This window comes from Rhinichthys klamathensis, unplaced genomic scaffold (genome assembly GCF_029890125.1).
Source record: "Rhinichthys klamathensis goyatoka isolate OS25496 unplaced genomic scaffold, OSU_Roscu_1.1 h1tg000021l_1, whole genome shotgun sequence".
NCBI classification, from domain to species: Eukaryota; Metazoa; Chordata; class Actinopteri; order Cypriniformes; family Leuciscidae; genus Rhinichthys; species Rhinichthys klamathensis.
Window position 1 is genome coordinate 1,748,502 of NW_026606572.1, and position 72,089 is coordinate 1,820,590.

The following is a 72,089-nucleotide window of genomic DNA, read 5'->3' on the forward strand; positions in this document are numbered from 1 at the left end:
CCACCTCGTTTCAATGAGCCTGTGAAGGTTGCGTGATCATCTGAAGAATAAAATCTGTACTAAATAATAGCCTAAATCGATTTCTTGTGAGTTTTCTGTTTAACTCATTCACACTCACCATGATTTGCATCCGAAGCAAGGCCTGAAATATCTCTACTTTTACGTTTGTCTTTAATCTTAATTAATCATCCCTATCGTAGGCTAACGTGCGCACACGTTTGGTAATTTAAAAGGTTTTTTTTAAGTGCATGCTTTTTGTTGTGGTAGGCTAGTTCTAATATAAACAATTTCGTTTTAAACCGCTTTAAATGCTTAAGTCAGACTACAAATAGCTAATTTAGATCCTGCGCAACAGCAAAGAAAAAGGGCATACATTTCTTGCGATCAAAAAACGCAACGATATAACTTTTATTTTCATAAGTCTAATTTTTAACCAACAATCTTCTATTCGTTCTGTGATTATTATAATTACAATAGGCCTAGTTTTGTCGTTGGAAAAAATAATTAGTCTGTTGCTACATCATCATGCGATTCATTTTCAGAAAACAAAAATAAATATTCGGCTGCCAATGTGCTGAATCAGAGTTTCCACATTATTTTTTTTTTTTTCATTTAACATTCAAAGGCCCTTGATTGTCTGAGTGAATCCAAGACGTTATCCTTTACGGCTGCAGGTGATCTGAATCTGATCATGTGGTTCTGCCGCTCAATATTGTCAACGGGCCTCCCGAGGGCTCCTTCCTGCTGCTGGCGTTTATAATGATTTGATTTGCCCGGTGTAGATTCGGAGGCCAGCCCGGGCTCTGACGGAGAGGGTCTGGCGGAGAGGACGTCCTGCTCGTTCGGCTCCCCGGCGGACCTGACCCCTGCCGCCTGCGACCCTTCACCCTCAGCCTCTATGGAGGAGATCCAGGTGGAGCTGCAGTGCGCTGACTTGTGGAAACGCTTCCACGACATTGGTACAGAAATGATCATCACAAAGGCAGGAAGGTAAACCTTTTATGATAAAGTCAGACAGTAGCAGCATTTATTTTATTCATATGTAACCAAATTTAAACAAAGATAACCCCTTTTTTTACACCTTGGCATAATTGTTGGCAAAAATAGTTTTGCATAATAATTTATTAGTATTTCTTTTATAAACAAGCAGTTAAATCACTTAAAAAAATAGACCTAATGAATAAATCAGTGTTGTGTAACCAACACGCAGCAAGCCATTTTTTTTTTGCCACGAGCCAAAAGAAAACCATTAAACAAAAAGGTCATTATTATTGTTATTATTATTAGTTATATTTAATTAGTCTATGTTTTTACGAGTTAGAGATTTCATTGTGTTTTTCAAAATTAATTATATTTTTGGCTAATTCCTCATTTTACACTTCAAAAGCAAAGGTTTTTATAGGTTGAAGACTTTTTTGAAAATACACACTGAAGTTGTGTACTAGCGTCGTTTCAACGTGCAAGGAACGTATTTAAATATTTGTACTTGATGGTTAGGCCTACACAACTTGACATTTTAATATATATATATATATATATATATATATACACACATACATACATACATACATACATACATACATACATATATATATTCAGTTAAACAGAAAAATCAACTTGACATTTTTAATTAAAAATGTATTAAAACAGCTATTACATTTCAATTCTAGTCATTTTATTTACCAGTATTAAAATTCGAACTTTTGTCATTGACCCATAGGCCTACAAGCACTATACTCCCCCCCCCCCCCCCCAAATAAACTCAAGGTAACATAGCATTGTTTGGCAAAAGGATGTGACTGCGCGCGGGGACTGAAAACACACTGTTTTGAGGCGCTAATGTGTTACACATGGGGGCAGCGGTCACAAATCACAAACCACAACCTATAGCAACCTATTCCACTACATTACTCAACCCTATAACGGTGGGCGAAACGACACAACAACAACAACTGTTTCTAATTAATACATTTGAAATATGCTTTTCGTTTTCTTGCTCTTTTAACCGAGCATATAACTTAACCTGCACAGTTCACAGTAAGACCTTTCGCCCCCTTTTTTTTCTTCTCAGGGGGATTGCCAGGTATTTCCGTGCCATTTTTACACTTTACGATCAAACCAACATGATAATATGTCTCCATTTATTGGCGTAATTCCTTGTTTTAAAACACAGGGTAAACGTGTACTTACTTCCTGACTGCACTGGGAGGCTGTAAAGTAGCTTAGTAATAGAACTCTGTTTTGGCTTATAGCTAAAAAAAGAAAAAGAAAAAATGGACCTCGTTAAACGAGCCCATGATGCCAATTATTATACATCTTATTTAAATAGATTTTTTTTTAAAACATTATTGTGCAAACATTTCGTTAATTATTTACCCAATTTACGGATAATTTAAAATGTGCTTTGGTAGACGTAAAAAAGATATTTCTAGGAAAAAATGTGGATCTAAATTCCAAAACTAGCATTAGCCTATAGATATTTCTCACTCAATAACATTTGATATATTGCTTGGGCCTGTTTTCATCATCAATAGAACCTTTCTTCTGATTTTTCGCACTGCTGTAAGTATAGCAATATTTCTTTGGAACAGTAAACATTTTTTTTTTTTTTTGCACCAGAGCCCTTTATCAAACAAAGTTACTTGTGTCCAAACTATTTAACATTTTATAGCCTACTATAGGCTCCTCGTTTGTATATGTTTAGTCAAAAATGGAGCCTGAAATAATAATTCCTCTGATTTGAACACATGTAACACAACTTCATGAATAGCCCCGTGTATTTTATGCCCTGCTAATAATAACCCTATAAATTTAGAGGTGTATGGGGGTGGAAGTGAGCGACCAGACACTTTTCTCTCATTATGAACAAAGAGATTTATGACCTTAAAATGAAAAGACAAAGAAGTTGCTTTTGAAGTGTAAAATGAGAAATTAGCCCAAAATGTCTTTTTAGACATGGCCCCTTTGTTCAGTTTAGCTTGTTTGAACTTTTTATGGACATTTCTGAGTTCTTTGATTTGTCTGCTATTCTTTCTTTTATACATCCTTTTAATTTACCAAAATGTATCTGAATCCTGCTATTACCTGCTAATGGTCAGCAAGTCGTGATACTTTCAAAAATAATAATTGCAATAATTATTTTATTCCATGTTTTTTCATCTGTTTTATGCTTTTGTTGGTGTCAGACTGGTATATTTCAATATATTAGACATCACTGTAACACATGCTATTTTTTTCACACATCTTATTTACATTAACTTTGCTTTTTGTATCAATATTTGTATTCTCTTAAAACTAATAATTGTCAATGGCATCACTGTTTATGCAATTGGACTTGTTCAATGAACACATGCAATAATTTAAATTATTTTCTGTTTCAGGAGAATGTTCCCTGCTATGAGAGTTAAAATCGTCGGACTGGATCCACATCAGCAGTATTACATTGCCATGGACATTGTACCAGTGGACAACAAGAGATACAGGTAAGCACAGAGAGTGTAGCTCTGTTAGCATGCAGTGAGTAAAGAGGAAAATAACTAATTTGACTGGACATTTGTCTATAAACTGGAAACCTGAACCCTCTTGAAATGGGGTGGGAGATTTACATGAATATGCAACACTGACGGCAATCCTGACAGAGTTGCCGTATCAGCCTTGAAGGTGGTGTAATGTATCCCTGTGATTTTGCTCTCACCATGACAACTTTCCATCACACATGCTTACAGAAAAGCTTTACTTGAATACAACTAAAGCCTGCATGCATGTACGGCTTGCTGTCCTTTCCATAATTACATGTGCCATGTTTCATTACAAGTTTTTTTAAGTCTTCCCAAATTAAGTTGATTTTTATTTAAATGAGGCATAATGAATAGCTTAGCTCTCCTTGTTTCTTCCTACAATTAATCAATAAACGCATCTGATTTCTGTTTATATTCAGTGAAACTATTTGAGTTGTGTTTATGCTTTAGTCCCATGTTTGAAAACGGATCTGGAAATGACTGAAATCAGAATGTAGATTAGAGGCAAAAGAGGATAGATAAGTTAGATAAAATGTGTTTCTGTTTTTCAATAATTTTCTGCTACAATACAGCAAAACCCAATATTTTCTCATATTTCTATATTTTATACTTTTGAAAGGCAATGATAAAAACAACAACAATACAAAACACTGTGGATGTTACTATGTTAATTACTGTACATTGTGACACTTAAGTGGACAACACGATAATCTTCCAGTTCATTTTAACTTAGATTAATGTAATCATTTACTGAAAATAAAACCACAGCCATTCGAGGACTGGCCCTGAAGACAGCCATTTAGAGCCCCCAAATATCATGGAGGATTTTAGAAGCCAAAAGATCTTGTAAAATTAAATAGGATTTTCTTCCTGGCTGGGGAATTTACCACAAGGCTTTGCTAGCGGAGCAAAGAGCTGTCACTGGAATGCCTCATGTGTCTCGAGGGCTCGGGTCTGGAAACGCAGGCTTTATTGGAATTTACTCACTTTACTTAGGCGCACTGCCCTTTTTAAGGGACATAGAGTTTGTACTAGACTTGTTAAATCTTTCTTTACGTGTTACTTGAATTACTGTACTCTTTAATGTGGGCATTCGGTATGGCTTATATTTGAGAGAAGAAGTAGGAAAATGCGGAGCGGCCCAGATCTTTGGATCCTTGTTGGAGGCTCTCTCTATAGCTAAATTCACAAATATCAGGCATGCCTGTTATCTTATTTCATATTTGCATATAATACACACAATAAACGCACATGGTGCAGACTCAACTTGAGCACATGCTCTGGTCCACACTTCAGGGTATCTTACTCTGTCAGTAAAGTAACCCGATAAATGACTTGGTCTATTTGCTGCTGTGTTGTGTGTATGAGAAAGCACAAGCATATCTGTAATGAACTACTAGAAAAATTGGCATGTGCAGATTAGTTTTTAACCTGGTTATTTTGCTTCTATACTTGACTGATGGGGCCTTACATTAATAATAACGCCATTTTTGCCCCCCCCCCCCCCCCCATCATCTAAATGTATGTAAATACTTTTGCATGTGTACAGTGTACTGCATGTGTTAAATATTGCTGGACTCTAATGGGCAGTCGCTCCACCATCTGTCCAAAAAGGTGTCACATAAAGTTGGATCTTTATTGATTGTGCTAGTGCCAGATGGCAGATTTATGAAAGATGAAAGAGCGCTAATCAAATTTCCAGTCCTTTTTGGTCTTAGGTTTCCCTTTTCTTTAACACTTTCCCTGCTACATAGAGCATAACCCTAAACAGCACTCCAAACAGGAAATTACAAAAACGCCTGGCACTATATGCGTATGTGTGCAAGGGACAGCCGACGTGTGAGTGTTTGTGTTAAAGCACACATGTTTTTGTACAGATATATATGCCCTTGACTTTATCAATAAAACTTTAGATCCAACAGATTAATACCTGTGAATGTGCGTGGGGTGCACGTGTGTTCATGTCCGCAGTAGTGGGGTGCTCTGGGAGAGAATAAGACAGACACAGAGGATGTTTAATGCTGCCAAGCAATAACAAAAAGGGGCCAAATGAGAGTTTTGTCCATATTTGAGAGATGGGTGATGAATCTGGCAGAGGCGACGCAGTTAAGCACTTTCAACTGTGTGCATGGCCTGAACTAAAGGCATCCAGCTGTGTCTCAGCCAGCTGAGGGAATGCCCTGCAAATAACACTTTAGGAATGCCTAAAAACACATGTATCAGAATGTTCTTAATGCTTAACATTAATTATGTTAATGTACTTTTACATACCATTTATTATTATTTGCAGTCCAAAACAGGTTCAATAGGATATTATGCTTATCTTGAATTTGTAATAGTCTGTTTGACAGACATCCAAAATTTGGATGTGAGAGCACATGAGTAATTTTACGGAAATAATAACACTCATGGGCTGCTGCAACAGAGTATCATGAAAGTCATGTGCATTTTTTTTTTTGCAGGTATGTGTATCACAGCTCAAAGTGGATGGTGGCGGGAAACGCAGATTCCCCAGTGCCGCCCAGGGTCTATATCCACCCGGATTCACTGGCTTCAGGAGACACCTGGATGAGACAAGTGGTCAGCTTTGACAAACTCAAACTCACCAACAATGAGCTGGATGATCAAGGCCATGTGAGTGCACATTTGATTACAATGGATGATGTCAGTATTTATATATATTACATACATGCTACCGTTTAAAAGTTTGGGGTCAGTCAGATCTTTTTTTTTTTTTTTAAGAAATTAATTCTTCCCGTCAACAAGGGGACATTAAATGTATCAAATGTGACAGTAAAGACATTTATGTAGACATCTATTCAAAAACAAATGCTGTTCTTTTGAACTTTCTTTTTATCAAAGAATCTTGAAAAAAATGGGTTCCACAAAAATATTATATATATATAATATATAATTATATATATTAATATTAGCAGTTCTTAACATTGATAATAACAAGAAATATCTTTTGAGCAGCAAATCAGCATATTAGGATCATGTGACACTAAAGACTGGAGGTAATGATGCCTCCAGGAATAAATTATATTTTAAAATACATTCAAAAAGAAAACTGTAATTCACAACATTTGATCAAATTTATGTAGCCTTGATGTGCATAATATACTTAAATCTTACTGACCCATGCATATGATTACTAATAAAAAAGATAAAGCCACCAAATGCAATATCTGCACTTTAAATGTCAGCGTTTGAGTTAGAAGACTTTGCATACACCTGCTTATCCACATTTCTGTATTCATAACATGCACTAGTTGATAAATATAACAACCCCCATTTCCCCCAAAGACATCTGTATATTCTCTCAAGCAAGAAAACCATTATTCAGTGTATTCTCTGAAGCACTGGCAAAACTGGAAAAAGAATGATTTGAATGTACTTGACTGATATTCCCCATGCGTCAGTGCTGAACAACAGCTGAATACAGCGCAATTTAAGTGCATGTTATTGTTTGGAAATGTATTTATCCCCCCCCCCCAACATATATGAATTGTTTTCAAGTATGTCCTCCAGATCTTTGGTTTTTGTGTCCAGTGCATCTTTCCTCACTGTTCGAGTGTGCCTGTGTTGTGCCTGGCTCTGGTTTGCAGCATTGTGCTGAGGGAGTGAGTGCACAGGGATGGTTTTATTATCAGACCATCAGATGACACTCTCATCCCCAGCACGTTTTGTTGGGTTGTCTTGGTTATGTATCATCGTAGTGATAGTGACTTTGAGAAATGAGGTGATACGTCCAACTCTATCCAGAATAATGAGACCCACAAGATAAATGTGCTTAATTTGCTCAGGATGGTTTTAAAGGCTTAGCCCTCATGTTTTGTGTTAATGTTTCCTCATGTTTTGGGATTGACTGTGTTTGGGGTCCCAGAGAACCCTGTGTATAAATATAAAAACAATATTAGGAATTTTGAAAAGAGCTATTATTGTCCAGTTGGATTATTTTAACTCTCTTATTCAAAACGCAGCTGGCAGATATTATTCAAACCGAATCCCTGCTTTACCATAAGGTTGACATTCACTCAAATGTGATTGTTATGCAGTTTAGTATAACATGTTTTTGCTTGGGGTCTGTAAGCTTATGATTTTTAATTAATTAAACTTAATTTCATAGCATGCAAACAATTAAAATGTGAATGTCATCCTGATAGCTTTCTATATAATCAATAGCAAATTTTTTCAACATAAAGCAATGATTTTGTCAATATTTTATCTATTTATATCTATTATTAATTTCCTTGAAGCAGATCAATAATGTTGTTTTGATTAATGTGATCATCCACTTTTAATGCATCTGCCCATGACCAGTGGAATGGTGCTGTAAAGTCAGCAGAGAGAGGAAGTATAGAATAATTGCACGTGACATGCTGCGTATTCCTTACCAAAAGATACAGTGTATCTGTATTTTAGATGCAGGGTTGGTGTGGGTAAAATAGTTGCCTTAGGCCACGTCTGCAAAGTTCGCTGCTCTACTGGCATCTCCTCTGCATATGGGGCTGTTTTGACTCGAGTCACTGATGCTATCACTCGAGGATTCTGACAAATGTAATAACATATGGGTGTTATAACTGCAGCAGGCTGGTGTTTTTTCAGGAAGAGGAGAGGGGACTTTTCTTATACCACAACCTCGTAAAGAGAGACTTTATTTTTTGTTCGCCTGGAGGGCGAGCGAGGGCCGGAACTGAAGTTAACCCTGGAACGTCCTGTGTGGGACCTCGCCGCCGTGGAATATATGAACCCCACGTTCCTCCTCCTGACCAAAAATAATTTTGATTGCAGTTTCATCGCAAAGAGGATTTAAATATTATTGGTGTAGAATAAGGGCCTGCTTCTACTTCAATATTAGAATAAATGTGTATATACACTACCGTTCAAAAGTTTGGGGTCGGTACGATTTTAAATACTTTTAAAAGAATTCTCTTCTGCTAACCATGGCTGCGCTTATTTGATTAAAAATACAACAAAAATCAGTTATAGTATTAAATATTATTCCAGTGTAAATCAGCTGTTTTCTGTGTGAATATATAGTAAAGTGTAATTTATTCCTGTGATCAAAGCTGAATTTTCAGCATCACCAGTGTCAGTGTCTTCAGTGTCAAAATGATCCTTCACAAATCAGTATAATATGAGGATTTGATGCTCAAGAAACATTTATTATTATTATCAATGTTGAAACAGTTGTTGGTCTGTCAGTTGTACAGTTTTTTTTGTTTTTTTTTTGGATTCTTTGATGAATAGGGTTAGGGTTAGAATCTTTTGTAACATTATAAATGTCTTTACTGTCACTTTCGATCAAATTAATTATTCCTTGATAAATAAAAGTATTGATTTCTTTCCTCCAAAAAATAAAAATAAAATTCTCACTGACCCCAAACCTTTGAACGGTAGTGTATATATAAACTAAAATTGTATATATATATATACATACACATACACAAAAAAATTATATGATCAATAAGTTATGACAACATGTTTTTACATTGCTTTAACTCGTCAAAATAAGTTAAGCAATTTTCAACTTTTTTTTATAAATTACGCAAGATTAAATTAATTTTTTAATTAGTCAGTTTAATGTAATTTTAGTTTAAATGACTTAAACATCAAAGTTGATTGTACTTAAATTTAAGGCCGGAACCTTTTTTTACAATATATATATATAATATATATGTGTGTGTGTGTATGTATGTGTTAATAAATAAATAAATATATATATATATATATATATATGTATGTGTGTGTGTGTGTGTGTGTGTGGATGTATGTGTATGTATATATATACACACACACACACACACGTATACACACTTATTTTATACAATGTAATTCTAAAATTCTAATAGTGTGTGTGTGTGTGTGTGTTTGCGTTTGTATGTGTATATATGTATTGTACATACACAACTTTTGAAACTTTAGTTGTCATTTGTTGTTTGATCAGCAAACTGTAACTTTGTCAACTCCTAATGTTTCATTTTTGTGCTACGATATCACCTTGAAAAATTCCTTTTTGGCCCCAGACAATGTTCTCAATCCTGAATATCTCTGATCTGTGGAATTACAGCAGTGTGGCTTTGAACACTTCCTCTCTATGTAGTCGGTCTTCATTGAGCTGGTGTTGTCTGGCCTTGGGCAGCATTGGGCTCTCCTGGGCTGTGCAATGTGCATTTAGATTGGATAGAAGGGGGAGCTGGAATATTAAATTTACTGTCATCAAGCTGTTTTGCAAAGGCCTCTCTTCTCTTGCCTGACCTCCTCGGTTGCGGTGGACCCAGGAGACGCACACTGACACTGGGAGTAATTAGAAACAGACTAAGGGCCTGAGGGAAGGCTACAGCCTCCATGCTCTGACGCCAACACATCGGTGTGAGATACTCACCCTCGAGCTGGCCTGATTCATATCTCATCAACATGTGTACACACTGTGATACAGCATGTTCTCATATTGGTCCAAGCAGCTTTGATATTCACAGCCTCATTATGCCACTGACATTTAATCCATACAGCTGTGTAAATGCACTCTTGTGGTTGTGGCAGAGTAGTTGATGATATAACTCTCTTTTTATTTCTAGATCATCCTGCACTCGATGCACAAGTATCAGCCCCGTGTCCACGTGATCCGAAAAGACTTCAGCAGCGAGCTTTCTCCAACCAAACCTGTTCCTACAGGGGAAGGAGTAAAGACGTTCAGCTTCCCAGAGACCGTCTTCACTACGGTCACAGCCTACCAGAACCAACAGGTCCATTACTGACTGTCAGTGTACAGCACCACTGAGACTATGAAATGCATAGTTCAGGTCTTAATTGGCATAATACAACTTAACAACTAAAGATGTGTTAAATTATAGCCAATAATTAATTTCACGTTATGTTCAATATAAAAATTATAATATCACTAAAACAAACACTAAAATCAATTGTTTTATATTATACAAGTGAATTTAGGCATCACAACATTATAATTTTCTGTGTGATAAATGGAAATACATTTTTAGATTTGCTAAAGATTACATTAAATTATTAGTTTGTTAAAAAAGATTAACCTTAAGTGAGTGTTAATATATATAAAATATTCCAATAAATAAATAAAAATCTCTATTTTGACCACTAAATAATATAGTGCTACTATTTTGTGCATCCCAAAATAAAACCACGTGTTGCATCAGTTTTAGAAGGAAAACGTTAAAAAAAGACTTTTTGTTATATGTTTATTATTAAATTGATATGATGAATATGTGTTTGCATTGTCTGGATGTCAAAATAATATTAAATGAGTCTGTTTTGGACTTCTTCTCTTATAACAGATTACCCGTCTAAAGATTGACCGCAACCCCTTTGCCAAAGGATTCCGGGACTCGGGGAGAAACAGGTAGATTTTCAGGAAATCTTACCCTTGCTCTGTATTGTCCATGCTGTGTGTGCAAATACACACATATCTCGGCAGTGTCCTTTCATATGGTTATGAACCCCAGGAGATCCCTCCTAATTCCACGTCCTGCTACATTAAAATCACTCCCTCATTCAGCTGCCAAGAAAACCTGGTCGATCTGTGATAAAGCGTTCTGATTGAGGGCAACGGAAAGAAAAATGCCTCTTTCCTTTTCTCGCTTTTTCAACTCCCTTCCCTCAATCTCGCCAACCCTTTCACTCGCCTTTCTTTCCCTCTCGCTGTATTTCCATGCACTTCCCTGCTCCGTCTATATAAGATGCGAGTCAGAATACTGCGAGAAAGTCTGAGACAGACCCTCAGCACATGAAAGCACACTTCCATCTGGAGAGTATTATCGCCACAGATATTTGAGACATCTTTTTTCATTTTTCAAACAATAGACTGCCTGATTTATGAACTAGCGTTAGATTTTCATTGCAGAAAAATAGAGATGAAAAGATTATTCAGGAGTAAGAAAATCTATATAGAAACTGATCTTGCCCTCTCAATAAAAATGGTAAAAATTTGGTATACAACAAAACAGTTGATCTGTCACAAAGTAATCACAGTTTCATTTATGCACTGAATCCTTCTCATCCTGGTTTCCAAACCGCAGATTAAGTTGTAATGCCAGCTTTTGATGATCGGTGGAATCAGTTATGCTCAACCAAGATATAAATCAATATTTTAGTTGTGATATTAATGGGAAAAATCTGTCATTTGGTGAGCAGTATTTGGATTCAGTCTCAGCCAGTGCTCGAGTCATTAGAGCGTCTCACTAACAAGCAGAAAGGAGTAGAGAATTACTGCCTGTTAAGCCGCACGGCGAGGGCTGATGCAGGGAGCGCTGCAAAGAGGAGTAAATCACACAGGAAGGGGACCCATGTACAGAGATGAAACATCACCAAGATTTATGTGCACAGTAAAAACCTGCTCTTTTTATGGGCTCCAGTTTCCTCAAACTCCCCTTCTCTTTTTCTCCCTTTTTTCTCATGTGCATAATCTGACCGTCTCACCTGTTTTCTCTGCCATTTCACGTCTCTTCTTCCGGCTTTCTCTGTCACTATCTCTTGTGCAGGACTGGGTTGGAGGCAATAATGGAGACATATGCTTTCTGGAGACCTCCAGTGAGGACGCTGACGTTTGAGGACTTCACGAACATGCAGAAACAGCAAGGTATGTGCATGGTCCCTGTGACTGGAGATGTTTATAACATGCCTACTTGAATAACAGAGGCTTTGCATTTCAAAATATTGCTTCATAAATCATCTTTAAAGTTACTGTGTGGCCACAATAATCACATACCACAGAGGATTTATGAATGACTCTAAGCTTGTATAGGGAGCTCTGCACTGGGTGGGACGAGTTGGACAAAAATGTACTTGTACATCTGTTTGACAGATCAAATGTTATTTCACTTCCTCAGTCCCTTAAAAGAACAGTTCAACCTAAAACCATATTATAGCTTTATATGAAAAAGAGGCCAAAATGCATTCATTATATAAAAAAACATATATATTTAAATATTCAAAATGTAACATTAATTACTAAAAGTCAGTAGTAGTGATTTAAAAATAAAATAATTCAGTCGGATCTTTTTCAATCTGCTCACTAATCGAAATGATCCAGTTCTCCAGTTCAACTCAAGAAACTGGCTAAGCGCACTATTTGAGCGGCGTAAACACAAATTAATAATAAAATTAAAAGAAATATCTGATCGTCCTCCATAACGCAGTCACTATTTACATCTAATATCGTCTGTAAACTGTTGCGTTACCAATGTAATGACTGACGCATTTATATTACATTCCAAAGAGGTTTATTATCAGCCTCAGTGATCCAGTAAAGTAGTATCCAGGACCATTTATAAATTATCAGTAAATAACATCATAAATTTCAGCCTGTTTCTCACACAGAGCTATTGTATGACTTCAGAAGACTTGACATATAGCACACAAGGTGTTTCGACCACTTTTAAAATACTTTTAAGTTATTTTTGTGTCTATCTTTTTATTAATGATGACGGATTGAATTATTCAAAAGTAAAAGTCCTCCTGTGAATTTTGCTGTGACGGATGTCTGATTGCTAAAATCATCTCTTTAGCTCAGTCTCTTACTCATAGCTAGTTATTGCCCAGATGATCAAATGCTGATGTAACTATTTTTTTCTCTCGTCATAAGGTCAGAGTAATGTGAGCATGGTATTTTGTCTGAGTAGACATCTGTTTGTCATCACAAACTTCTCGAAACTGATTAAATGTTAATTAAAGTTCTCGCACGGTTCGTCGTGTACTCTCCCTCCCCCTCCACCTCCACCCCCACCCCCGCAGCCCAAACCGATTGCCCTCAAGAAGTACATGCAGATCTATTGGAGTAATTAGTTGTTCTTGAAGCACTGCTGAAGCCTCTCTCACCCAGCCTGACAACAGGGGGAAAACATGACATCACCACGAGGTCGTCTTTCCCTTAGCCAACAGAACAGAACCACGTTGAGTGAACCAGAAATCGACTCGGCTGTATTATCGAACGCATATGGAGCTGGCCCAAGCCTCAGCCAAGAGAGTTCTGAATTATTTAGTTTCTTACCCGTTCCGAGCCATAGACCAGACTACATTTTCAAAACAACAAACTGAGTGCTGGCCAATTTCTCATTAATAAAGAAATATGTGGTAGATATCCCACCGGTATCATTCAGTTCCATGTGTTTAACTTATTCACTGTTAATATGTGCCAGTGATTTGTTTCCCCTCTATGAACATATGCCCAAATGCTGCATGTCATACTGAGAGAAAAAGGCCAGTGTTCTGTTGACCAGACATGCATATTTTCAAACTCAAGCCAAATTTGAATTCAACATTTGTCACAGTATCCCTGAGATGGTTTTAGCTGACAAGACATGTAATGGGATTTTCATACTGTGCTTAACCTCTGGTTATCGCCTCTTTAAACCCTGCTTTTAACCCCAACTTCTCACAAAGTGTGTGAATTTCGGTGCCAGATGCATACAGTGTGAAACAATGCTGTACAATGCAGCATTTGCCTCATTAAATATTGTATCATATTGTATAGTCAGATATACTTTTACACACTGTATTTTGTTTTCGATGTTTAAGGGAAAATCAAAATGTAAATGACAGAAAATGTGTTTGTTGGAGTGAAGAAGAGTGTTTTATTGTTATACTCATGGTCTGAAGTTTATTGAGGTCAAACTGAATGGCACAATCAGGCATATATGAGCCCAACTGAAGTGCAAGAGTGAGGCAAGCCATTATTTAAACAGGCTGCATACTGTGTTCGTCCAATCAATCATACTGACAACGTAAGTCTGCAAAGAAGAAAGTCAGTTCGGGTTCTGTTAGTTCAGTTTTTAGAATGATCTGGGGATTACAGTTTTAACTATAAGAAATACCTTAAAGAGATTGTTCACCTAAAAATGAAAATTCTTCATTTTGTTCTCATTTACTCACCCTCATGTTGTTCCAAACCTGTATGACTTTCTTTACTCTGTGGAACACAAAAGAAGATATTTTAAAGAACTATTTCTGTCCATACAATGAATGTGTCCAAAACACCCCACTGGCTTTCATTGTATGGACAAAAAACACTGACATTTCACAATATCTTCTTTTGTGTTCCACAGAATAAAGTCATACAGGTTTGGAACAACATGAGGGTGAGTAAATTATCCCTTTAAAAAAAACTCAGGCAATTTTAAAGTTTGAAGATTTTTGTTATGTAGAATAGCACCGTGGAGATGCGCTCCATTATGGGTTAATTTGTGGCACTTGTTGCCAGGTTTGAACAGGCCTCTCTTGTAACCAGATGAAATGCTCTCCCTAAGGAGCCACAGCGACTGCTTGTGATCCATGGGATGAAATAAGAGATACGCTCTGTGTGATTGTTGGACAGTGCGTGTGTTTTCAGAGCTGGCTCTGTCTCACCGTTCTCCTCTTGAGTGTGCACTTATTCTTCATGCATAGGAACGTGTATCCACAGTGTGTCTTTGGGGTTTGGATGTTTCTGAATGTTTGCTGACTGTGTTTTTCAGGAGGGAGCACTGGCACCTCTCCCACTACCTCCAGCACTGGCACTCCATCTCCCTCCGGTGCGACACACCTTCTCTCCCCGTCCTGTTCCCCTCCTACTTTCCATCTGGCACCCAACACCTTCAATGTGGGCTGCAGGGAGAGCCAGCTGTGTAACCTGGGCTTGTCCGAGTACCCCGCATGTGCCAGAAGCAACATGGCCGCCCTGCAGGGCTACGGAGGACTAGCCGACGGCTCCTACGGCCGCCTCCAGACCACAGGAGGCACTGTAACCTCCGCCCAGGCTTCTGATTCCTTCTTGCCTCAGAGGACTTCCTCTCTCATCGCTGCAGGAATGCAGGGAGGGGCTCACGCCTCATTGGCTGCTGGTAACAGCAGCGGTTGCAGCGGCGGGGGTAAAATGGATGCGTATGGAAGTCAGCTGGCCTCTTTTCCCGCATCCCAGCTACAGTACGTCATGCAGGCAGGGGCGAGCTCCGCCTCTGGGTCATCAGCTTCATCCAGCTCATCCCCGTCCTCCGCGCATATGTTCTCTGGGAGCCATCATCACGTGCAGCAGAGCACATACAACGCTTTTTCCCTTCACAATCCCTACAACCTGTACGGATACAACTTCCCAGCATCACCGCGCCTGGCTGCCAGCCCAGAGAAGCCTCAGGGTGGCTTACTGTGCTCTTCCTCCTCTGCCGGAGCATTTGCTGAACGTCAATACCTGTCCAACAGCGGCATGGACAGTATGCACATGATCAGCAACCCCGCGGGCAGCCAACAGGGGGCCGGCAGCTGTGACGGCCGCCAGTATGGCTCCTCTTCACAGATGTCCATGCACATGGTTTGAAGTGCTTGGAAAATGTTAAATAAACCAAAAACAGATAAAAACACTAACAGCTGCTGCAATTTTTTGCTCAGCGTTACAGGGTTTTCAGAGTTTTATTATTCAAAATGTCTGATATTTTGGCATGAGCATTTCACCATCATGATATTGGAGACAACAGCCGTTCAATGTGCACTTATTGTCATCTCATTGCCATATAACTCATCAGACTATAATGGAGTTAAAGTGTTACCTGTGTTCATCTCTTACATAATATGCCGTCAAAAGCAAATGGATATACAAGCTAAAAATGACTCTTCAAACTCGACTGTTGTTGTTGCTGACCCGCCGACCTCAACGATGTGCAAAACTGAACTAAGTCAAATGAGGTCCGATTTTTAGAAGATGGATTCTGGTGAGGATTCATATTTGGTGCAATAATAACAGCAATAATGGACCCATAACTGTCCAACATTAACAGAGACATCAGCCAGAACTAAACATATCCTCAAAACTGTGACGAATAAATGTTGTCAGTATGACGTTTTTGTTGTTGATAATAATATACAATGCTTGTCATAGAGGTTGCGATACGATGTTGGAAACCGACGGACTCTCTCAGGATGGCAAAGTTAAATCCTCCTGTAATAACAGGGTCTCTGTGTGTTTCTGACAATTTGTTACTGAAATGCTGAACCTTTGCCTATTGGTTTGGAAATGGCTTAACCATATCCTGAGTGGAACATAAACATATAAACAATAGTGAATGCACGTAAAGCACATAGGTTTTAAATTGTTGTGTGGATAAAAACCATAGGAAGACAAGGTAATTAAGGTATATGCTTTGGAGTGTTTGTAAATGAATATATTTAAATGCTAAGCAATTCTATGGCCAGTGTATGTTGAATTAAAACCAGTGTGGGAGGAATGAACAAATGTTGTTTTAGGCTTTTGAGGCTGTAAATACAAGTGCCAAGCACATAAAGCTCATTAAATAAACATTATAAGTTCTCTTTATGTTTCCTGAAAAAAAAACAAGCATGTTTTGTGGCTTTTGGTTGTGGTTTTGAAATATCATGCAGTATATATGATGGATCAGAAATCGGAAATCATCACAGATCAAAATATGGACCTACAAAAGTGAATATTTATGTAGCCTATATATTTGAATAGTTTAATAAATTAAAAATGTGTTAATCCATACATGTATTTTCATACAGAAAGCAAGAGGATCTAAATGAAGTTCTAATCCTCACAATCTGAAAACCATTACTAGTCCTACAAAAAAAGCTTTTACTAATCAAATGCAAATCTATCTCATGCCCTCTTATTTTCCCCTTTATTATAATCATGGGCTTGAGATAAAGAGAAACTGAAAATAATTATTTGAAAGTCAATATGTGTAAAAACAAAAGGATTGATCCTGCTGTTCTCTTTGATATAAAGAAGAAAGAGAAGACCATGTGGCTCAAATTCATCCTTTTCACTGTGGTGATGCATATAAATATGGCACCTGTTTAAAGAGATCGAATGGGGGCAAGAGGGAGTGGGAAGAGAGGAATATGTTAGACGCTGGATGTGGGTAATTTTTACATATCTGGTTTTAATATGTCTGATCTTAATACGTTTACAGTATTTATGATCACTTCTCTCATGTCTGGGCTTTGGTCCTCATTATCCCGGCACAGGCTTCACTGATTTAAAAGCCCAATCAGCATCCATTACATGGATGTCTTCAGAAGTGAGTAAATTTTTTTCTCTTTCTCTCTGTTCCTCTTTATTTTTCTTCTTTCTCCGATCATATCCCATCATGTGCTCAGTTCCAGCCATGAAATATCATATCTGAATCATCATCAGAAATGGGGTAGAAGACCGTGGAGACATCTCTCTGTATTAGAAACACCTGTTTTCCAAGTGGAACTCTAGTAATGACTGGATATGCAACTGAAGAGTGCATGATTTCATAATTTGGCACATCTCCATCTGTCTGGACATTTTTTCCAATAATTATGCGCATTTATTTGTCTAGTACTTAAAAATAAAAGCTCTGCCAAAATTTCAACTCTGCCTGTCCTCTGTAAAAATGAACCATGGCCTATCACACCCAGAATGGACAGGTAGGGCCTACATTTAGGAAATCTGAATATAGATAGAGATTTCATTCATATTTACATTGCTATGTTAGCCTACATCAAAGATCTAGGATATCTGTGTTGTTTTAAGAAAATAAACCTGAATTGCTTGTATTCTCTTTCGTTTAACACATTTTTACTATTAGTATTTAATCATTCATTTTGGCAAGATATTGACCTTTAACAAATGTTATGCCATTCCATCAGCCTGATAGAAATCAGAACGAGTGCAGACAATTCAGTCTGAAAGAATTAAAAAGGGTGATGAAAAGATGTTTAATTGGGAAAATGGAAGTGTCCGCACAGGCAGCTGGTTTGAAGTATGGCCATGTAAGATACGATTTCTGGTAAACTATTGCCCTCTTGTGTTTCTCTTCCACATGATTCAACCAGCACTAAAGTTGTTATTTCTGTAAATAACTGATGTAATACCTTTATGTCGGAGTTACAGCACTCTTATAGGCTACAAACATGTGAATTTTTGTTTACTCATTGCAGAGTAATGCATTTCACTCACACACATGTAGTATCTAACACTCAGTAACCTATCTGTTATCTGTCTCTTTGACAGTGCTGTAAATAAATAGATGCTTTTTTCAATTTCTTGCTCGCTCTGCTTTGCTTAGATTAGCTTTTATTTTCCGATCATTTTCTACTCATGTCTTCCGCCTCACCGCCTGCAGACTTTGTAGATACTCAAACAAATGTTGGAGACCTTTATCCAATCAGATTTTATTGCGTGACTTTTACAAGTAAAATGTGTCGATAAGCTTCACCCCTTCAGGATCTCCAGCGAATCCCTCTACTACAGTACAAATACTAGAATCTAATTTCAGATTGTCAGATTTATTAACCAATCAAATTGTTTTATTTTGCACCTGGTGGGTGTCTTTCCAGGGCCTCTAGCGGGCCTTGGCTTATGCAATCACGCATTAGGTGAGGTACGTAATTGAGTCAACAGGGGAGATTCCTTGATTGTGCAAATTTTCACTTCATTTTGATCGGTAGGCTAAGTGTTTCTCTAGTTGTCTTATAAATTTACTTGAGGGGAAACAAGGCTGGCTTAAGCATTCAGACGCAGAGTCCAGTCATGTTTTTGTTTGTGGCTTTTTGACATCTTTAAAATGTCAAAGTTGACTGTGACTTAAGTTCACACTGTCAATTTTTGGGATTTGCAACTGCATTTACTTACAGGTGTCTCGAATTATCCCGTTCACACAACAACTTACAGCAGAGTCTCGAATAGGCCTACTGTCTGTAGGCCTATACTGTATTGAACATAGGCTACAACTCAAGCCCGTATTCTCTTTCCAGTAACCATAGCGACAGTGACTGAAGTAATATCAAAGATGGCGACGTGCCGACGTCCGTAAAATTGAAAAGTCATCACTTTTGACATGACAAGAGTCCAATAGAGAGCCTAAGTCCCTCCCCTCCGCTTCCGGCTCATGGCACCTTATATCGGAAAAAATATTGTAACGTCGTGCACTTTCCCAGAGAAACAGACAGGAGACGAAGATCCGGTTTACAAACACCAAACGGCTTGGAAGGTTTATTTCCTGAACGTGTACAGCCTAACACGGGAATCAGGAGGTGTCCTAGCTGTCCCCAAAAACGACATGAACGCCCAAAAAGAGATGTAACGTCAGACTGACTTTCCTCTGTCCCGCTCACAGTCTTTCTCTCTCTCTCCGTCTTTAAGCCCCTCCCTCTTAACTATATCCCTCCCGGACACCTCCCCCCAACAGCAGGTGAATCAACAGAGAATAAACAGTGTCAGCGCCACATTGCCCCCTCCTCAGGTTTCCTCGTCCCCGAGGAAGGTGAAATCCATGAAATGCCGGGGCATCCGAAGTGCCTCTCGGGGCCGAAGCCGTGATCCAGTCCTTGCTCTTGGGGTCTGCTGCGGCCCACTGGCAGGTAGCCCTTGCCTCGAGGGAGTAGTTGGCCGATACCCCACCTCCGGGGTGATACGACGGCCTCCACTGCGATGTCTGCCACTTGAACGATGATCAGGGCTCACAGTGCGATCTTCAGGCGCCCCCAACCCAGACCGACCCAGAAGAACTCCAGACCCTCCCGGCGCTGCGTCTCCAGCTCCTCCGAGAGTATCCAGAGTGCCCCCAGGAGCCTGGGTCAAAGGGTCACCCTCTTCACAGCCCGCTGAGGTTTCCCACCCCTTGTCCGACGCTGCGTCTCCAGCTCCTCCGTCCGCAGGGTGGGTCGCCCCAGTGGTCTGCCATTGTCCTCTGTTCTTGAAGGGTTGCCGTTCTCCCCCATATGGTGCCATCCTGTCCCGGTGTAACACCACAGCCTGTCCCCCAGGCCTCTTCCGAACACGATAAACAGACTCTCCAAGCCTCTTCACAACGTAACAGGGTCCTACCCAGGCACAATCCAGCTTAGGTGAACGTCCCTTTTTCCTCTTCGGACTATAGATCCACACCAGCTCTCCATCATTAAAATCACGTCCCGTACAATGATGGTCATATGCCCGTTTTTGCCGTATACCCGCCTGTAAAGCCTGACGACGAGCAAACTCATGGGCTGACTGCAGCCGGTCCTGTAGCTGATGGGCATACTCCAATCCGGGCGGAGCCTTTGGTGCATCTGGCGGTTGACCCATCAACAGGGAGGACGGGGTTCGCAATTCCCTGCCCAGCATGAGGAGAGCTGGCGTACATCCAGTGGTCTCCTGCACCGCACTCCGACTTGCAAGCAGGACCATCGGCAACTGAAGATCCCAGTCCTTTTGATCCTGGCTCACACACTGGGCTAGCTGGGTGGCCAGTGTTCGATTGTACCTCTCTACTAACCCTTCACTCTGGGGGTGTAGGGGAGTTGTCCTTGTCTTCCGGATGCCCAACTGCCGGCAAAACTCAGAGAACACATGGGACTCAAAGTTCCTTCCCTGATCAGTATGCATCTCAGAGGGAACCCCAAAGCGAGCAAACAGACCTTCCAACAGGACATCCACCACTGTCCTCGCCTCCTGGTTGGGAACAGCATAGGCCTCTGGCCATTTTGTAAAGTAGTCCATCGCGACTACCACAAACCGATTACCTCGAGGGGTCTGTGGAAAAGGTCCTAGTACATCTACGGCCACACGATCCATTGGACAGCCAACCAGCCGTTGTTGTAGCGGAGCATGAGATCGGCCCGCTGGGCCTTTTTTAGCAGTGCAGGCATCACACCGACGACAGAATGACTCCACATCCCTACGGCAGGTGTGCCAATAGAACTCTTGCCGAACTCGTTTTAATGTTTTGTTTACTCCAAAATGTCCTACCCCCGGTTGTCCATGCATTGCTTCCAGAACCAAGCGGTGAAAAGACTTAGGCACTACTGTCTGCCACCTGGTTACACCTGTCACAGGTTCCACGAATCCTCTCTGCAACAATCCCAAATTCAATGCCAGGCCATTCCGCATGGACCACAGCCCCCTCACCACTGGTCCAAAAGCCATGACCTCTTCCCACGTAGGCCTCTTCCCGGCTTCCACCCAGTCGATGATTACCTGGAGCTCGGGGTCCTTGTGCTGCTCAGCGGCCCATGCTACATTTGAATCAGGCAGCACTGCACACCAAGACGCCTGCATCCCCATCTCCGGGGTCATGTCAGCCGGTTCCTGCATCACATATCCAGCCAGTCGCTCACATTGTGGGCAGGATGCCATACAGGTACGCCTTGACAACCCGTCCGCATTCTGGTGACTTTCCCCCTTGCGATGCTGAATGGTGAATTGAAACTCCTGCAGGCGTTCTATCCACCGTGCCACCTGTCCCTCTGGCTCCCGGAAAGACAACAACCAATGTAGGGAAGCATGATCTGTTCGGATCACAAAATGAAGACCGTAGAGGTGATGCCTGAAATGGCTGACTGCCTCCACCACGGCTAAGAGTTCTCGTCGGGTCACACAGTAATTACGCTCTGCCCTGTTGAAGGCCCGACTGTAGTAGGCAATCACCCTTTCTCCCTTTTCCCCCTCCTGGGAGAGAACCGCACCCAGACCTACATTGCTGGCATCTGTGTCCAGGATGAATGGCAATCTAGGGTCTGGAGCGGCCAAGACCGGCGTATGACACAAAGCCTCCTTCAGGCTTTCAAAAGCCTGCTGCTGTTCTTGCCCCCACTGGAACCGCTGTGATTTCTTTGTCAACTCATGGAGGGGAGCAGCAACAGTGGCGAACCCAGGGACGAATTTCCGATAATACGACGCTAATCCTAGGAAAGCCCGTAATTGCCTAAGGCTGCACGGAACCGGCCAATCGCGAACAGCTACCGTCTTCTGCTCATCAGTGGCCACCCCTGCCTCGCTCACATAGTGGCCCAAGAAGGTCACGGCTCTCTGCATCAGCTGGCACTTTTCTGGGTGCAATTTCAGACCAGCCTGGGCTATTCTGGTCATGACAAGGTCGAGAGCACTCAGGGCTGATTCAAAGTCTTTTCCATGGACTAAAATGTCATCCAAATAGACCAGGCACACTTCTCTCGGAATACCCTGGAGCACCCGCTCCATCAGCCGCTCAAAGGTTGCCGGAGCGTTGCAAAGACCAAAGGGCATGGTCTTGAATTGCCAGAGGCCTGTCCCTGTTGTGAAGGCAGTCTTCGGTCTCGCGTTAGCACTGAGAGGGACCTGCCAATACCCGCTACGCAGATCTAGCGAAGAGAACCACCTGGACCCAGCGATCCGATCCAAAGACTCATCAACCCGCGGAAGTGGGTAGGAGTCCTTGACAGTCACCTCATTCAGGCGTCTGAAGTCAACACAGAAACGCCAGCCACCGTCCTTCTTAGGGACCAATACCACTGGCGAGGCCCACGGGCTTTCTGATGGCTCTATAATTCCCGAAGCTTTCATCTCTTCTAGGCAGTGATCTGCGGCTGACTGCCTTGTGGGGGGTAACCGTCGCGCACGTTGCCGGATGGGGGGTGCATTTCCTGTGTTTATACAATGCTGTACCAACTTTGTCTGCCCGACATCACTGGCTGAGGCGGCAAAGAGGTTATCATGGCGTTCCATCACCCGCCATAATTTCTGCTTCTGGAGTTCCACCAAACCCTCACTACTTCTCTCCCAAACAGCTCTTGCCGCTTGCATCAAAACTGGGCTCCTCCCAACTTGACTGCAGTTCCCACTATCAGAGACGACTGGTGGTGGAACGGTGGAAAGCCCAACCGCAGAGCCAGACAATGGTGTCTCCACAGACTGTAACGTAGGTGCCAAAATGGAAGAGTTTGGACCTGGGACCCCCTGGGCTTGTGAGCTAGGATTCAGACGTCCCACATAGCGCGACTGAGGACCCGGCCAAATAGAATTAAAGTGAATTGGAGCCGAACATTTTCCAGCTAGCGTTAGGGTCGCTGACTTCAAGTCCAAAACCGCAGCTGCCTGGTGTAGGAAATCGATACCCAGGAGACAATATTCCGGAATCTCAGCGGCCCAAACCCACATAACTGTACTGTGTCCCTCCACACAGATTTCTGCCTCACAACGGCCCATCAAAGTTGCTTTCTCACCCATGACAGTGACTAGGGGAAAACGAGCGGTCTGAAGGACCCTCCTTGTCAAGAATTTAGGATGAATAATGGTGACTGTAGAGCTAGTATCCAACAAGGCACGCACCAGATGTCCATCCACTTTGGCCTCTATTCGGCAGCACTCTACTGGACTAACCAAAGCTACAGACGATCCACAGGGAGGTTCTGAAATGGTTGATGGGCCAAGAGCACCTCCCTCTACTCCAGCCCCTGTCCATTTCCCGACGACGGATTGGACACAGCCACATCCAGGGGCGCACATTCCCGGCGCAAATGAGCTGTTTTTCCACAGCGCCAACAAACCACAAGCTCCCTCTGGGACGTATTCGCCTTAACAGTTTGTAACTGAGTCTGCTCCCCGGAGCATGCAGCAAAAACCCTGGGGCGGCCAACATTATTGTTGCTTAACTTTCCGCTTAGCCGTTCATCCAATATCCCCTCTATAACCTGCGCTTGATCAAGGGCTTCGTCGAAGTTAGATGGCTGAGCTATTCGTACTTGCTGCCGTAACCGATCTGGGGTCAATCCCCGTACAAACGCGTCCAGAACCAATGCATCCCTCACGCTTTCGCTGAATGTTGGGTAGCTGCGATGGGCTAAGTGTCGCAGGTCAGCCATAAACACACCCAAGGGCTCTTTTGGTTGACGGATACGCTCCTGAAACTGCTGCCGTAAGGCCATCGGGGGTGTAGTGTCCCCAAAGCGGCGAGACAAAGCCTGATGCAACGCGTGAACACTATACACCTGACTTCCCTGGACATCCAGCAGTACCTGTTGTGCATCGCCATCTAAAGCCGCTGCGAGTTGGCCCACTCTCTCAGCTTCATCCCAGCCATTAGCCCCGGCCACCAGCTCAAACTTCTTCCGGAACGCCTCATAAGAAGAATGACCATCATAGCGCCCCAATTTCAGACAGCTACGGGTTTTACTAGACCCCCGGTCAGACATGAGTGTGACGGACTGCATTGGCCAGTTAGAAAAGGAGCAGCCGGTGGGTATGGGTTCTCTGGCTGGAGACTCTAAGGGCCAGCGGGGAGAGGTAGCCGATAAGGTCGGACACATGCCCCACGCTGGATGTGTTTCCATTGTTTGTCTCATATTACTCATCATTGGTAATTCAGAGTGCTTGTGGACACAGCTCATTTGGTTGGGGGAGTTATATGGCAGTGCAGTTGGCCACTGAACGTTGTAAGAGGGGGCGATTGAATAAGGTGTATTAATCTGTTCTGGTAAAACAAACGGATTAGCTCGGCTGCCAACGGAGCTGTACATCTCGCCAAAAAGCCCCTCTTTGACATGCATATGGCTCGTTTGGGGATGATTATAACTTTAGCTTGAATCTCCAGGACAGAAAGAAAAGGTTTCATCCGCTTTGCCCCATGTACAGCGTCTCTGTTTACCAGCGTTTCTCTCCGCGATCCGCGTTCCATACCGGATGTTATGATCCTCGCTGATTTCCGGGTCCGGGTCAGCCGACCGGCAGCGCCCGCGACCTCCCGCGATCGGAGTGCTCGCGATGCAGTCATGTTCACCAAAAGCACGAGACATGCTAAAACAGGACGCATGGGGCTGTGGTCTAGCTTTAAGGGAATATTCTTGATCACATTCGTTCAGCAAAAGCGGCAGAAAAGGATTATTGGGCGATAGCGCGGCAATCAGCACATTTGTTCCCTCTCGTGCTTGATCTCCCTCGGGATTGCGCTCATCCCGCCCATGCCGGGGCTCTCCCTTGCTTTGCTCTAACTTCCCAAAAAGAGATGTAACGTCAGACTGACTTTCCTCTGTCCCGCTCACAGTCTTTCTCTCTCTCTCCGTCCTTAAGCCCCTCCCTCTTAACTATATCCCTCCCGGACACCTCCCCCCAACAGCAGGTGAATCAACAGAGAATAAACAGTGTCAGCGCCACAATATCTATGGTAGTCAATGCCGAGAGACAACTTATCTTTTTATTCCGTCTGAACTGTGCCGTGAATTACACATATGATGTTTGTCAATTTAAAAGATAATTATGAAAGTCAAGAAAGTCGAGGTTTGTCATAAAAGAGAAGAGTAACATTTAGTCTTATGTGAAAATCGCTCAATGAACTACATCTCCCGGGAAGCGAAACAACGAGCAAGATCCGTTGTTTGTATGTGTGCAGTCTGGTACAAAACACTCAGGTATGACGGCGTAACGTTATATACGATTATAACGTAAGACTATAGAAAACATGACAGACGTTAGCTTCAGTAAAGTTAGCTTCATTCATTGAGAGAAAATGTGCGCCTTTTGGGTTTGTAGTCTTTGTAATTACGTATTTACACAGTCTTATACCTCAACAGTTTTACATCAAACTGCGACTTTCTTGACTTTAAAATGTATCTTTTAAATTGACAAACATCATATGTGTAATTCAGGGCACAATTCAAAGGAGATCAAAATATTTGGTGTCTCTCACCATTGACTACCATACAATTTTTTCCGAAATAAGGTCCCATGGTGGTCGACCGGAAGGGGAGGGACTTAGTCTCGATCGCCCCCCCGGTGGCCGGCCCTAGTATAGGTCATAAACCCCGCCTCCCCATGTTATTCAACGGCACGTGAAACCAACTAAACAATTAAATTACACTTCAAATATCGTATTTCCAAATATGGTTTCTGTCATTTACTGTAGTTTCTATCACGCTGATGTAATTTCAAGTGTTTGTTTTTAAAATAAGTTTGTTTTTAGTTAGTTATTTGATGCGGTGGTGTGACGTCATGATTGACAGCTGTGATTGACAGGTTCTCTGAGCGAAGTAGTCACTGAAGCACCAACAGACTTTTTTTCGGGATCTTCGGAGGACTGAGGAGATTGGAGCTTTAAATTTAATATCTAAATTTCTATAATTAATTTTAAAAAAGTGCAGGAGTGTGTTCTTGCGATTTGATTCTGCGAGAGTGAGGGCGGGGCCTTGATTTCGCGGCTTTACTTCCGGCTCACTACTGCGCAGGTCTGGTCCCGAGATCGCTACTGCGCAGACTCAAGTTCCAAGATGTCAGCGCCATATCGGGATACTGGCCGCTTCACTTCTGACCAATGGAAGAGAGCTAAGGGGCGTCGTCCATCTTTTTATACAGTCTATGCTATTGACCCTTCGCATGGAGTTTGATTGACAGGCGATCTGACCAATCATAATCCGCCATCCGCCTTTTTTGTCCGACAAAGCAGTCAGGAGAGTTAGTAGATTAACGTTGGAGGATTTGAATTTGAAAAACGGCGTGTAACCTACTTTCTGCGGTTAAAACAACATTCCTTCTTATATCCATTCATGTTTATTTGATGCTAGCCTGGGTTTCCCCATGCTGCCTTGCCGTAGCGCGATTTTATTCACGCTACTAGGCAGTCTGGATTCCATGGTCCAGATTTTCGCCTCATCTAGTATAGGGAACCAATCACAGAACGGGGAGGAAGCAGCAAGACGATGACGACGTCTATGCGACACACCGAAGCAGTTTGTTTATGGATCCAACATGGCAGCAGACGCAAAGTTACCTTTCGATGCAGCCTTAGATACATACGCCATCGTGTACACATAAATCTCTGACCCATCGTCTTCTTGCTTGTCTAATTACGCTACATACGTTTCACACCGCAAGCGTGAGCGGCACTTGAGCAGCGCGTCAGCGTAACTACATCGTCACTGCAGTTGCAGACGCGCGAGAGTATTCACACTGAAAGCGTTTGTACAGTGTCACAGCAGCGGCTCCAAAGCTACATATATAAGCTAGCAATTCTTTACAAAGACAACTATACATTTGTTTTTAGAACAATGGTCATTTATAACATTGATAGTCTTGAAAGTTTGTTATGGAGATACAACATTCGCATATAAATGTTAAACAACAAAACAACCCACAAAATGGCTCCAATCTAGTTTCAGTCATACTTTCGATATGTTTACAAGACTGCAAACTCCGCGGATAAAAAACAAAACACACAAAAAAAAAACACACACTCGGGTTTGATTTGGGTTGTGCTAGCCTATGTAGCTGTCTGTGTGTTACACTAAAAGAACGTATATATATTATATTTGTTTTATATAATACACAACTTTCACCCAAACTGAATAATTAAAAACAAGTTTTTACCGGGTAGCCTAAATCTTCCATAAGTATTTTTGAATCTTGATTTTCTTTTATTTGCCTACTCAAGTTCTTGTTAAAACTCACTAACTTTTTGTGTGAAATCATATTTATTTTTGTCCATCAAAAGTGTGCTTTCACTTTAATTTAGCATGAGCAGTGCAGCAAAAACAGACTCAACGCTGCTCGACGCTCACGCGCTGCTCCTGCTCCCAGTGTGAATGCACTCATTGATTAAAGGGTTAGTTCACCCAAAAATGAAAATTCTGTCAGTATTTACTCACCCTCATGTTGTTCCAACCCCGTAAGACCTTCGTTCATCTTCGGAACACGAATTAAGATATTTTTGATGAAATCTGAGAGCTGGATCACTCCTCCATAGGCTTCTTCAGGGATTGAACTTGCTGGCCTCGAAAAGTTATTAAAGACATCGTTAAAATAGTCCAAGTGACTACAGTGGCTCAATCTTAAGTTTATCAAGCGACGAGAATACTTTTTGTGCACAAAAACAAACAAAAATAACAACTTTATTTCAACTATTCATTTCCTTCTCTTTGGGCCTCTACTCAGTTAACGTAGTGTGATTCCGTAGAGCTACGTCACACGTAGGCTCACTATTGGCCGACGCTGGTCATGTGCGTGATGCGTGTGACGTACAACAACAGAAGCTTACGCTATTACACTAGTGAACTGACTCGAGGCCCACAGAGAAGGAAATGAATAGTTGAAATAAAGTCGTTATTTTTGTTATTTTTTGGGCACAAAAAGTATTCTCGTCGCTTGATAAACTTAAGATTGAGCCACTGTAGTCACTTGGACTATTTTAACGATGTCTTTAATAACTTTTCGAGGCCGGCAAGTTCAATCCCTGAAGAAGCCTATGGACTAGTATGGAGGAGTGATCCAGCTCTCAGATTTCATAAAAAATATCTTAATTCGTGTTCCGAAGATGAACGAAGGTCTTACGGGGTTGGAACAACATGAGGGTGAGTAATTACTGACAGAATTTTCATTTTTGGGTGAACTAACCCTTTAACATGCACGCCAAAAAAATACGCGCCGCTCACGCATGCGGTGTGAACATAGACAGTAAAAGAAATGGACACAGCGACCCCATAGACTTCAACGGAGAAAAGGGAAGTCAATTAGAAGCACTCACTTCCTGATTGCCAAGCGCACAGCGCAGGCTCAAACTGAGCTTGATGACGTAGATGTGACGTGAGCAACCTGTCTCGCAGTTGTACGTCTTCTAGTAGCGGTGCCAAGAGGAATCTGAATTATTCCCTTCCGAATCTTGCAGAGCCGGAGATCGTTAGCTGTCCATTAGCTAGCAGCAGGATCAACTTTACAACTCTCTATTGGCTTCTCCCTTGACTTTATGTCTCCACGTCCTCCCGATTGCGCGCGAGCGTCTACTTCTGTCTATACGGTAATTTCTCTACTGTGCGACAGAGTCGCGTGTTATGACGCAATCGTTAGCCTATAGGCTTGTTTGAGATGCGCCCAAGGGGGTAATCCATCAGCCGGAAACTGAAGTCTACCCGGGAGCCGCCATTGGCTAACAAGCCTTCACCTGCTGTTAGCATTGACTCCCATTCATTTTGGCGTCACTTTGACAGCGAATAACTTTACATCTGAGGCGTTTAAAGACTCAATTTGTCCATTATTTATTTCTAAAGAAACACGACAATGTATAAAAGGCTCCATTACCTTGTATCTTACGTTATGGCCCCGTAGAAGCAGTTTTTGTAAAAATAGGCTAACGATTGCGTCATAACACGCGACTCTCTGTCGCACAGTACAGAAATTACCATATAGACAGAAGTAGAAGCTCGCGCACAATCGGGGAGACGTGGAGGCATAAAGTCAAGGGAGAAGCCCATAGAGAGTTGTAAAGTTGATCCTGCTACGAGCTCATGGACAGCTAATACTCACGATCTCCGGCTCTGCAAGATTCGGAAGGGAATAATTCAGATTCCTCTTGGCACCGCTACTAGAAGACGTACAACTGCGAGACAGGTTGCTCACGTCACATCTACGTCGTCCAGCTCAGTTTGAGCCTGCGCAGTTCGCTTGGCAATCAGGAAGTGAGTGCTTCTAATTGACTTCACTTTTCTCCGTTGAAGTCTATGGGGTCGCTGTGTCCATTTCTTTTACTGTCTATGGATGCGCCTTGCCTCGCCTGAAATGTAGTCGAGAGTAGGCGGCTGCAGGAGGAGTGAAAAAAGCGCAGGCAAGCCGGACAGATCGCTCTTCTCGCAGTGGATCTGACACCTGTGAGATCAAAGGCGGATATCGCGGGATTCACACTCGTGCACGGTGTTGCTAATAAACTGGATGTAATTTAAGTTTTGTTGCTTGAATATGAAAATAAATATAATGAACAAGACACCCAAAGTACTTATTAAATTCCATTTTAAATAGGCCTACATGTTTATGAATCATTTTTTCTTTAATACAGATGTGTTTTTATTTTTAATTTAAAAAAAAAAATTACATCACATAGATCGCACTGTCAGAGAGTTTGGGGATATCCACACATAATTTATACACATAAAACATGATATCAGAGTTTTAAAATCAAACATTTTAAAAGAGAAAAATACATCACGGTTGTTTAAACCAATGAGCATTAAGCTGTGCCGTCAGCAAGTCGTTTCCCATCATGCTTTTGATCAGCGCAGTCGGTGGAGCAACTGCGTGCGACTGCAGAATCCGACACGTGCGCCTTGCGATCGCGAGAGTTTTTTGACACACGTCAGCATAACATCAGAGCAAGGCGGACCGCACTCGGACACATTTCTAACCGGCATGCATCTCGCGCTGATCACCGGTGATCGGTTCTGCGCAGATTTTGCTAATCTCAAACAAGCCTAATTTTTACAAAAACTGCTTCTACGGGGCCACAACGTAAGATACAAGGTAATGGAGCCTTTTATACATTGTCGTGTTTCTTTAGAAATAAACAATGGACAAATGGAGTATTTAAACGCCTCAGATGTAACGTCTCAGATGTTCGCTGTCAAAGTGACGCCAAAATGAATGGGAGTTAATGGAATGCTAACAGCAGGTGAAGGCTTGGGGGAGACTTCAGTTTCCGGCTGGTGGATTACCCCCTTGGGTGTGAACGGCCGTTAGATACACGCCATCGTGTACACATCTTCTTCCTCGTCTAATTTCTGTCACTCTACATACGTCATCTGGTATAATTGAAACGATTGGCTATGAGCTACGCTACAGGCACATTTGATAGACAGGCTTGTTTGAGATGAGCAAAATCTGCGCAGAACCGATCACCGGTGATCAGCGCGAGATGCATGCCGGTTAGAAATGTGTCCGAGTGCGGTCCGCCTTGCTCTGATGTCATGCTGACGTGTGTCAAAAAACTCTCGCGACCGCAAGGCGCACGTGTCGGATTCTGCAGTCGCACGCAGTTGCTCTCCACCGACTGCGCTGATCAAAAGCATGATGGGAAATGACTTGCTGACGGCACAGCCTAATGCTCATTGGTTTAAACAACCGTGATGTATTGTTCTCTTTTAAAATGTTTGTGTTGTAGAGTGAGCTTTTGTAGATTAACCTGTAGGGGGCAATCTAATGTTTTTTGGCTTTGGGCTTAAGAGTAGCAAAGAAGAAACTGTCAGTAGACATGTGTTCCACCTGGACTGTTCTCAAGTGTACTGCTGGCTTGATGTTCCTTGAGTAAATGAACTGCCTTTAACGGATTTGTCTCCAGCAAGTTATTACATTTTGGCGACGAGGATGAAAGCAAGGGAAGAAATGCCTTGAAGAGGAAAAAGTGTTGGAAGGTGAATAAGTTTAATCCATACAAGTTGGAGCTTGGGAAAAGAAGATGGCCAACATGGTAGGAACAGTCACACCTTTTGATAGTCAATCTCAGTCTTGGGAAGAATATTGTGAGATCTTGCAGCATTTCTTCGAGGCAAATGAAATTACAGAAGCAGTCAAGCAAAAAGCTATATTGTTGAGCACTGTAGGAAGTCAAACATACAGTCTACTGAGGAATTTACTGAGCCCAGTTAAACCAGGAACAAAGACATTTGGGGAATTAGTAGAATTGCTTAAAGAGCATTTCAACCCAAAACCTAGTGAAATTGTACAACGGTTTAAATTCAATTCAAGATCAAGAGAAGAGGGGGAAACTGTACTTGAGTATGTGGCAGTATTAAGGAAATTGGCTCATGATTGTAACTATGGAGAAAAATTGACAGAAATGCTTCGGGATAGACTGGTATGTGGCATAAATGATGACCGTATTCAACGTAGACTAACTTTTGAAAAGGCTTTGAAAGTAGCTCAAGCAATGGAAACGGCCAATAAGGATGTAAGGGATTTGCAAGCTAAACGCTCAGAAACATCCATGTCAATGAGAGTGCATAAAACATCAGTAAAAGCAGAGCATGTTACAGATGTGGAAGTTTGCAACATTTGGCCAATGAGTGCAGATTTGTTTCTGAGAAATGTCACCAATGTGGGAAACAAGGGCACATAATGAAAGTATGCAAATCAAAAAGTTCCAGCAGAGACACAAACTTTCAAGGGGGAGAAAGACGTAAGAGAGTTGTGACCAGAGGAGGACAGAGATCGTATTATGTGGGCAGAGATGAAAAAAGTGCATCTGATGAAGAGGGTATTTTTACAGTTCACAGTTTGAAAGAAACCGAGATTCCAAAGGTTGCTCCACTGACTATCACATTGGCGGTTAATGAGTCAATCATACCTTTTGAAGTGGATACCGGTTGTGGTGTGACTGTGATGAATGGGTCAAATTTTTCCAAATTATGGACAAAGCATAAAATTCCAGAATTAAAGACCTGTTCTTTGAAGTTAAAAACCTATACTGGCCAAACCTTAACAGTGTTAGGTTCTGCGCAAGTGGAAGTTAGACACAAAGGAGCCATGAAGGAGTTACCGGTAGTGGTAGTACCTGGAACAGGACCCAATCTCTTGGGTAGAGGATGGATTAAGGAATTGGGCATGGAATGGGAGGCCATACATAAGATTCAAGGGGTGGAAAATGTAACCTTGACGGAAGTACTTAGCCAACATTCAGAGTTGTTTAAAGAGGAATTGGGCGAATTGAGAGGTCCACCGGCAAAGATTTATGTGGACAAGGAAGCGGTCCCCAGATTTTTCAAAGCCAGACCAGTTCCTTATGCAATGAAGACAAAGGTAGAAGCTGAAATAGAACGCCTGTTAAAAGAAAAAAATCATAGAACCTGTTAAACACTCTGAATGGGCTGCCCCTGTAGTGCCGGTTTTAAAATCGGATAATACTGTACGACTATGTGGTGACTACAAGCTAACGGTGAATAGAGTTTCAAAGTTGGAACAATATCCCATTCCTCGAATAGACGATTTGTTTGCAACATTGTCAGGTGGACAAAAGTTTACCAACCTGGATATGAGCCATGCTTACCACCAGATTGCATTAGATGCGGAGTCCAGGAAATATGTCACAGTGAATACCCACAAGGGCCTGTTTACTTACCGTGTTTTACCCTTTGGAGTGTCTTCTAGTCCTGCTATCTTCCAGAGGACCATTGAGGGAGTACTGCAAGGTCTTCCGTATGTGGCGGTTTTTTCTGGATGACATCCTGGTGACTGGTCGTAATGATGAGGAGCATCTCCAAACGCTCGCCAGGGTATTGGAAAGATTGCAGGAAGCGGGACTGCGGTTGAAACGGAGTAAATGTTCCTTTATGGAAAAAGAGGTAACTTTCTTGGGCCATAAAGTAGATGAGACTGGCCTCTACCCAGTACCAGAAAAGGTGACTGCTATTCAAAACGCTCCCTCACCGACGAATGTGACAGAGTTGAAGGCCTATTTGGGACTGTTAAACTACTATAATAAGTTCTTACCCAACTTGTCTACCATTTTAGCCCCTGTGCACAAATTGCTGCGAAAAGATGAAAAATGGAATTGGGAGGAGGAACAAGAGGCTGCTTTTGCTCAGTCCAAGGAAATGATCAACTCAGTACAAGTTCTGGTCCACTATGACCCCCAGAAGGAAGGATTTTATCATGTGATGCTTCTCCTTATGGCCTAGGTGCAGTTCTTTCGCATAAGATGCCGGATGGTAGTGAGAGACCCATTGGATTTATGTCAAGGACTTTGAATCAAGCGGAGCGGAATTATTCGCAGTTGGTCAAGGAAGGGTTGGCCATCATGTTCGGCTTACAACGCTTCCATAAGTATTTGTATGGTCGGAAGTTTACTATAGTTACGGACCATAAACCCTTGTTGTCCTTATTTAATGAATTAAAAGCTGTTCCCCAAATGTCATCTCCTAGGATCCAGCGATGGGCTGTGACACTAAGAGCCTATGAATACAACATCATCTACAAGCCGGGGAAAGATCATGGAAATGCAGATGCTCTAAGTCGGTTACCAGTGTCAACGGAATCAGGCATTGAACAGGAGGAAAGAGTCCTGATGCTGGAGAATGTAGACATAACCTTGATAACTGCAGAACAAGTGAGAGGGTGGACGCAAAAAGATCCGGTATTATCCAGGGTGAGAGAAATGGTGCAACGTGGTGGGCATGAGTTAATTGGAGCAGAGTTTGACCCTTTTACATCAAGAAAATATGAATTAAGTGTACAGGATGGTTGTGTGCTCTGGGGGGCCAGGGTCATCATTCCCAGTTTGGGTAGATCAGAAGTCCTGAAACAATTGCATCAGTGTCACCCAGGAGTGTCCAGGATGAAAGCTATGGCCCGAAGTTACGTATGGTGGCCCAAGTTAGATCAAGATGTTGAAAGGTTGGATAAAACATGTCATCTGTGCCAAGAGCATAGGAACGTTCCGGCTGTAGCCCCACTGCATCCTTGGAATTGGCCAGAAAAACCATGGCAAAGATTGCATGTGGATTATGCTGGACCATTTATGGGAAAAATGTTCTTGGTCTTGATTGATGCACATTCAAAATGGATGGACGTGTATCCTGTGAACTCAGCCACATCGGCTGCCACCATTGAATGTTTGCGTAAAAGTTTCAGTAACCAGGGACTACCGGAACTTATTGTATCAGATAATGCTACTTGTTTTGTTAGTGCTGAAGTTAAAGAGTTCCTGAACAAAAATGGAGTTCAGCATGTTACTTCTGCACCTTATCATGCTTCGAGTAATGGGTTAGTGGAACGGGCCGTACAAATTATTAAAGGCATGCTAAAAAAATGTGTTGAAGGGACGATTGCAACTAAATTGGCCCGAGTGTTATTCAGCTATAGGATTACTCCTCAGACCACCACCGGTCTCTCTCCAGCTGAAATGTTACAAGGACGGAAATTGCGGTGTTCTCTGGACTTTATGCATCCTGACTTGACTAGGAAGATTAAGAAACAACAACAGAAGCAAAAAGCACATCATGACAAGAAGGCCCACGAACGTAGTTTTGGTATGGGAGATCCAGTTCTGGTTCGCAACTTTAGCTATGGACCGAAATGGATTCCGGGGAACATAGAGACTGTGACTGGACCACTTTCCTATAAAGTGATGCTGGGCGATGGGAGAGTGGTCCGAAGACATGTGGATCAAATTCATGGCCGACAGGAATTGCGGGTGAACCGTCCAGGGGAGGAAATGGACGGTAAATCTCCTGATTATGACTTTTTTGACAACTCTGCTTCTGTGGGTTCTAAAGAGACGGAGACAACAGGGGCTGAGGACATTCCGGAGGAAGTCGATCCCTTTGAAGCAGCTGGGGATTCTTCTCAAGCTGCTGAGATAATAACTGAAATGGACAAATCTGTTAGTCCTGTTGTGATTATGAGAAGGTCACAAAGAACCAGGAAATTGCCTGGTCATTTGAAAAGCCGCGTTTCCACCGCAGGAACTTTACCCAGGAACTAGGAACTTTGGGCTGGTACTCGGTGTGTTTACACCGCAGGAACCAGGGTCTAAATGAAGTTCCGGGTAGATATTTCCCCCTCCGAAAGTCCCTGCTCGCGAGGTAGTACTTTTTCAAAGTTCAGGAACTTTCGCGGGTGGGGCTTGTGCGCTAAACATGCTGATTGGTTGTGTTCACGCCGCATAATGATTGAATAACTCCGCGTAGCATTTTATTTTAACCGGGATTTTTAGAATCTATTGGAGTTCGTGGCTTCATGCAGTAATGAAGTTCCATGCAGTAAGAGTTGTCTGTCTGCAAATATGGAATTTGATAAAAATAAAAAAAGGCAGCTGGACCGACGACGAGATTCAGGCTTTATTAAGCGTATTTGCGGAAGAGAAATTTTCTGCGCGTTCGTCCCAGCCTTCTCACGGTCAATGTCCGCAATAGCTGATAACATACGCTGTCTAATTTTAGATCTAACGTTAGCATTACGAGCTTTCTGAACACGCTTTAGTATCAGTGCTCGTCTCTTTTCTGACGTTTTTTTTATTTACCTGGTTAGTAAACCAATACATCTCAAACAACTGCAGCACAGTGTGAATCTCTTCCATATTTATTATAAATGTGGCGCTCAAAACTGATTACTGTCTTTTACAGTCTAACGTACTGTCCGTCACAAGCAAGCAATGAGCAGTCGCGCGCAGTTTACCCAGTACTTTAGACCGCGATGTAAACGCAGAAAGCTACCGGTATGGGGCAAAAAAAGTTCCTGGGAAAAAAGTTCCTGGGACAAATTGTTCCGGGCAATTGCGGTGGAAACGCGGCTAAAGATTATGAAATTAGGTAAAAAAAATAATAAAAAAAAATAAATGTAACTGTATTGTGGTCACATGAGGTTCATATATGGTAATTATATTGTAAACTTAGGGGGAAGGGGATGTTGTAGAGTGAGCTTTTGTAGATTAACCTGTAGGGGGCAATCTAATGTTTTTTTGGCTTTGGGCTTAAGAGTAGCAAAGAAGAAACTGTCAGTAGACATGTGTTCCACGGTGGGTGCTTCTCATTTCTTATTTGTGCATCCTCGTTTCCTTTCCTCGTTTCCTTTCCTCGCGTCTCAGCTCCACCCCCTGTAGGACGCGAGGGATTAAGGCTGCAAGGAAAAAAAATGAGGACGGAGGAGTCGAATGAAAGCTTTTTTATACATTGGAATACTTGATCACTCCAGCGTCACTCCACTGCGTCATCAGCAGTGCTCAAAGGATCTGCCCTTATGTTGTTAAAGTTTGTTTATTTAAGAAATTCATTAGAAATAATAATAAAGCAAGATACCTTGTTGAAATATGTGAGTTGTGTGGTTTATGTAAACTACAAAAGTAAAGTATAAATTCAAATGATTGTGACAGATGTGAAGGGGGAGGAGAATTGATACGTGCGTCATGTTTAGTCGATAAAACTCTTCCGCAAAGGGTACACCTGTGTATCCTCGCTCATAGCTCCTCTGGAAGCCTCCTCACTCCTCGATCCTCGACTCCTCGCGGTGCAATCAGAGAATTGAGATGTCCTTCAAGATGGCTGAGCTCGATTGGTTTCCGGGTCATAGGATGGAGGACGGAGGAGCGAGGAGACGAGGAGGGATATTGAGAAGCACCCCTGGGCTGTTCTCAAGTGTACTGCTGGCTTGATGTTCCTTGAGTAAATGAACTGCCTTTAACGGATTTGTCTCCTGCAAGTTATTACAGTTTGATTTTAAAACTCTGATATCATGTTTTATGTGTATAAATTATATGTGGATATCCCTAAACTCTCTGACAGTGCGATGATGTAAATTTAAATAAAATAAAAACACATATCTGTATTAAAGAAAAAATTATTCATAAACATAGGCCTATTTAAAATGGAATTAAATAAGTACTTTGGGAGTCTTGTTCATTATATTTATTTTCATATTCAAGCAACAAAACTATCCAGTTTATTAGCAACACCGTGCACGAGTGTGAATCCCGTCAATCCCGCGATATCCGCCTTTGATCTCACAGGTGTCAGATCCACTGCGAGAAGAGCGATCTGTCCGGCTTGCCTGCGCTTTTTTCACTCCTCCTCTCACTGCAGCCGCCTACTCTCGACTACATTTCAGGCGAGGCAAGGCGCATCTCAAACAAGCCTATTCTTAGCACCCAATAAACGGCTCTGGCTCTCATATTTGAGGCGTGGTTTACGAATGCCCAAATATGAGAAAATGAACATGTGGTTCCCAGACCGTTAGCCAGGCTAATTTGATGCTATAAATTAACAAGAACGAAGAGATGATCGGTTCATAAGCAGCTTTAACCCAGGCTCTACAGCGATATGTCAGACACATAGAGCCACAAAACGGTATGTATTGTTTAAATTTCGTTAAAAAAATGACCAAATTTGAAAGTTGAGACTTTTCATAAACGTTACCTGGGGCACGTTCAAGTTCAAAACGGTGCGCAACGTTTTGCTACGGTTTCCGGGTTGAACGTCATGTTTCCTGGAAACGGCGTGCACCGGTGTGCAACGGGGTTTGAGATGCGTTTTCTCTTGTTTGGTGGGTGTGTCAGAACTGCAGTCTGCAGTCCAATCAGCAGCAACATGTATATAAAGCACGCGGTATTAAAGTGAAAGTAATGGGTTTCCCTGCACAATGGGTTCAAGGAAAGTAATTTACAAATGTGTTCGATGCAGCTCGGTATACGCAACAACTGAGGATATTAGAAGACATGTTTGTCGTAAGTTTTATTGTAAAAATATAGGATATCAACATAATGATGTAGTTGTTTATATTTTTAGCTTCATTGCAAGTGTATGACATTTGGTATAGAAATAAACAATGGCAATTAAGTGCTTTTCCTAAAAATGAGAAAGAACATACAGGGTATTAAAACAGTATGAACTACAAATAAAGTCAGTATGTGAGGCTAAATAGATGTGTTTTAGTCTGAATTAGGTAAGATGTGTGATTCCATTTCAGTTTCAGCAAATCTCTTCACTCGATTGGGATGTTATCTTGTGTTCTGGGCGGCAAGTGCAGTAACTGTAACATCGGGCATATTTTGTAGTATTAAACACATATTTATACCGACTTCATGCAGGCTCCGAAAATTCTTCACAAAGAACACAAAGAATGGTCTTTCTCAGCTGCCATAGTTGCAACTCTTGCGTCATCAGAACAGTGTGTTCAACCAAGCGTGCCGCACAAGCCCTCAAAAGTGAAGCCAAAACGTCTCGATCGCCCCCCAGTGACCGGTCCTAGTATAGGTCATAAACCCCGCCTCCCCATGTTATTCAACGGGACGTGAGACCAACTAAATAATTAAATTACACTTCACATATCTTTTTTCTAAAGATAGTTTCTGTCATTTACTGTAGTTTCTATCACGTTGATGTAATTTCAAGTGTTTGTTTTTAAAATAAGTTAGTTTTTAGTTAGTTATTTGATGCTATAAAAACGGTGCTGTGACATCATGATTGACAGCTGTGATTGACAGGTTCTCTGTGCGAAGTAGTCACTGAAGTACTAACGGACTTTTTTTCATAATGTTGACTATGTGGTTAGTAGTTGTATTTACCTTATTTTAACGAGGTACTGCAATCAGCAGACATCATTGGAGAGGAACGGAGCACGGCCACTTAAGAAAAGTGCAGGGGCGTGTGCTTGCGATTGATTCAGCGAGAGTGGGGGCGGGGCCTTGATTTCGCGGCTTTTCTTCCTGCTGTTGTCAGTGCAGTGTCCTCTTTGCTCCGCGATGTGTGTCGTGCGTGAGAACATGGTGGGTGGGGCATGAGAGTGGCGTGCCTTGTCGGACATAGCAACAGTAACCAAAGGGGGCGGGTCTTTGCGAAAGGTCAATTGACCCGCAAGTTTTTCCGTCAAATCTTTATTAACCGACAGAAGCTTCAATGTAAACATGCTAGTCGGACCCTATCGTTGCACTCACGTCTTACGTCCTTCTCGCGCATAGAACACAAAAACTGAAGGGAGCGGTAAAGTTACCGGTGGAGAAAAGTGACATGATCTAAAACTTTCAGATGACACACAGCTCATATTTCAGTCGCTGTAAGTTACCGAAAGAGAAACCAAACCACACTCAATCCCCTTAGCAGAGCGACTCTCTCGCACTGTATATGACGTGGCAGACAACTAGCCTACTAGTTGTCCACTGTGGTTCCATTCACACAGCGTGGGGTTTTTCGTTTTGTGAGTCCAGAAACAGATGTGTTTCCTGTTTACGGGTGTGGGTTTGGTTCTAGAATGCGGTTGTCACTCATGTAGCTAAATAACCGTACTGTGTGTGAACATAGGCTAACATTCAAATACAGGACTGACAACCATATTCTGCAACTGTGTGAAGTGGCCATTATGTCATGTAGCCTACTGCATGCTATTTTAATGAAACAGAGTTTTTCAAAGACAATTCTTGTTTTTATGGAATATTGCATTGTTTATTATAAATGATTTATCTGTGCACATAATTATTTTTTTTAATTCATGTGCCCTCATAATATTTAATCAAAATAACTTCCTCTCCCACTTGCAACTACATCTATTCTGTTCGTGTTTACATGTTTACTGTAGTCAGGGTGAAACCAGTCACTCGCGTGAGATCACAGCAATAGCAAACTACAAATCCAGACAAAATAAAGTCACTCCCTACATTTTTTCTTGTTTGAGAAACTGTTTCACCCGGATATATGTCACAATAGAGAAGAAAACACTATGCAACTTCTTTTTCCTGCCTACTTTAAATACATAGGCTAAAACACATTGAAGGCCCAGACTTCAAATGCACAGGAATTTGATACATTTTATTAGAAGCTAACAAGTAAAACAATTTTAAACTGATTTAAACCATTAATAGTTTCTTCTATTTAAATAAAATGTAGACATTCAGGTCAAAAGGAAGTGTTTGAACCTTTTTTTCTTGAGGGAAGAGAAGAGATGTTTGAGATAGCAACACCCTCTCAAAGCAAGTGTTTCTGATGAAACGATAAGTCCAGATGGAAACAGCTGAGTCCAGGGCTAGACCCCTTTTTCCTGTGGTTCATACCTGCCGAGTACAGAAACACCCCACTGAGGCACTTCCTCCTCTAATGAGAGAAGTCCGGCCTGGCCTAGTCCCATGGATCCTGCTAGTGACCCTGCTGAAGCAGATGCTGAATTAAGCATCCCTAAAACCATATGTCAAGTACGAAGACTGTGGCTGAAATTTCTGGGGTGTATTTCCCAAAAGCATATAGTTAGTCAACTATGATTGCATGTTCTCTTGCTACCAACAAGCGATTCTACTGGTTACCCGATACCATAGTTCTAACGAACATTCATAACCAGCATCCCAAAGTTGTGTTGTTGTAACTACAGCTCTCAGCCTGTGGTAACTTAGAAGCATAGTTTCTTGTTAGTTTGACATGTGGATTTTAAAGTGATCATGCTCTTGAGCAAAGCAAGCTAACATGCTGATGCAGTACATGATATATCCAACCCCTGTGTATCTACTATATACACACACAGACACAGACACACACACACACACACACACACACACATATATATATATATATATAATTATATATATATATATATATATATATATATATATATATATATATACTATATATATATATATATATATATATATATATATATATATATATATACTATATATATATATATATATATATATATATATATACATATATACACAGTACTGTGCAAAAGTCTTAGGCACGCTAGTATTTTCGCCAGTTATTTATATCTTTTGCTGTAGTGTTTCAGTAGGATATATCAGTTTACATTTCCAAATTTTAATTTGGCCTTTAATTTGCAACAATCCAGTGAAATTTTTGTATGCACAAGGAGTCTGACAACAGCCATGATTCACACAGAAATCTGATCTCACCATCATCAAGTCCATCTGATTAAATGAAGAAACAGAAAAAACTGAGACGGACTAAATCCAGAAGAACTGCAGCAACATTTCCAAGACGCTTGATGAAACCTTCCTGCAAAGCTACCTGAAAAACTATGTTCAAGTGTACCTGGACAAAAGCTGTTTTAAACGCAAAGGGTGGTCACACCATATATTGATTTGATTTAGTTAAAAGAAGTTATGACATTATGAAATTATTTTTGAAAGCGTCCTCACTTTACAGCATTTTAACACAAGTGCCTCAAACTTTACACATTACTGTAGCTTTGCAGTTTTCTTCAAGCGTCTTGGAGATGTTGCCACAGTTCTTCTGGATTAAGTCTCAGTTTTTTCTGTTTCTTCACGTAATCCCAGATGGACTTGATGATGGTCAGATCAGATCTCTGTGTGGAGCATATCGGCTGTTGTCAGACTCCTTGTCCATACAAATATCTCACTTGATTATTACAATTAATGGCAAAGTTAATGTTTGGAAATGTAAACTGATTTTTCCTACTGACACACTACAGCAAAATATACAAATAATTGGCTTAAAAACATTTTTTTGGGGTGAAAATACAAATGTGCCAAAGGCTTTTGCACAGTACTGTATATATATATATATATATATATATATATATATATATATATATATATATATATATATACACTCACCTAAAGGATTTTTAGGAACACCTCTTCAATTTCTCATTAATGCAATTATCTAATCAGCCAATCACATGGCAGTTGCTTCAATACATTTAGGGGTGTGGTCCTGAATCTCCTGAACTCTTCACACACAACCATTTCTAGGGTTTACAAAGAATGGTGTGAAAAGGGAAAAACATCCAGTATGCGGCAGTCCTGTGGGCGAAAATGCCTTGTTGATGCTAGAGGTCAGAGGAGAATGGGCCGACTGATTCAAGCTGATAGAAGAGCAACTTTGACTGAAATAACCACTCGTTACAACCGAGGTATGCAGCAAAGCATTTGTGAAGCCACGACACGCACAACCTTGATGCGGATGGGCTACAACAGCAGAAGACCCCACCGGGTACCACTCATTTCCACTACAAATAGGAAAAAGAGGCTATAATTAGCAAGAGCTCACCAAAATTGGACAGTTGAAGACTGGAAAAATGTTGCCTGGTCTGATGAGTCTCGATTTCTGTTGAGACATTCAGATGGTAAAGTCAGAATTTGGTGTAAACAGAATGAGAACATGGATCCATCATGCCTTGTTATCACTCTGCAGGCTGGTGGTGGTGGTGTAATGGTGTGGGGGATGTTTTCTTGGCACACTTCTGGGCATCGTTTAAATGCCACGGCCTACCTGAGCATTGTTTCTGACCATGTCCATCCCTTTATGGCCACCATGTACCCATCCTCTGATGGCTACTTCCAGCAGGATAATGCACCATGTCACAAAGCTCGAATCATTTCAAATTGGTTTCTTGAACATGACAATGAGTTCACTGTACTAAAATGGCCCCCACAGTCACCAGATCTCAACCCATCTTTGGGATGTGGTGAAACGGGAGCTTCGTGCCCTGGATGTGCATCCCACAAATCTCCATCAACTGCAAGATGCTATCCTATCAGTATGGGCCAACATTTCTAAAGAATGCTTTCAGCACCTTGTTGAATCAATGCCACGCAGAATTAAGGCAGTTCTGAAGGCGAAAGGGGGTCAAACACAGTATTAGTATGGTGTTCCTAATAATCTTTTAGGTGAGTGTATATAATGTATATATACTGCTGGAATGTATATATACACTATATTGCCCAGTTTTTCAGTTTCATTGTCGAAGCCCTGTGTGTGTATGATATATATATATATACTGACCTGGGCATTACTGTCGAGTCCATATCTTACAGTAAAAGTCTGTTAATAATGCCTGGTCTGAAATTGTGACTCATTATCTTACTATTACGTCATAATTTGACAAAAAACTAAACTAGTCATCTAGTCATCAACTAGAGCTTGTTTTTAATGAAAGCGTTTTTTGGGCTAATGAGGAAGTATGAGTTCTGAAACTTACTGGATGTACAGTGACCTCTTATATGTCAAAAGATCAAGGACATTTTTATTTCTCAATTCATGACCCCTTCAAAAGAAGATGTAAGCTGGTCGCCAAAAACAAACAAACTGATATACAAATCAGAATTGGGCATCAAGACCTGCAGTGTAAATGTGGTCTTAGATTCATGTTTACTGTAATTGTGATTGACTAGACTTTGCCTTTGCAAAATTATATAGCGAGGATAAAGTATTTGTAGTCAAGTATTGTCCTGTATAAATTGTTTCGTGTGGATGTTCAGTGCACTGACGATTGAGTAAATCCCCAAGCTGTAAATAATATAGGCCTGTAAAAACACCACACAGCCTTAGGCACGCTTTTCTCCTCTCTATAAACCAATGTACCTCCTCTGTCCTCGACTAGGACTCTGTGCCACATTTTGCAGTTTGATTCGTTCCCCTCATTATTTTCACAGGAAGTTTGTTTAACGGTCGATAGATGGACAGCGCGAACAGCCATCGTTCAAGCTGCTTGAAAATGCAGAGCTAATCCAGACCCCCCCCCCAACAGTTGAAATATTCTGCCAACACACATGTGTACAATAAATCACCTTTATAATGCTTGTGTCACATAAAATGTTACTATGATGGCTGGCTTAAGATTGTGTTTGTAGAGTTGGACCTATCAGAGGTCATGCCAGTGCCTCCCCACCTATGTTGGCCACTCATCAATCTATGTGTTGAGGCATGTAGATATGTGTTGGGAGTGTGTCTGAATGCAGGTTTGACGAACAGCCGGTGCATTCTTTTCTGCCCTTCACCTGGGCCATCGCTTTCATGGAAATTTCAAGCCGACCTTTCCAAAAAGCTCCACGTTAATCTCCTTCCAGAGCAGGTAAAAATGACATTCTAACATGGTCGCAAAACGCTATCGTTGCACAACTAATCCATAGTAGTGAGCCTGCTGAAAACTCTCTGGCAGTGCAGGCCTACAGGCCGGCCAAGACTAAATTGCTGTGCCCTAATTTTGCTATACCTATGGCATGGCACAGCCTTTTAGATCTTAAACCTCTGGGTTTTTGTTCATATGGCTTTGCAGGGCTACTTTGTGTTTGCAATTTAAAGCTCTTCTAAGTCCATGAAATGTAGGTAGTTGTTAGGGTGCATGATTGCTACATGAAAATACCCCTCTGGTAGTGTGTGTTCCTATGTGCCCTTTTGCTTGGCAACCCATGTGCCTCTATAACTCAGGATATTTTGAGTTTAACCCTTTAACACCTCAATTACCACAGCCGCGAGCAAGAGGATGACTGGAATTAGTGAGCAGCTTTTGTTTCACAGTGTCACATGCTTTTAAAGGAAATAATAAACGTTATGGCTAGCTTAGCATCCTTATGTTACACTCTTGTTCTGTTGGTACGGAAAGCAGGTGCTGAAAGGGTGCAGGGGAGTCAATTGTAAATGCAGAAATTTGAGAAATGTTCTATTGTGGAATAAGTTTTAAATGTAATTATATAGATGAAGCGCTCCATTATTGTCTCTTAACCTAATCAGTGTATGTCCTCTATACATTTCTAGCAAGCCAGGTTTTTTCTGGACTAGTTTGAGAGACGAAACCAATCTTAATATAGGACTGGCAAATTTATGTTCATATGTCCCACAACAACTGTACCCTGGACCTTTTTTTCCATCTCTGTGACCACCCTCCCTCCTCCCAAGCCTTCTTCAGACAGAGGGTTTGCTCAGTAATCCCAAACACCTGCTCCATACAAAGGAATGCCAAGTTAAATTTACTGCAGTAAGGAGAGCCCCAGTGAGAAACGCTCTTTTAATTGAAGGGACTTCTCTCTTCCTCAAAAAAAAACACTCACTTTTATTAATTTATTACTGCCTTTGCTTGTAAGGCTAAATTAAACAGGATGCAGTGTGAGTTCCCATTCGAAAGAGAATGTCTCTGTTACAAATGTAACCCTGGTTCCCTGAAAACAAAAAATTAGACATTTCGTCTCTTTGCCATGCTTCATGTATCCCTGCCCAGTGCCCACGTCTCCTTCAGACAAAATAAGTTGTTGACGTGTACTACAGGTTGTGAGTACACTACAGGGTGTACTCACACAAGGAGATCTGAACCGTGCGTGAGCACGTTTAACCCCCAAAGTCTGGTTCGTTTGACTATTGTGATCGTTCCATACTGTGCCCGAGCGCGGTTTGCTAACCGAGCCCTGGCCCGCTTGGAAGAGGCGAGCCAGAGCACAGTTCAGTTGGGCTTGGGCGCGGTACGCATGTAGTGTGATCGCTAACCGCGCCGGAGCACGTACAACTTTTGTGTGTGTTACTGTCATCATTACGACAGCAAAGTGAGCAAACATCTTCTATTACTACTTGGATAGTTCAATTAATTAAATCAATTTTGAGTATATTTAGGTTTATAATGGGTCTGGTTCTCACTCAATTGATGAACAGGAATTGTAGTTTGTGAGTAAAGCTGCAAATTCCTCCAAAGTCAGCTGCCTCTGTAATAATCTTCTGATACGTGCAAGCACAATCAAGTGAAAATTGCTGCGCAGCATAAATAATAAATCTATTAGGCAGTCTATAAGCGAATGCACTTTTCTTCCTATTTTCTTCAAAAGAAAAAGTTGCATTGTAAATTATGTAAGCGTGCTCTGGCCCAGAACATTAAATGCAATATGAGTGCAGTAGAGCGGGGGAGTGCGGAAGGGGGACAATCACACCAGGGCACGGTACAAGGCAACCATGCCTTGTGTGAGTACACCCTTATACTCTAGTCACAATGATAGTGACGTCATGGGCTATCGCCGGCCAATGGTATTGTCGCATTTAGACACATGCTTCAAGCACCGGTCGTGGTTAATGTTATGGAACAGAGACTCAAGACATGGATAAAGTCAATAGAAGTTTCTTTATTTAACACAGATGAGCAAAATTTAAGGCAGGTGAGTATTCGCAGACGGTGATTGTAGATTGAAGGTGAAATTGGAAAGATACTAACAGTCTCTGAATTGCAGATGGAGTGGAGATCGTGGATGGATGAACAGATGGTGAAGCACACACCTCGACGAGGAACAGGGTAAGTATCCAATGGATCACTATACAGAACAGGAGACGCTGGAGACAATGTGGAATAGGAAGACGATGGAGAAACACTGGAGACAACTAAATATACCAGTACCAACCCCCTCCACGGCCCACTCCTGAAGGCCGTGGACTCCAACGTTGCGGTGACCGACCTCTTCCTTTGGGTGCTGGATGATCTGGGTGAGTCTCATGGTAGGTGGTAAGGAGGGCTGGATCTAGGATGTCATTCCTGGAGACCTATGAACATTCTTTTGGCCCATATCCCTCCCAGTCCATTAGATACTCTAAACAGCCACCACGTTGCCGGGAGTCCAGGATTTCACTAACTGTATAGACTGCTCCATCCTTCTGGATCAATGGAAGGGGGTTTCCCTGTTGGACCAGGCTCTGTGGGGGAAACAGACACAGGTGAGTGGTAAGGTTTTAACAGTGAGACACGAAATGACGGGTGAATTCTGTAGTGCGTAGGTGACTGGGTTGATCTGAAGAGTGATGGTGAAGGGGCCAACGTATCTGGGACTCAATTTCTTTTGGGGCAGGCACATATTGATGTCACGGGCAGAGAGCCAAACCTGTCCTGGTTGGAGTGTGGGTGTTTTGGCTCTCCTGGCATCCACTTGAGTTCTTTGCCTGCGCACTGCTCTCTGCAGATGGTGGTGTGCAGCGTCCCAGACCCTCTCACTCTCTCGGAACCAATTGTTGAATGACGGGACATCCAATGGTTCCCCGGACCACGGGAACAGTGGAGGCTTGTAGCAGAGCACGCACTGAAAAGGAGTGAGTCCAGTGGGAGGCTGATGGAGGGAGTTCTGCGTGTACTCGGCCTAGTCTAGGAATTGGTTCCAAAAGTTCTGGTGGCCATAGCAGAAGGTTCTCAGGAATCTCCTGGATCTTCCTCTCCATTTGCCTGTTCGAATGAGGATGGTAACCAGATGAAAGACTTACTGTCACACCTAGGAGTTTAAAAAAGGCCTTCTTCTGATGGAGTTTTGGTTCCTTGCCACTGTTGCCTTGGCTTTTGGCTTGCTTAGTTGGGGACATTTAATATTCAATAATATAATTAATCTGCCTTACTTAAGGTGGACGTTGACGCAATTTTCTTCTAGAAACAAACTTTGTTGTATTATTTTCATGTTATCACTGTGAAGCTGCTTTGATACAATCTGTATTGTAAAAATACAGTTGCAGTCGCAGCCTGGATGATTCAATCCCTGCCGATTGAAGAGTGAGGAGCGAGTGCTCGTTCCACCCAGTGGATGCTGCGAGGGCTCTAAACTGAAGAGCATAGTCATTTACACACGTTTTATACACATATTATACAATATAATTTCTCACCGACAGATGAATCACCCTTGGGAACTCCAAACCCTTTACGAAAATGAGTGGTGAAATTGTCCAGTGTTTGTGTGACAGGACCAGCTTGGTTCGATTTGGGCCCATTGGAGCACTTGTCTCGTCAGCAGGGATATAACAAAAGCAATCTTGACTCTCTCGGTGGAGTAGCAGTGCGGCTGCATCTCCAGGGCCAGCGAAAAGTTCAGGAGAAATCCATTGCAATCCTCCGCAGAGAAGGGCGCTGGATTGGCCACTGGACTGGAGACTACTGGTGGTGAAAAGTGGTGGTGATCGATTATGCGGGAAGGGGTGCTTGTGAGTGCTCGCGCTTTAATGCATCCACGATCTACTGGAAAGGATCTGGGTCGCTCATCCCGAAACTGTGTTGGTCTGGTCGTCTGTTATGGAACAGAGACTCAAGACAAGGATAAAGTCAATAGAAGTTTCTTTATTTCACACAGGTGAGCAAAAGGTAATGCAGGTGAGTATTAGCAGACAGTGATTGTAGATTAAAGGTGAAATTGGAAAGATACTGAATTGCAGATGGAGTGGAGATTGTGGATGGATGAACGGATGGTGAAGCACACACCTCGACGAGGAACAGATACACTATATTGCCAAAAGTATTGGGACACCCCTCCAAATCATTGAATTCAGGTGTTCCAATCACTTCCATGGCCACAGTTGTATAAAATCAAGCACCTAGGCATGCGCAAACTGCTTCTACAAACATTTGTGAAAGAATGTGTCGCTCTTAGGAGCTCAGTGAATTCAAGCGTGGTACAGTGATAGGTTGCCACCTGTGCAATAAGTCTATTTGTGAAATTTCCTCACTACTAAATATTCCACAGTAAACTGTTAGTAGTATTATAATAAAGTGGAAGCAATAGGGAACAACAGCAACTCAGCCACGAAGTGGTAGACCACGTAAAATCACAGAGCGGGGTCAGTGATGAGGCGCAGAAGTCGGCAACTTTCTTCAGAGTCAATAGCTACAGACCTCCAAACTTTGTGTGGCCTTCAGATTAGCTCAACAACAGTGCGTAGAGAGCGTCATGGAATGGGTTTCCATGGCCGAGCAGCTGCATCCAAGCCTTACATCACCAAATGCAATGCAAAGCGTTGAATGCAGTGGTGTAAAGGATCCCGCCACTGGACTCTAGAGCAGTGGAGATGTGTCTGGAAAGGCATACGTCCCAAAACTTTTGCCAGTATAGTGTAAGGATCCAATGGAACACAACACAGAACAGGAGACACTGGAGACAATGTGGAATAGGAAGACGATGGAGAAACGCTGGAGACAGGTAACAATACTTCAGGAATCTGGAGTCAACAGGTAAGTGAGTCCTAGCTCAAAACGAGACCAGACAAAGGCTGGCTGATCCGTGACAGTTACATTTGTAACCAAGATGTTTTGAAAATGTACATTAATCATTCCTCTTCATTAATAATCAGCATCATTCTCATAAATGTTTGTAGTATTAATTAACAAAATACTTCAGACTTTAGTCTGCATAAGAAAAAATGCAACCGGATGATAATTATTATGTGCATTTTGGAATCATGTTTATGAGGGAAAATACATAGTTTGCCCCTGTAACTTCGCCCCTTCAGTTGTGTTCACAAAATAAAACTAACTGGGAAATAAGTAAATCTCATACTTCAGTGGTTGACATTACCCTCAATGTATTGCATGCATGTTATGGTCACAACTATAAGTAATAATCTGTCAGATTTTGGAGAATATGTATATCAGTTAACCCAGCGTAATGTTGAATATAATTGTAACCTAAGTATAATGTAACAAAGTATTTTCATTGTACATTTATCTGCCTGATTGTGTTTTTATATTGTTGAAAAGTGGTTAAAGTACATTAAATTTTTTTTTTTTTTTTGGCTTTTAGTGTGAATATGTTAGCCTATCTATAAACTAGTGTGCTCCAAAACAATGACAAAGTTTGCATTTAGAAGATATAAGCATTCAAAACTTGCAGTCTTTCACTTCCACCAATGTGGATCAAAGATTTTGATGACATCACTCTGTACTTCAGCTTCTAATCAGATTTTCGGTCCAATCAAATCATCCAGCCCCTAACATCATAAATAGATGCTGAAACTGTAGCTAAAATTGGTCACATGTTCACACAATTACTATTTTCTACATGGTGAATAGCACATAGTGCACTATATAGAGGGTAGGGAACGATTCAGACAGTGTAAATTTGTTTTCAATTGGGGCGAATAACGTCTGGTTTCATGTCAGTGTCACGCGAACCGCCAAAGTGTGCACACATTTTGCTCTAGTCACGAGACATGATAGCACAGAGTGGATCATTTGTGCGAGTCGGCACATTCCAGAAAAAGTATTGGACCCATTGGAATTCTGCACAGAATGCTATATTTTAAAGCAATATGGAGGAGATTAGGAGAAAAACTGCAGCTTTGCCGAGCTCAACGGCTCTGGCCGAGCTGTGATATAAACTACACGCTGTTGGCTATTTTTAAAAAGGGCAGGGGCTGTTCAATATGTCCCACCCTGTCTTCCTGTTTTAGTGGAAATTACGTCAACACATTGAATAATGATGGACGTTTAAGGGCACTTCAGCAGGCCTTTAAGTTTAGGGTATCCAAAATATCTATGTAATTGTAAAATGTAACAAATTTAAATGTAATACAAATGTATTCATGGTATAGGCCTAAATATATATTTTTTTAAATTAAGATTTTTCACATTAAAGCTGTGCATTTGTAAATATTTTATGTTTTAAATTCTGTCAGTATGTCCATATTGCATGTTTCAGTGTATAGCACAAAAAATGTGTGTACCTATGAATGTTAAGGAGATCAGGCTGGTTCACCCCATGACCTCTTAACAGTGGTGTGTAAGTGTATGTGGTAGTGGTAAAAGGACTCCTCCTTGTATTAAATAATAAAAAAAATGTACAGTGGTACTTTTTATATGGTATCATCTTCACAAATTTTTACCTCGCAAATGATCAACTTACATTCTGCACCGTTTCCGCTATCAACCGTTTGAACCACCACTGAATTAAGTTGGCATGTAGAGACTGTCTGTGTCCAGCCCAGCCTATGTGGTGGGTGTGTAGCTGTATGCGGTCCAGATTTTTACTGCTGTGCCTCGGTCCTAATCCATTTAAAGCCAATTACAAGGCTATTACAGCAATCACCCTCCCAAAAATGACAATGGAGTTGGTGTGATAGAGAATGGAAACAATGGCAGCCATTTGCCCTAGTGCTGGTCTTTCCAGGCTCGGCAAAACCGGCTTTGTGTTGGCCGGATGTCTCGATCACTGCAGGTGATGATGGATACAATTAGCGTTGAGCTTAGACAAGAGTATTTAGTTGTTGACTGACATCCTCTGAGCCTGGGGTGTGAGTTTAAGGCTTTTGAGCTCAACATTTCAGGGTCTTTTCAGGTCTGGTGACCGCTTATCCAACAGAGTTTAACATTTTAACTAGATTGCTTTTGACTGGAGAAGGATATGAGGTGTACAATGTATATGGTTGCAATTAAATCAAATATTCAGCTTTAGCGTTAGGTTTCATTTATTGCATGCTAAAAGTGTATAAAGTAGGTATTTGCTGATGTTTTAAATCTGCTCCATGAATTGTCAAGACTTATATTGAAAAAGAGGCTGAATTATAGTCCTTGAGAGATCAGGAACTGGTTTATTCTTATATGTTTGTCAGGACTTGATTGAGAAAGAGAGAGAAAGATGCAGGCAGGAAGTTTGTGTTTGTGACCTTTGCATGTGTGTTGTGGCAAGATGTGTGTATATTTGTAGTATGGTACACACACAACACCAGGCACTCACAGCATCACACAGCACACGTTTATTTAATTAGGCAGGAAGCAGCCCCTGTGACATTCTCCTGCTTATTTATGATGTGTCGCGTCGAATGCAGAGGCCAAAATCTGATGAGGTGGAAGCCCCCATCTTGGAGTTTGTTACGAATTTATTTCAAGCCATAATTCTTCATAGCATTTATGTCCCACTTTAACTTGAAGGAAGCTGCAATTAGTTGGGTCTCTAGACTTCCTCTGCGTGAGGCGAAAAAGAGTTTCTCTGTAAAGTCTGTCCACAGAAACAGAATGGCTCTGTTGGATTCTCATTTCGTTTGATTGTAGTGACAATGGGTGCTTTTTTGTTTTGATTTTTGATTTTTCCAAGGCTGCGTTTACTCATTTCTTTGGCCTCTACATTGGATGTGACACGTCACAAATAAGCAGGAAAATGTCACTGGGGCTGCTTCCTGCCAAATTAAGTATATATATATATATATATATATATATATATTTTTTTTTTATGTATTAAAATATTTTTTATTATTAATTAATGTAATCATCATCATCATCATCATTACAAACACACTATAGCAACTGTTAAAAACTGTTTGTTTTTGGAAGAAAAAAAACCCCTTAGTCCACAAAACTAATATTGTGAAATATTATTACAACTAAAATAACTGTTTTCTTTTTCAACATACATTACAATTTTCTTTATTCCTGTGATGGCAAAGCTACATTTTCAGCATAATTACTCTTGAGTGTCACATGATCCTTCAGAAATCATTCTAATATGCTGATTTGCTGCTCAAGAAACAGACTGACTCCAAAAATTTTATGTTATTATATATATTGATTTTTAATTGAAGTTGTTGATAATCTTTATCTTTGTCCTGAATAAGGTTATATACTTTACCATTTTCTTGACCAAATGTTTATGACTAGGTTCTTTAAACTCTAGCTGAAGTTTTATGTCATATCATATTTTAGTCTATTAGTTATTACAGAACATATATGCGAAGGCCTATCTCATTACCATGATCTTTGTTGGAGAGTTACTGTGTGTGTGGCAGCAGTGGGGGACATTTGTTGAGTGGAAAATGGCCTCTTAAGCTCCTCTACTCACCTTTCGCAGTGGTAACATTTAGCACTGTATACCCCCTTCCCCCAGCACTATCCCCCCTTTCCTTTTCTCAGCATCCAACCATCACCCATGTTTCCATATTAAGTTTTCACAACCTGTTTTAGAAGCAATAGGAGGATGAAATGATTTTAAAGAAGTAATGCCCTTCAACAGATGGTCAGACACAACCAAATGAAGTGGGGGCTAGAGGTGCTGGCTGGTGGATCGGGTTGTCGGGGTGGAGTTTTGTGGAGTTTGAGCAAGGGGTTGAATGTGACAAAATGTAAAATGGAATTCAGCAGCACCTCCATTCCAGAATTGGCCCAGGAAGAGAGCATGCGAGAGGTACAATGGCATGTCCTTCGCGGGCCTCGCGAGTTTGGCTGACAGCTGCGATGTTTATAGGCCGGCTTCGATGACAGTCAGGAGGGGATGGCTCGGCTCTTTTCAGACAGGAATTAGGTTTGTCATCAGATTCTAAAATCCAGCTGATTTATGACATTTCCACACTTGGTTTCCCTTTAGTCTACCCCCCATCCCTGCAACTCTCCCCCACTTTGGGTTGATGACATTTGGGGTGGGTAGTTGTTTGTTTACTCCTTACTTTCATCAGACAGATCAGTTTCCTCTTATATGAGTCATTTTATGTCTTATTAGAAGAATAACCCTTGTGACCACTACCTTCTTGTGGAGAGAACAAATTGATGTGTCTATTAAGAAAATAAGGTTAATAAAAATGTGTAATGCCATATTTAATGGTGTCAGAATGTAATCTAAGTATTTTAAGTTGTCGTAAATATTGTTTTACTTAAAATAATAATAATAGTATTATTATTATTATCCATCCATCCATTGTTCAAACCGCTTTATCCAGGGTTGCAGGGATGCTGGAGCCTATATTATTATTATTATTATTATTATGCAATAAAATTATTATTACTACTGAAAGCATTTTATCGGCTATTACAGAACACATACACTATTATTTTGGCTGGCCTGTTTATTGATGTAAGATCTATATAAAATATTGCTGAACATTTTCGTCATAAAAGTCCCAGTTTCACACTAAAACTCTAAAGCATCTCTTCATGCCAGCAGATCAGGGGCATATATGGTAACACAGGGTACTTTGTTATTTCAAATGCTTCATCCCCAGTTCCCCTGACAGCTATTCAACTCCCAAACAGCATCGTTCTTCTGCCAAACAGCACAGAAAGACAAATATTTAACAGTGAAAGCCACTACATTAAAATATATGCATAGAGTCAGACGTTCCTACCGCCACATGAGGTTATGACCTGCAGGCACAGAGCAGACATTTATGAGGCAAAAGTCTTTATGACCTTTGGCCCCCGCAGCGCCCAGACCACAACCAGAACCACCAGCACAAACACTCACCTCAGCCTAGTTCACAACAGGACAAAGTCAAAGAAGAGTTTGTCACACCCTCTCTTTGGCACTCTCTAACCCATCCAACAAATAGCCTACAAAAAAATGTAACCCATTGACCAAATGGAAAATTATCATGTTGCATATCCTTTTAATTAAGAACCTGTTTGTTACAATTAATTAAGGAGATAATCATTTGGAAAGTGTGATATCAGTGAAGAAAATGGAAGAGCACTGCTATGCGGAGGGGGTGTTTTACAAGCCATGACAGACCTACAAGCTCTGTGCTTATGCTTCTGAGAGGCCTGAGTTTAAGAGCAAAATAAACCACAGTGTGGAGAAATAAAAAGGGGACAGGAGTGCCTGTGTATATTTAATGCTTTACCCTATTATGGTTTTTCGAATATTCCCTTTCATGCAGTGTGTAATAGCTGTTTGTCAATGTAAACGTTCTGCAAAGTTGTAATGTCGAAAGTGCATGAAAAAGTTAAAAGTTATTGTCTCCCAAAAGAAAGTTATGTTGTGTTGTACGACTCTATGTTATGTTGTACGACTCTGAACTGCCCATACGAGTCATCCTACTGCTTTACGGTTCTACATCACTAGAAGATACATTTGCATAATGCCCGCCTATGTTATGTTGTACGTTGTCCGCCCGCGAACAACTTGACCAGCCCACAACACGTCATTTTACTGACGACTGCTTCTCAAATCTCGGAGTTCTATGCGGGATTCGCAAAACGCTTGCTTTTGAAATATGGGTCAGGATCCAGTTTATTTGGACCAAATTTCGGTACCTGAGAACGAATCTATTTAAATACGATTCCTGCATGTTCTGTGTGCATCTGTGTGAATGAATGGCACAGATGTGCGGTTTCAATTACCACACATACACACACACTGAAGCACGCGTGACGTTTGCTGTGTTTTTCAGTCTCTGCCGTCTCACTATATGAGAACATGAATGCATGAACTTCTTCTCCAGAGCCACTCCGAGTCACTGAAGTTCATCAGCATTTTACAGTTTCACTATTGTCTTATCATAAACACACGGAAACGCAAAGGTCTTCATGGCAACCCGTCAAAATAAAAGTTTGGTTTAACTTGACAAATATTGTAGAATTTAGATACGTCTCAATGTAATAATGATACTATCACTAATAATGATGCATTATAAAAACTAAATTTAAGGAATAATAAAAAAAATTCTTCCATGTTGTATTTTAACAGTAGAAAGCTCAGTTGTGCAGCATGTTTAATTTAAAAGTTTAATTTCATATGATTTAAAAGATAATGTTTTTATGTCTTCATTTGATTACCAGAAAATACACTCGGAAAGGAGGGATTTACAGAGACGGATTCATCCAACGAGTCGTTTGAGAACCATTGAAAAATGTGGTGATGTCCAATGTATATTATGAGAAAATGAAACAGTTTATTGACTTTCGATGCATGTAAACCTATTGTAGGAGACTCCAAAACAAAATTAGGAGCCTTTAAAATAGCATAACAAGGGCACTTTAACCTTTAAGGCTACGTCTGCATTAATACGGATGCATTTGAAAACGCATCTTTTTCTCTACTTTTGGTCTTCCGTCCACACTGACGTGTCTTTGTCCTGCAAAAACTGAGCTTTTTGAAGTTGCTCTCCTCAGTGGGTAAATTAAAAATGATGTTTTTACATTGTAGTGTGGACTTTGAAAACAGAGGTGTTCGAAAAAAATTGACGCATGTTGAGTTATGTGAAGCATATTATGGTTATACCTGTATCCATTTTCATAGTGTTGTTCATTTTTTTTTTTTACTTTGTACAATCTTCATATTACATTCCTGCAAAGATGCAAGAGGACAATTGCGGTTTTGACCATTCATGGAATAGAGATTTTGAGTGTGACCTGAACACACCAGGAATTGGTGGGATATTTTGCTAATAAAGTTATTGTGCCTGAAGAATAGCGTGATAACTTGATTATGTCTGGTCTCTCTCTCTTGGTATCATCTCAGTGAGTTTTTATTATGTTTTATACAGTATGCACAGTAAAATGATTTAAACCTTTTGTGACGTTTTAATGTGGACCAGAAACTTTTGGAAAATGCCTGAAAACACTATGTTGACCGTTTGAACCGTAGTGTTGAGTGTTTTGCAACGAATACGCCATTTTCAGACATAGCCTAAAAAATTACAGTATGTTTTCGCCAGAGCTGAAGCTTTGTAGAGGTCAGTGGCACTAATAGAGCCCAGTGTGCTCTTATCTATAAATGTTTGCTCAAGCTTTCATGGTATTGCTGTATTTCAAAAAGAAATCAAGCCGAGTGATGTTTCCTCACGTCTTAAAAAAACGACAACCAGTTATGTGACATGTCCCCTCCTCCTTACGGACTGGATTTATACTCTCCTCCTTGAGTGAGGTGCGTCAGACATGAGGAACGCATACACCAGCTGCAAATTGTGGTACGCGCACAGGTTGATCTTGCACCTCCTGTGAAGCGGCCTCTATTGTTCCACCTGCCCCCCAGCACTGTTCTGCGCCCCATCCCGCTCTGTGCTGTTAACTGAGACTATTTCACAAGCTGTAAATTCTGAGCAGATAAATAAATCAAATGGACGGACGGCTGAAGGGGGGTCGTAACGGGATCTGCAGACTTTCACTCCAGGGGTCATCACTGCTATTCCAAACCTGATTCAGTCTTGGAGAACGCACTCGACCCGCTGCAGCAGCTGTGCTGGAGAAAGCTGGAAGACAGACTCAGCCTTTAGAATGATGTTCTGTAGAGTATTAAATGCTGGATTGTAAGAGGAAGCCCTGCTTTGTTCTATGAAAACAACTTGCTTCTCTGTGCTCAAACACATTGAGCATGACATCATTCATGACCTTCTGGAATCTGTTTACCATAATTAATGATTAAATTAGACTCATTGATTACAAATATATATATATATACATACATACACACAAAGGTATATATATATATCTTTGTGTATATGTATAAAATAAATACAGCGGCTGTGTTTATTTTATCAGAAATACAGTAAGATCACACACACACACGCGTACGCGGCTGGGTTTTATGTTCTACAATTATTTTAATACTGTACAAACTGTATATTATATCCCCTAACCCCACTCCTAAACACAACCCTCACAGAAAACGGTCTGCATTTTTCCATCATGTTGATTTATAAGCGGTTCAAAAACATTTTGGTCACACACACTCACACATATGATACAGCTAATTTTACACAGGTTGCTGACATGATCACACTCTTTTAGTAAAGCTATAATAGCACAGATGTCCAATGATCAGTTTATACCATGAACGGGGCCTGTGCATGCTTGGTGAAATGTTGTCCCTAAAACCCCAGTGCTGCAATAATATAACCCTGCTGCCCACCCATCCCAGGCCTCCTCTCACTGATCCATCATGAGCTGACAGTGCGTGTCCATGGCTGAATTTCTGCTCCATAAATAGAGCTGCGGGCCCCTCTTTTTTTGGGCCTCCAGCAATGTCCTGTTATGTGGCCTATGTGATGGCTTGTGAACACATCTTCGCCACTGACCTGTGAGCAGTCCAAACCCATGACTGACTTATTTTAGGCCTGTTCCTCTCTTCCACCTCCTTGTCCTGGTCACTTTCCCACTCTATCTCTCTGTTCTTTTCACAGACAGCCCCCCTCTCATCAATCACTAGCCAGTTGGAGGTGAAAAAAATAAACAATACCCCCCCTAGGACGCGAGGGGCGATTTTCGAGTGGTGGCAACAACTTTGCAACTTTTCAAAAATATTCTTTCCTCAGCAGGGGTTCATCCCATGAATCTGCCAGCCGCTAAAAGTTCACACTCAGTGGAGACTGTCAGTAACCCGCACCAGACTAGAGCAGTGACATTCACACCAACAATTAGTACTTAATAAATCAAGACCTCATTTTAACACCTCGGTTTCAGCACCATGGGGCAGTGGAGGAACAGCAGACTTTTAATGAGACAAACCTTTCTTCTTCAGCAGGATGATCAACATATATCTTTGATAAAAATCAATTCATTCTACATTAATTGTTTTTCCCTGTGCATTTATAGCCCAACTTATCGGCTTATATTGCACAACCTAAAACCAGCTGCAACACAAGAGTGCATTCAACAGAAAATGCTTAGAATGAATCAAAGGTAAATTTGTAGTAATTGTCTTGTTACAATGCAAGGTCTTCAGTCTCGCCAGCTGATGCTGGAACAAACTGGCATGGGATGTGGGGATTATCATAGTTGGGCTTGAGTGAAACGGGCACCTGTGTTCTCTGTCACAAGAGAATGCGACTGACCCTCGCTGCGTATGCGGCCACATACAGTGTGTGACTGTGGTTGTGTACAGCATTTTACTGAGAAGCAGGTGTTACTCATTATGTTCAGCTTGACAAATTGCTATATTCTCATCTTCTGTACGATGCGCGGTGCCCTGCTGAGAAGCTATACGGTCGGAGACATATTTTCGGCATCATTATGTCACTATGCTGGATTGTAATTTTTTAAAATCTCATTAGTAATGGATAGACTGTAGAGATAACATTACGGGCATGCAAAGCAGAGCGTAATTAAATCCAAACAGCATAATTAAAACTCCATTGGTTGCTGACGGGCACTACGGCACAGAGTAAGAAGGCCACGGCACAATGTGATCATCGCTGTACTTGAGAGAAGGCTAATGTAATCTAATATCGGAGGATATCTTTCTCTCTGTCCTGGTGCCACATTTCTAATAGTTTACACCATACATGTGTCACCAGGTCGTTACATTTATGTCAGACGGTATCAGTCTGATGACACTGTTTAATTAATGTGTTTTGCAGCTCTGAATACCAAAATATGTCTAGAAACATTAAACTATGAAGATGGCTATCCAGTCAGTCGGCCACTGAATGACCAAAGCTATCAGTTCATAATATTGGGAACTTCAAACTCCAAAAATGCAATGACCTTTCTGCTGTCCCTGGTACAGATAGTTCTGGCTGGCTATTTGATATGCAGATACCTAGTAAGATGTACACTGTGACATCTGGTTAGGGATTTAGAGCTGCATGTGGACAGTCTCTGTCTGAAGTCTGAGTGGAGATGAGTTTAGGGCCGGTAATTACTGTGCTTCAGTGTTGGTGTTGAGTGATGATGAGGGAGATGAGTATCAGCCAGTGGAGCTGCTGAGCTAAAGTCACAGTCGTGATGGCCAGAAGTGAGCCGATTGTGAGAGTCAGTGTAGGGATTATTGGTCATTATGTCAATTTATCAGAAATTGTATTTAAATGAATGCTTTTATTCAGAATGGACACATTAAATTGATGAAAAGTGACAGTGAAACATTTAGTATGTTTCAAAATATTTATATTTCAAGTAAAGGCTGTTCTTTCTGTCCATCAAAAGATGCTGAGAAAATATTGTAAAAAAAAATATTAACTGTTTCAACACTGATAATAATAATAAATGTTTCTTGAGCAGCAAAATCTGCATATGATTTCAGCATATTAGAATGATTTCTGAAGGATAATGTGAGTGATGATGCTGAAAATTCAGCTTTGCCATCACAGAAATAATTATAAATTATTTCACAATACTACTGTTTTCACTGTATTTTCAATCAAATAAATGCTGCCCTGGTGAGCATTAGATACTTTTTCATAGTCATACCAACCCCAATCATTGAATGTTTGTGAATATGTAGGCTGAGGCATTTAAAGTAAAATGAACCATATTCAATATTGTTATATAAACAAACAAACAAACAAAGGCCTATGGCTGCCTCCATCAGAATTAATCACAATGTCCCAAAAAAACACATCAGCTTAAGCTCGCTCCTCAAATGTGATAGTGGCCTCCACAGTCCTCTCCAAATCCAATTGAATTCCTTTGGAATCTGGCACAGATTTGCAGCACAGACGTCAAGGTAAATGCAATTTAATTTGACCTGAGCATCTAAGCATCAGCTTGTACTGTCTTAAGGTTCGAAGTCTCTTTTAATTTTAATTTTTGCCCTGCATGAGCCCTGTAGTTGTCAATGCTTCATTTACTCGCTCATTATTACTCATGCTCAATTCTTTTCAGCATGGATTAAGAACGTTCATTTAGGGGGTCATGTCTCAAAACTACACTTATGTATTGAATATTTACCCAACCTCTGGGTACATTCCACCATCTATTTTTTCTACACTGAATCTCTTGAAAGTTCAGCAGGCTACAAATTACAGCGGCAAGAGCTTTTCACATTAAAGGTCCGGGTGAGTGGATGGTCTAAAAGAAGAGACAGAAGCTTCTCTTGGCATGTGAGAGGGCACCTAGCACATGTACGTGTTCTAGATATCATCACATCACATGAAGATTCCACATCGCGCACAGCAATCTCTTGCCTGCATGATTTATTGTGGAACTCTGGCTTCAGCACAAAGGGGTGGGAGCTGATTGCAGGGGTCATCGTTTACTGTGTGTATGGTGTCAGGAACAAAGGCTGGAGGTGCTCTTCAGTCATGCAGCTTGGTAATGTTTGTTTACCACTGCAGTGATATCAAGGAAAGTTCAGTCTGTTCAGATACCAAGATGGACTTATTATGCATAGATACAGTGTATATTTTTTAGAAATGGACATCTTTATACAACTTTTGAAACATTTATCTTACAACTACTATCACTAGAGACAATTGGGTACCAAAAAATAATGTATGGTATTTATTTTAGTGTTATATTAGTGTCTAGTTTCAGTTCCACATTTATTCATTTCAAGTTGTTGCTTTTTTTAAAGGGTTAGTTCACCCAAAAATGAAAATGATGTCATTAATGACTCACCCTCATGTCGTCCCAAGCCCGTGAGACCTCCGTTCATCTTCGGAACACAGTTTAAGATATTTTAGATTTAGTCAGAGAGCTTTCTGTCCCTCCATTGAAAATGTATGTACGGTAGACTGTCCTTGTCCAGAAAGGAAATAAAGACATCATCAAAGTAGTCCATGTGACATCAGTGGGTTAGTTAGAATGTTTTGAAGCATCGAAAATACATTTTGGTCCAAAAATAACAAAAACTACGACTTTATTCAGCATTGTATTGTCTTCCCGTTCTGTTCTTCTGTTGTGGCCCGTGAGATTTCACGTAGTGAAACTATGCAAAGCTTCTGTGTTGCACGTTACACGTAACACGTCCAGCTCTCAGATTTAATCAAAAATATCTTAATTTGTGTTCCGAAGATGAACGAAAGTCTTACGGGGTTGGAACAACATGAGGGTGAGTAATTACTGACAGAATTTTCATTTTTGGGTGAACTAACCCTTAGCAAAATTCCCTAAGCAATTTTCACTATACATATGGTTTCAAAGCAGCTTTACAGAAACTGCTTGTTTAAGTGTTACAATTAGGAATTTTCTGTTATCAGTCAGATAGTTTGTCAAAGTAATGTCCATATGGCAGTAATATAGCTAATACATTATGTGGTTAGTTAATGGCATGTATTCAGTTGAGCAGACGCAACAAATGTGCAATGTTAAATAGATATTACAATATATTTAAAGATAATATTTGACAGTATTGTAAGATTGCATCATCTGGAGTCTTAGCAACTCTTGGCATTACCTGAAATCGCAATATTTGAAAACTCAGTGAGGAAAGAAGAAAAGTATTCGTAAATTGATAAGTTTGCACATTCCCCTCGTGAGTCAAAGTGAGATGGACAAGGTGGACCTGCCAGAGAGCTATTTTTTCCCTTTGGCAGACAGGATATTTTTTACGTTTACTGTCAGAGATCAAATTTTTTATAGTAAATAGTTGGAATTGTGTGAGTTATACTTGGCAGTGCCCTGTTGTTTATAAAACACAGTGTGAGCAGTGGGTTCACACTTTAGGTGATAACTACACTGGGTCTTTATGAAGCATGAGGGCTGGCCAAGGAATGATGGTTTATTTTGGAGGCTAAAACTGAACCTAACTTCATGCGCAAAGTTGTCAGGATTTGCAACCTGTATACTGGGTTTGAGCCATTTGTATCTGCATGATGTCTTCACTTTTGGACCTGTCAACATGAGTAGCCCTCTTGCAATAGCAATATGTATTTTAAGTACCATTAGATACATTTGCTCATTAGTCTTCACTCAAAAACCTAAACTAACGTTTTTTTGTTAGTGAGGTCACTGGGTCAGAAATGTGTACAACACTCCTTTTGTTAAAATTGTATGCTTTAATTTCTTCATGTTTTCAAACTGTATATTCTTTAAATCTTTTCCTGCCAATTCAGAACAATTCAATTGAACTTTGACCCCTGTGGCAGCCTCCTCCACTTCTCGACCTCTGAAGAGTGGCGCTGAAAGGCGAGGGATGTTTTTAGAGAAAGTCTCTGATAAGAACTGACAGGTCAATAAAAACAGAAATATTATCAGCTCCATCATTAACCGCTACCTCAGCAGCTGCCAAAATATCCCCCAATTCTCTGGCTGGGTCCTGTCCAGACGCTTACGTCTTTCCGTAAAGGTGCTAATTTTACGGTATTGGACCGCTCAAAGCCACATATACTGAATGCTTTTGAAGCCAATTCTTATTCCAGTCGGTTTTGCTGTGGCTCAGATTTATTACGTATCCTGTTCCTAGTCAACCAAATATGTTAATGTATAGCCACAAGGGGACTCACTGATAAGTTGATCATAAATATATTAATATTTTGTATTAAATATATATTATAAATATCATATTATATTTTAATATTGTAATTTATTTGATTCTTATGTTAATGCATTACCTACTTTTTACGGTAAAATATTGTTCAAATATATTCAAAAACTTTATAATTAAAATACATGAATCACACTATAATTTATAGGGAAAGGGGCATCCTCAATTTTAAATAAAAAGATATGTTTATTTTTGATTGTTTTAATGTTTTAGTTATCCTATGGTGTTTTGGATTTGTGTTACAGTAGGTTACATGTTTTTTTTTACTTTACAGTTGGCCACTTGAGATTTAATTGTCAAGCAAGCAGATTTTAATCACTTAATTTGAATATTGAATAATGTATGTAGGCCTAACTGTTCATAAAACAACCAAGCCCATGCCATAATGCCTCACTGTATTATTTATTTATGGTAAAATTCTCCCAACTGGCAGTTTTTTTCTTTAAATTTAGCAAAATATATATTTTTAAACTGTCAGGTCACTTCATGTACAATAATACACGGCTGTAACAGATCATAACTTGTTGAAAAATCACATGAATGAAGAGTGCTGTTGGCAGATGAAAGCAGTATCCAAACCTGAATGATTTGCACAGTTTGACTCTCACAGATGTTAGTCTAAAACCACAGGTTACTGGTACAAATCTCGTCTCATGTGTGTCTTTCACCAATAACGTCTGTTTATAGTATCCTCAGAGCTCTCTCTCCCAGAAGAGAGGAATGATCTGCTGTTTGTGATGTGTGTTTGATGTTCTATTTCAGCATTGACTTCTGTCACATTAATCAGAGTGCTGGACCCGTCCACTTGACATATTCAGCCATTCCTAACGCTCTTACACGCCCACAGACGATTTATTGAGGAAAAAAACGTCGGCTATATTTGCAGCTCAACCTTTGCTCTTACCCTCCAGCTGACGTCAGTTAATTATTCGTCCCCTGAATCTAATACATTTTTTTTTCAGTGCCAAGTCATCTCTCTGTGCTCTCTTAATCGTGTTGGGAGACTGGCTAGTTTTGCCGGTGGGGGTTGTAGCCTACATGACAGTCACTGTGGAAAATCAGCCGTCCCATCCATCTGCTCATGTTATCCTACCAACCAAAGTTTGGTTGCTATGATACAGATCTCTCCACATGAACTTGTCAGTTAAAGTATCATGACCTATTTTTCCCTGTCTCATTTGATTTTTATATATATATATATATATATTTATTTTTTGACCAGTCACAGGTGAAGCGAATATTGTTGATAAGGCTCATCGATGCACGAGGGCAGCAGCGAAGGCTATCCCGTCTGGTCTGGTAAAATTTTAATGATGTAGCCACAGGCCAATCAGAGTGCTTTTGGTGACCGGCGAATGTGCCGACAATGAGCACGCGAGTGTCGGAACTGGACCTCGGAGCAGAGGAAGAAGGTCACCTGGTCCGATGCGTCCTGTTTTCTTTTACATCACGTGGACGGCCGTGTGCTTGTGTGCTGTTTGATGACATGATGAGGGTGTGTGATGCTCTGGACAATGTACTGCTAGGAAACACTGCGTCTGTGTGTGTGTAGCCTATATATAGGCCCATACATACACAGTAGGCTACACACACATATAATTAATTAATAGTATATACATAATTTTATACATATAATTTAAAACGTGAAAGATATATTTATACTCCTATCTGACTATCAGTTCTATTCATGAAAAATTTCAATCTGGCTTTAAACCCCGCCATAGTACTGAGACAGCGCTCCTAAGAGTTTTAAACGATATCATGCTAACCACTGATTCTGGGCAGTCTATGGCGTTGGTACTGTTAGACCTCAGTTCTGCCTTTGATTTAGTTAACCATGACATTCTCATATCACGCCTTGAAACATGTGTTGGTCTTCGTGGCACGGTACTACAGTGGTTTCGGTCGTACCTCTCTGACAGGAGGTATGTTGTCAATATCGGTCACCATTCTTCCTCTGAAACAACTGTAAATTCTGGTGTCCCCCAGGGCTCAATCCTTGGTCCTGTACTGTTCTCCCTGTTTATGCTTCCACTTGGGTCTATTTTTAATAAGTACGGGGTCTCCTTTCATTTGTATGCTGATGACACCCAGATTTACATCCCTCTGAAGCGTGATGATAGGCAGGCATTACAGCCTATCACGGATTGTCTGGGAGAGCTAAAACTTTGGCTTACGTCTAACTTCCTGAGCTTGAATGAGAGTAAAACCGAATTTATTGTGTTTGGTTCAAATGGACAATACTTACATGCCCCTGATTTTGCATCCTTGTCGCCTTATAGTACCACGTGTGCCAGAAACTTGCGTGTTTGGTTTGATACCAATCCTAAATTTGACAAGCAGATAAGTACTGTGATCAAGTCGTGTTTTTATCATCTTCGTCTTTTGTCAAAGGTGAAGCCTTTTCTTTCCCTTAAGAAATTCGAAACAGCCATGCATGCTTTTGTTACATCACGACTTGATTATTGTAACTCACTGTATATTGGCGCTTCACAGGCCTGTGTTGCGCGTTTGCAGTTAGTTCAAAATGCAGCGGCTCGGCTTCTTTTTGGGAAGCGTAAATATGAATCTATCACACCGACCTTGATCTCACTACATTGGCTGCCGGTCAAATATAGAATTGATTTTAAAATTCTACTGTTTGTTTTTAAATCCGTTCATAATGAGGCACCACAGTATTTGTCAGACCTCTTACACCGTCACGCTCAGCCAAGGTCACTCAGATCAGCTGACTCTGGTCTGCTGCAAGTGCCGAGGACTAGATTAAAAAATAGAGGAGATCGTGCCTTCTCTGCCATTGGCCCTAAATTATGGAACGGTCTCCCGGCCCATATCAGAACTGCCCCAACACTATCGACCTTTAAGTCTACTCTTAAGACTTATCTTTTTTCTTTAGCGTTTAATATACCCTGACCCTTTATTTTATGATTTTACTTTCGTGTGTTATACCCATTTTACAACTGGTGCTTGTCTGTAAATTTGCAAAATTCTTGTATGCATGTACAGCACTTTGGTCAACCTCGGTTGTCTTTAAACTTGTGCTTTATAAATAAACATGTATTGTATTGTATTGTACTCATATTGAGTTTGTATTGCATATGTGACAAATGTAAGGGTTTTTGTCTGTTTACAACCATTCCATGCTATATAGAATTAAAAGACATTGCTCCCTCCCTACACAAACTACAATTGAGAAGCATAACTTAGAGACTGTTGCCAATAGAACAAACCCAGTCATATCTAGTGTATTTGCATTAGTACATTAATTGCATTTATTATTAAAATAACCCTGGGTAAAGGCAACTGAACTTAAGTTGTTAACATTCGCTGCTTGTCATGGTGGATAACTGCATCTGCTTGCAGAAATGTGAAATTTAGCTGCAGAAATCGAAGCTTAAGGCTTTAGGAGACACGGCTAAAGCACACAAAGCCCGTGGAACAGAAGAAAGCCATCCTAACCCTGGATAATTCCCAAACGAAGTGTGAGAAAGGGGAACATAAGTATGACTTTGTAATGTTATGAATGACATGGTTTACACAGGGATAAATATCACATTTCAACAGAAATATTACTGCATATGAAATGCTTGCTGCATTTGTCGAAATTTTCACGCTGACTTACACAATTGTATTTAAAATGGAAATTGCTGTGGAAGGATTTCAGATTTTTTGATCACCTTACTGACCTTCATTTAAGTTTATGTAGCCTACTATGTACTATTAGCTGAGTGTGAGACTGGATGAATACAGTATAACAAAAGGAAGCACTTTTTCTCACAGCTTTATTTTACCTTGCTTACAAGCTATAATGATAAAAAAAAATAGTACAATAAAACAATTAAGTTCACATTAACTTATAGCTCCTTTCATGCTTGAGATATTTTAGTGATACACTGCATTCATTTTTTTATAACAATCTTTCAGTATGACATATTGGTGCCTAAATATTTTACTATATATTTCAATATTTTTACCTTAAAATGCACTGATAACTACCATAATAATACAGATGTCACATTTGAAAGTCACATAAGGAATTAAAGTTTATCTCAAGCAGTCTGTCCATAAAACATAGCCAAAATATATACAGTGCACATGCAGCGTCACACACATAAAGACAAAACACCATCAGACTGACACACAACACTGCAATAAAAACACCCTTACTGATAAAAATGAGAAATAAGAAATAGTTATACAAGATGTAATAATATGCAATGTCACACAGGGAGCGGGAATGTCCTTTTACTGTTTTTCACCATAAATTATACTGGAATTCATAGTTTTTACTAGGTAAAAGATAATTTTGACAGTATTTTACAGTAAAATGGCACGATGGGATGTTAAATCATTTACAGTTTTCCACCGTATATGTATCTCAGTTATTTTGACTGTAGCATTTTTATTTATGTAAAAATGGCAAACATTTTCAATATTTCAAAGTTTTTTTAAACATTTATTTTACCTACTACACCACATGCAAGTTTTTCTCAAATAGAATGTTTCACTTCTTTTTATGTTTGTGTTACTGTATATTATTCAGCACTGTCACTGTATTTCATTATGAACATAACTTTCACTTGCAAAAAATTGATTATCATTTAGCACAGATGTAAATCAGTGCATAAAGCTGTTTATCAAAGCTCGTGGGGAGCATGTGAGTCTGTAACTGATCGGTGATTTGTGGCTTTGGGGCTTGCTAAGGTACACTGTGATGGGGTTTAAGGGGATATGTGGTGTTGAGAAACCAAATCACACTCAGTGTACACTTGTGAACCTGTCGGCCCAGTGATGTCCAGGCGGAGGGGAGGGGGGATTAGTTCTATTAGTTCTGGACAGAACAGACTTATTCACATTCGTGAGGAGTCACTGAGGTCCTTTCTGCTAATTATAGGCTGAAATCTGACAGAGAAAAATTAGAGAGAAAAGGGACAGCTGCACTGCACTCTTGCACAAGGGTTGGTGCAGCGAAAAATAAGGATGAGGAGAGATAGATAAAGAGGGACAGTTGATTTTGGCCTAAATCATCTAACCTCCTCTGACTGGGAAACAAAATTCAATCTTCTCCCTGTTTCACCCCCTCAAACGCTCTACTCTGCTCACAAGGAGGTCAAGAGTTAGTCCCACGTGGCGTGGCCTCTGACTTTGTGGGATGCCCTGTTTTTCAGGGAAGCCAAACCATTCCTAATCTGGGCTTAACTTCAGGAAGGCAGCAGACCTCTCTGACGTATGTATACTCAGAGCTCAGTCCAGTTCAGCCGTGCTAAACCTCGCCAATCTGAAGAAAAATAAACATTTCTTACTGGTTTATTTTCTTGCACAGATAAACTATAGGAAATATATTTTGAAGTCCAAAGCTTAAAGGCATAGTTCAGCCAAAAATGAAAATTCATCAGTGACAAGTGATCATTTACTCACCATCATGTCGTTCCAAACCTGAATGACTTTATCTTCTGTGGCGCATAAGAGCAACTGTTTTTGTCCCAATGAAAGTCAATGGGGTCCAGGAAAACCCGACATCGGCCTTCATTGACTTCAATCGTATGGACAAAAAAAAAAAAACCTTATCAACATATTTGTGTGTGTGTGTGTGTTCCATGAAGAAAGTCGTGCAGGTTTGGAAGTAATTATGTAACTTTTTTATTTTTGGTTGAGTTTTTTTTAAAGCATCTAGTTACAGCACACTAGAAAAAGACTAAAAGACTTTTGCTCATCTTTAAATGTGCAAAATAATTAAGAATATTATAAAGCTGTGGTCTGCTAGGAAGAGGAGGAATATGGTCACCTGCTTGTGAAAGTTAGGAAGCATATGCTGTGAATTTTATACTTCATGACGTGCCAGTGTGAAAAATGTTTTCTCAATGTCAGTGTAATATTGTAAGATCATTATCTTGTTACAACACCACCATGAGAATGTCACTGCATCAGCCCAATATGATGCTCATCCATCCTGCAGATTCGGAGAAGCTTCAGAAGCTAACTTGAGATGTTTTTCCTTTCTGTGATTGACAGGTTTCGTGCAATCCCTGCGGATTCACACCGGAGATCCACAGAGACCAGGGGGGCCCCCGTGTGATCTGAACTGACCATGCCAAACTCATCTGCAGTGTTCGCTGCTCCCAGCCAGCAACAGGTGTATTTAACACCCGGACTCTGTGAGTTTAAATCTACATTTATTTTATTTCACCATACTTTGAACTGACAAGAGAAATGTTCATAAATCGTGCCAGTTTATCCTTTTTTTTCCCCCAGTGCGTTAGCCTCATAGCATAATTGCCTAAGTCATATTTCAATGTCTTTGGAAAACAAGAAAAAACACAAAATGACTTTATGCAATTATGCTATGAGGCTAACGATATTTACAGCAATGATATATATATTTTAGAATAATAGTTCTTAAAAAATTTCAAATAAGAAAGGCAAAACTGAGGGAGCTCTTTTAATTTAATCTCTGCATATTTGTACTCAGTTTGTGATTCAGTAAGTCTTCTGTGTGAAAGGAAAACTCAAAACTCCCTCTGCTGGCACGGCATGTAAAAGCACCGTGAATCTGTTGTAACATCTAGACCAAAAAGAGACTTGTAGAGTCTTTGAATTTAGTTTAATAAAATGAAATACATCTAATATATATAACCTCTCTTTTTTGAGCTTTCATGAACTTTCACCATTTAAAGTCTGTAATAGGGTTGGAGTTTCTGGCACTGCTGTCCATATCCATCCCTCTGAGGCCTGTGAGATGGAAATGTGCTTTATAATATAACTTTGATATATGACACATCACGTGGTGGGATGTAAAATCTGGTATAACCCTCATTCAAAGTATTATAATTCCAATGTAGAATGATGCTCTGTGGTTTTTTTTTTTTAATTCAACCTTTTATTGTGTCTTTGAGCTTTGTTCTTATACCAAAGTTTTATTTCTTATTTGTGGTGAGAGGCAAAGTATGGTTCATGTGAGGCCCTCTTCACTTTTACAAACCAGTCTTCCTGCTCAGTGGCGGAGCCAGGATTTTTTCATAGGGGTGGCCAGGCAGGGGCCAGCAAACAGTCTGGGGTGGCACATAAATCTTAATTATTTTAACATAATAATTATTTTAAATAATGTATTGGACTGTTCCTACACAACTGAATACAGTTCATTTGTATTCAATTGTAATTGAGTAGTGAATTAGGAATCATGGAATACTGAGTGAATTTGATATTTCTTTATTATTATTAGCTACTTACCACCTCCAGGCATATTAATAAAGGGGACACACACTATAGCTAAAGTTCTTTAGTCATATAGTAAACTTGCTCAGTTAGCATGGTTCTGGTTCTCAAAACCCCCAACATTGTTGCACCTTCATGGATGAGACATGTAGATAACTAGTGTAGTTCAAAGATTATACCCTTCATTGAATTTTATATAATCAATTAACTCTTCTACTTTCTATATTAGTTGTCAAAATAAAGAATCTAAACCGTTCTATCATACCTAATTAAAAAGGGGGGAAACATCTTTTTTGAATTGCTATGTGCAAGAATGTGAACAAGGCGGAAGTCAACATGCACATAAATGGCAGAATGTAAAATTAGTTATTTTATGGATTTAAAAATGATCCATTTTTGTTTGTCCTTTACAAATTAACGCAAAATTACCGCCTATCTTCTAGTACAAATGCACAGTGCTCACATTTATTTGTACATTAAAAAACCACATTGCCTATCAGTTTGTGCCTTAAACATGGCAGAATATTTTAGTCTAGACATATGTGACGCATATATAACAAATACATACATGCATGCAGTTTTGACACAGATTTGATCGCCTTTTTGATTATTTCATGAGTAAATTGACAACAGAACTACGGCTACAGCACGCCACATTTGCACGTGATGTGCAAGTACAGTACACCGTCTGACAGGACAGTAAAAAGTTAGTTTTACTGACATTTATTGACCTTACAATATCTCATCTTACAGCAGATAGCCAACTGATTCAGGACAACGCACTTTTCTCCGCATCTGACAGAAGCGTCACAAGCTTTCACACAGATCTTTCAAAATAAAAGTAGAATCAGAAAAAAAAAAGAGAATTACGTTATTGTTTCTTTGACTGGACATATGCGATGCGACTCACTCAAAACGATCGTGCAACTCACCAGTTGAGGAACATCGAATCTATATTTACTATGCTCCGATCACTGCTGAAGCTTATTCGGCACCTGTACGTACTCGTTTGACTTGCGCCTGGCGCTGAGGTGAAGTTGGAGTGCGAGTCTGAAAAGTCTCACGGTTTTTGTAGTCTTAAGATACGGTTCTGTGTTTTAAAAACGCAATTCTTGTAAAAAAAAAAAAAAAAAAAGAGAGAGAGAGAGAGAGACAGAAACGGCAGTTGTGAGAGGGGTGGCCAAAGGGGTGGCCAAGCTTAAGCCAAGGGTGGCCATGGCCACCCCTGGCCACCCCCTGGCTCCGCCACTGTTCCTGCTTTTCTCATTTTTTAAGAGGAAATGAATTTTTCTGTGGGCTGGATGACATAATAGGGACACATGCAATCTGCGGCCATCTGTGAAACAAATAATAATTTTTATAAATGAAGAGCCCTTTGAATGAAAGGCCTCGCTAGTGTAGACCTAGGCCTATATGTGTTTGGTCCAACAGCTACCATTAATGGTGCTCCTCTGTACCCGCACTCAGTTTCTTTATACTTGCTCTGTTCCAAACCCTAGTGAGCTGCCTATGTAGGCAGCATTTAAGGCATCATAGATGCAATTCCCCCACAAAAGCTATTTTGAAGGGTAGGCAGCATAATTATTATTTACCTTATTACCTTATTTTAAAATTGTGTATGAGAGAAATGCTGAAAATACAAACCATTCAAAAGTTTGGGGTATTAAACTGATAAAAAGTGACAGTAAAGACATTTATAATGCTCATATAATAACTGATATAATAATTTATAGACAAGTCATATAATGCTGTTCTTTTGAACTTTCTATTAATCAAAGATCCTGGAAAAATGTTTCACTGTTTCTACAAAAATATTAAGCAGCACAACTGTTTTTAACATTGAAAATGATATAAAATATTTATTGAGCAGCAAATCATATGAGAATGATTTCTGAAGGATCATGTGACACTGAAGACTGGAGTAATGATGCTGAAAATTCAGCTTTGCATTACAGGAATACATTTTTAAATATATTAAATAGAAAACAGTTATTTTAAATTGTAATATTGTATTTTTTATCAAATAAATACAGCCTTG

At 40.7% G+C, this 72,089-nt stretch overlaps 1 protein-coding gene and 1 pseudogene across 1 annotated transcript in view; both read left to right on the forward strand.

Moving 5' to 3' along the window:
• The window catches only part of tbx15 (T-box transcription factor 15), a 20,877-nt gene extending 4,048 nt beyond the window's left edge, over window positions 1-16,829 (forward strand). Inside the window, exons 2-8 of the mRNA XM_056241512.1 lie at window positions 783-990; window positions 3,381-3,482; window positions 5,981-6,152; window positions 10,100-10,267; window positions 10,832-10,896; window positions 12,035-12,132; window positions 15,005-16,829. Of these exons, the coding sequence (XP_056097487.1) occupies window positions 783-990; window positions 3,381-3,482; window positions 5,981-6,152; window positions 10,100-10,267; window positions 10,832-10,896; window positions 12,035-12,132; window positions 15,005-15,840 (1,649 nt within the window). The 3' untranslated portion in view covers window positions 15,841-16,829. The remainder of the gene's footprint in view (window positions 1-782; window positions 991-3,380; window positions 3,483-5,980; window positions 6,153-10,099; window positions 10,268-10,831; window positions 10,897-12,034; window positions 12,133-15,004) is intronic.
• A 15,685-nt stretch (window positions 16,830-32,514) lies between these two features.
• Window positions 32,515-48,112, forward strand: LOC130076783 (uncharacterized protein K02A2.6-like; annotated as a pseudogene).
• The last annotated feature ends 23,977 nt before the right edge of the window (window positions 48,113-72,089 follow it).